The sequence below is a fragment of the Apteryx rowi genome, unplaced genomic scaffold (genome assembly GCF_003343035.1).
Source record: "Apteryx rowi isolate R43461 unplaced genomic scaffold, aptRow1 scaffold_23, whole genome shotgun sequence".
Lineage (NCBI taxonomy): Eukaryota > Metazoa > Chordata > Aves > Apterygiformes > Apterygidae > Apteryx > Apteryx rowi.
The window spans coordinates 775,190-847,278 of record NW_020448641.1 but is presented as its reverse complement, the minus strand read 5'-3'; the positions used below and the strand labels follow the sequence as shown (position 1 = coordinate 847,278).

The 72,089-nt window shown below is 38.4% G+C and overlaps 1 protein-coding gene across 4 annotated transcripts; it reads left to right on the top strand.

The window, feature by feature from the left end:
* Window positions 1-12,047: 12,047 nt before the first annotated feature.
* Window positions 12,048-66,209, top strand: JAKMIP3 (Janus kinase and microtubule interacting protein 3). 4 transcript variants are annotated; one of them, XM_026065659.1, is made up of 21 exons: window positions 12,048-12,182; window positions 21,621-22,118; window positions 36,043-36,258; window positions 37,928-38,041; window positions 39,479-39,625; window positions 40,497-40,628; window positions 42,664-42,699; window positions 44,165-44,224; window positions 46,003-46,128; window positions 47,649-47,777; window positions 50,983-51,066; window positions 54,961-55,023; window positions 55,615-55,713; window positions 56,670-56,768; window positions 56,852-56,911; window positions 60,101-60,166; window positions 60,652-60,720; window positions 60,825-60,902; window positions 64,227-64,430; window positions 64,797-64,862; window positions 66,159-66,209. In XM_026065659.1, exons 1-21 carry the CDS (start codon window positions 12,048-12,050, stop codon window positions 66,207-66,209), a joined length of 2,532 nt encoding a protein of 843 aa, XP_025921444.1. The 4 variants fall into 4 exon arrangements, with proteins under 4 accessions (XP_025921444.1, XP_025921443.1, XP_025921442.1 ...); XM_026065658.1 differs by having other exon boundaries at window positions 37,922-38,041; window positions 56,852-56,905; XM_026065657.1 differs by having other exon boundaries at window positions 37,922-38,041.
* The last annotated feature ends 5,880 nt before the right edge of the window (window positions 66,210-72,089 follow it).

Below are 72,089 nucleotides of genomic sequence, written 5' to 3'. Positions count from 1 at the left end.
TGACTTCTTTTAGCAATTTACACATAAGAAGTGTATAAGTGAAACAGGTGGCATATGATTTTAAAAAATCATGTTCTACATGTTGAGATTTAGTAGTAATTATGTCTTTCAGTACTTAAATTCTATTAATCTCTTCTATAATCAYTGGTATTAACTGTGTAGTACATTCACACATTTGAGACCAAGCTATTTTACAGTTAAAAAACATGCTTTTGTGTAAAAATTCAGGATGAAAAATCAATGGATGGGTTTTATATGTGTGTTTGTATGCAAACAGCTATCTACACATACATACAGTAACTCTGCACATATAAATGCATATAAGCTACATATATGTAGCTCTCAGAATTATGCTTTTAATTTTGTAAACATGGTCCAGCTATCAATGAGTTAAAACTAACTACAGCTGAGGGATTTATCTTTGAGGAAAAATTCAGGTCAGTCAGGATTTGACATGTGTCTGTTAAAGCTGCTGTTGGAATTGATCTAATCCTAAGCAAAACTTTGGCTAGGCTTCCATCTGCCAAAACTGATTACTGTATGTTTTTGTAAGGGCTGCCAGAAAATCAGAATACCATTTCATAAAATAAGTTTCAGAATTTGTTTTGCACTCAGAAAAATTGATTGTTTTTTCCCTTGTGGAAACTGAGACTAACTCTACAATAGCCAATTGTTGATAAGTGATTGTATTTCCTATGGGATATAGGAAATTCATGTTCAAATCTCCGGATATATATAAGAAGTAGGAATATGACTGAACTCTTCCATGTCATAAGTCATGGTCCTAACTATCTGAAAATAGGCTGTTCTGGATGGAACTTCTCAGGAGAATGGTTATTGATACAAAGTGACAAATTTAGGACCTTAATTTAGAATTTAGTACCTTGAACTTCTCTTTTACATTCAAGTGGATCTCCTGTCWTCTAGTCTATGAAGGCATTTGGCAGCATATCATAGTGTGTGATAGCACTTTACTTTCATAGTTAATATTTAATTCTTTATACAGAGTGGAAGTCTGCAAGACAAGACATTATATTTCCCAGTAAGTAGGGCACTTGTTTAAGGAGAGGGACTTGAATGCAAGTGTCTCACATCCTGAATGATTGCCTTATGTGACTGAGTATTACTTACTCTCTGATGTCTTCTACTAGTTCTCATGGGAAGTTTTGTTCAGAACCTGAAACTTTCTCAGCAAAAGTATGGTAAAAACAGATATGTTCCTTTGGAAGTTTGAGTTGACTTACCTGCATTTTCTCTTTAATAGTTATATAAACAACATAAAACCAGATACCCTCATGCAATACATCTAGCAAATGCACAATATAACGTACATGACGATATGTGTACCTGCAATTATTTCTTGATCTCAGAACTTTCAAGACTGGCTACCTGCTTAATGGTTATTTCTATATAATTTCCATCAGGTTTTCTTCTCTTGTTGCAGCTCAGGAAATAATATGCTACTTGTGACAAATATTTGTACAGCAAAAAATGTGGTTTCTGGGTGGAAAACCATTTGTGTTGAGTTTATCAAATAGGTTGGAGCTAAAATTTAAGTGTTCATGAAAATTAGGAAAAATTCACGTTAACATTTCTGAAACATTTGGAATTTGTACAGTCCAAGAAATGAGAGCCTCCATTACAAAACTTTTGGAGTGGAGGAGTATTAACATCAACATACAGCTAGCATATGGAGTACTCTGAATCAGGAAGGCAAAGTAGATTTAAAACAAGGAACAAATCAATCATTTCGTCAAGAGAATCCATACAAGGATTACAAAGCTTGTGCTTTTGTTTATTGGGTCAGTGAATATGTATGTATATCCTACAAAGTATTACTTCCAAGCAGAACTTCCACTTGTGATACCCATTAACACAGCAGCGAGTGCACTCCTGGGAAGTGGCATGCTCCCTCAGATGGACAGAAAAACTGAGCATGCTTCTCCTGCATTCTGGGTGAGCGCTCTAGCAATCCCCTGTTGGCAGATAAGTTCAGTTTGTTTTCTGGCTTTTTGTGACTGCCTGAAAATAAATACTCCATCTGAGGTCCAATTGAACGTTTTATTGGACCCCAGATAGTCATTATTAGTGTTGCAACTTTTAATCAGATAAGTGACAAAACTTCCTTTGGGTCAGTCTGACACACAAAAATCTACTCAAACTTGGCCAAGTTGAAAAATGTAGTTTTAGCAACTAAATTCTCTGATTATACTGATATTGTGCTCGGTGTGCTAGAGAAATCGGGGAAAACCATAGACTGTCCACTTACAGGTGAGCAAATTGTAGAATACAAACAATTTATGGATTAAGAGAACTAGGTCCATTCTTTGAACTGAATGACATAGAGGTATTTTTAAAAATGGTGCATGATCATGAACTAAAGATTTCCATGTGTACAGCAAAATAAGATTGCACAGGATAATCAGGGTTTTGTGAGCAATAGAAAATGCTCTAAAGCTTCTTGTCAGTGTGGGTCAATTCCATTAAAATTGGGGATTCAAAGAAATGAGGATAGGTACCACTTCCTTTTTAAAAATGGACAATTGTTCACTGCCTTTACTGATTTAATTTGATCCTGATGAAACTCAACAAAGTCCAGTCAAATGTCAGGATAAAGGTTTGTGAATCTCACATCAAAACATAATCCCTTCCTTCTTAATTCTTCCCTTCTCCAAGTCTAGTAAAACTGGAGCAATCTTAACCCCATGATAACCCTCACTGAGATGCTTTCCTCAGCTAGGACTGTGACATCTTTCTGATGATATAGATGATCTCAGCTAAGGTTAGAGGGATATTAATACCATCCTGGGACTTAACACAAACTCATATGGAGTCTGTTTTCATCCTAGATATCACTACTGCCTTGTACTGTAAGCAGTTTGGGTTTGTCTGTATATGGTTTAGTGAGGCTTGAATCCTTTTTTGTTTTATGCCAGAGTTCACGTCCTGAAGAATATCTCACAACTTTAGCCATGACAGCTTTTTTATATCAAAATTCATTAACCCAATTTGTATAGTTTTCAGTTGAGTTGGAGACAAACAAATTTCCAATTATAATCATGAGCGAGTTGCACAGTAAAGTATTTTCTCTCGGAGAAAAAAATACCACACACAAAAATAGCATGTGACATGATTACACTAACAGAGCTCTTAGCCTGAAACACCCTTTCTGAAGAAAACTCATTTCTTTGCATTCAGATCTATAGACTATTGAAATCTTTAATGAAAATCTGAGATTACTCAAGAAGAGCATATGTCAAGAAGATGTATGAGGACTCAGCCATAGACAGTATTGTATTTTATTTTTATTAAAAAGCTTTGAGGCACAGCAGACAACAACAACAAAAAGATTTGCCTAAGGTTATTAATTAATAGTTTGTCAAGAATAAAAAGAGAAACATTTTCACAAAGCTTTATCATACCTTAGAAATTGTTAATATTTGTAAGAATAGTGTTTTGCTTAAGATATCTGTTTAGCTTAAAGTATTGGTATTCTAGGCAGGGATTTATTTATTTAAGTGCAGTGAACCATTGATTTCAGAAACTGCCATCTAGAAAACACATTTTCCAATTAGGCTTGGTTTTTGAATTGCAAGTCAGGAGGCAAAAAGAATGATGAGTCCTGCTAAAGACAGCTGATGATGCATTATTAATGCTATTTTCAATATCAAACATGCCAGGAATCATATGCATAATATATTCTCCCAGTCTCAAAAATATGAAGTCTTTACTATTCTACTAGGATGATCTAAGGAGCTTGCGGATGCCCTTCCTACATAACACATTGCAAAAAAGGGTAAAAATTACAATGGCTAGATAAGTGTTTTTATTTGAAATGGCTTTTGTGCCCATTACTGCCATGCATTATGAATATAGTGTCTCACCAAGCTGTGTTGTTAGCTCTTTTAAGACTCTGTTTTCAGTTTTGGCATCTAAGCATTAGCCTTTTGGGCTTACCACATATTAGCTATTAAAGCAGAGCAGTTGAACAAATCGGGAATGGCTGTTTTATATTCCTACTCCAGCATGACAAACTATCTCTTTGCTGAGTTCTGTACTGTCACAATGATGTTGGCTCGGAAACTTTTGGAGGGGATTTGGGGGAGTCCCTAAAGCTAAAGGATAAAAACCAGAGCATTATGCAGACTTTTTCTTTGCTGCTGAGAGTGTACAGCATAACCGTATTATAGTTTAGAATCTGACTCAGTCTACTTTAGATATGTGTATTTCCATATTCTTTCTTTGTTAGCTGCACCTACAAGGTTGCCCAGGCTCTGCTGGAGGCACAGTTTCATCCAGGCCCTGTCTGACGTTGCTCTGACAGAAACCTGGGGGGCAATCTGAATTAATCCTCCACGGCTATTCTGTGGAACTGAAATGGCAGCTGCAGCAGTATCTCTCGGTTTACGTGTTTAGGTTGCTAGCTGGTTAAGCAAACTAAAGTGTTGGCTGTAAATCTTTTTTGCTGGCAGCACCTAGGCTACTCTTTAGTGCRTTTCCAGAATGCTGAAATTCTTTCCTGTTGGCTATAAGCAGCTCAGGCACGCACATAAAACCTATTCTCTGTTTCCCTGTCACCCCCTATAGGACAAACCTCCTGAGCAGCCCCTGTTGAATCACATTTACACACTCATCTCCTTTTAGATTAGTCACTGTTTCTTTGCTTATTAAATGGAAAAGTAACTTCTAAAAMTTTCTACTAGCTAACCTGTTTCTTTTCTTCCATTTATAACTCCAAATGTAAACTGTTTTCTTTCTCATCATTCCCTATAGATCTGAATCCAACGTGATAAAATAAGAATGATTTTTACAAGGCCTTCTGTAAGAAGTAAAATTTTTAAAATACTGAGAGATTAACTACTAAGGTATTTTCTTTTCTTTCAGAGCAGACAGRTCTTTCTAGCTTTAATCTTGTAATAATGTTCAATGGGTATTCTCCAGAAATGTAACTTCACTGAGAACATTCAAGACTTGAGTTGCCTCRATTTTTCATTTTGGATTCTCCTGTACGCTTGTGACATTTATTCAGAAAAGAAAGGTGATGACTGTGGTTCAAGAGGTGGGGAAAATTATTCTTGGGTAATCACAGAAGAGCTCAGTTTTGCTCAGGTGGTGACTTAATTATGGTATATATTCACAGGGAGAAAACAGTAGGAGATGGAGGTCTTTTTAAGCCATTTGATGTTTGCTGCACATTTGTCTTTGTCAGAAACTTTTCACTGGAAACACTGTAATGTAAAGGCCTGTATTACACAGGGGGTCAGACTAAATGGTTAAGCATTGCCTTTTGGCCTTAAATCTATGAAAAGATGCAAAAATTACTTCTTCCATGCTTGCCACTGATGCTCTGCTTTCCCCTGAAAATATGATTTTCCCAAATMATATCAGTGGTAGGGATCAATATTGTATCTGAATCAATGCCTAGAAACAAAATTGAGCAACAGTATTTTAACATCAACAAGGTTTCACTAACTCTTTGTATAATCCACACTTGTGGAGGTGTAAGGTCTTCTAATAGGTGATGTATATAAAATAAATGCAAGTACTTTTATTAAATGCTAGTGGCRTTGGACTGGAGATTCTTAATTATGAAACTACTGAAACACGTATTCAAGCAAGAGCCAGTGTCACTAATTCTTTCTGAAATGGCAGTTTGATCATTTAGGTGCAGGTTTTCAGTTGCATTCTGATATCTTTGTATTTTTAATTAGGGATAAAAAGAGACCTGAAAATTGACATAAATATTCCTGTGTATATATATATGAGTAAGGGACTCAGAGAACACTGTACTGTGGACATGTGGAATAATCCAGGAAAAAGAAGACATTCCAGTCCGAGTAAACCACCATTTGCACAGTGAGAGAGCCAGTGGGGGTGGCAAGAAATGCAGCAAAAGAAAAATAAGAACAGAGAAGAAGGGCGTGAGGGGATGGGACTGGTGTAGAAGCAGGTATGAGTGAAGTGAAGTGAAAAGTGAAGTGAAGCAAGCCTCAAGGTTAGGAAGGGGGAAAAGAATGGCTCAGATTTTATTTTTTACAGAGAATAATCCCATAAAGATCTTTTGGATGAYCAACTTTTAGAGCACCATTACTGATATCTGCTAAAATTACACTATCAGAAGAATTATGTAGGCCTTGCCCAAACTGATACTGATAGCTTTAATAAATTAAAGGCTGGCAGACATGATTGTCTCTGCAAACCCAGTAACAGGCATATCAGAATCTCATTCCCTGGAGCTGAGCAGGGTGCTTCTGGATCTTGATAATCATAGTCCCTGCTATCTACTACTTGGGAGCAATATTGTTTTAAGCCTGGCATTTGTCCATCAGCCCCCAGATGGCTTTAATCATTTGCGTGCACAGGCACACATCAACAGACACTGTTGTCTCTGTATATTACAAGACCATGACATTTTTAATATTGTACAAAAACCTCCTTTCATAGCTTCCAACAATGATGCTTGTCCAATTACATACAGAGAAGCTTATGACTGTCACTAGAAAGCTGCCTTACTCTGTCCAGGAGGATTTCCCATTATTGTCCCTAGGAATAACAACCTAACATCCACCAAATGGACCAATGACTCTAAATCCCTTTATGATCTATAGGACAACGAATACTAGAGTGGTTCTCTGCATGTCAGCAATTTTTGAAAATAAAACCACTGCTTTGGGGGTTTCCCCTTCGATCCATTATACCATCCAGAATGATCTAGTTGTTTGAGGTATTTTGGTGAGGAGCCCTGAACTCTGCAGTTACCTTCTCATGTAATCTACCACAACCCACGTTCGCCCGCTTTGTAATTCAGATCTGCAGCCACAGGTTCTTATGCAGAGGGGAGAATAGAGCTGGGATTCAGTTCTTCTCTCTGTTTTGTGCCCATAATTGGCAGTATTTTTCTTTTTATTCTCTGTTTGTCACAGTTATGAAAAAGATGTGCCATTTAAGGATTAGGAAGCCACAGCTTTCTCGGTCGTGCAGGAATGCCGGGGAAGAAAGGTTTCAGTTACTCACCTGCGCCCTGTGCTCCATGACTGACTGTAGCTGCTGGCAGGGTGGAGGACTCCGGTCCTGCTGCTTGCTGCACCTGCGGGAGGGTAGCTGTTTCTTACCCCAAATAAGAAACTAATACCGACTGAAAAGAGCTGGACAGAGTACTTGGCTGGGCAAAAGGAGAGAGGCAAACTGCTCTATGAAGAGGGATATAAAAAATGCAAAGCAGCAGAGGAATTATGTCACCAAAAATGGTCTCCTCTAGGAAAGTAAATTCCAGGTTGCATGTTAGATCATAAAGCTGGGACTTGGTTTCAAGTAAATGAGTACCTGTTAGCTACCTGTTTTTCTTTAGTTTATTCTTCCTGTAGCTTTCTTCAGTGTGGGAAAACAGATAAGTGAATGTTATATATGAAGTGTTTATTGATGGTTTTYTTCTGTCTGATATGAACCCTCTGTTCTAAATACTAGTAACAGCTGGGTTTGATGCTTTGTCTTCAAAATCAACATCCTAGCAGGTAAATAGCAGCTCTGGTTATATTTCTCGGTTTACCAGAGATAAATAAACCTGGTCTATAATAATATATGTTGTTCATGATGCATTTTAATCTTTTCATGCTTAGAAGTTCAAGACGCTCTATGCATTAGTGTAAGTTTCCATAACATCTTTGAAGTCAATGGAGTTTTATTAATTTAGACTAACTAAAGATCTTTCTATTACTCACATATTTATTAATTCGTGTAAAATAAAGTAAAATTAGAGTTAAACCATTGAAGTGAGAATTTAGTAATACTGAAACTCCCAGTCCTCACACCAAGTTTGATTTCCCCATACCCACTTCTTTGGCAAAGATGGACACCTTTTGGTCCCTCTCTTACAGGGAGGGAAAGTGTGAAGCCTCCTTTGTGTCAGGAGAGCACACCCACTGAATGCAGAAAGTATTTCTTTCTCTGTCATTCTTGAGCATGTGCCTTTTCCATAGGCATAGATATCCCTGCTGAGGTGGCTCTGAGATCTGACATACTTAGGAATAGAGGTAGCCATAGCATCACTGAGAGGTACTGCCACTTCTTGACCGGTRCACCTACTTCCCTGCTGATTTCTAAAGGCACACTGAAACACTGCCATAACCTCCTCTCCAGCAGACTCCATCATTTATATGAGCAAATCTACAGCTCATAGACCCCTTCTTACATTGAGAAAGGGGAAACATACTTTTCTGCTTGAAGGTCTTCCTCTGAGAAACCTTCTTGGTCTCCCTGAGATCTTGAGCTTGAGAGGGTGGTGTGCAGAACAGTTTTTCTATTGTTCTGGTTGATCTGGTTGATATTAGTACMTTTGGGCTGTCAGATCATTGCAAAGACTAATCAAATGCCTATTATTAGGATCTCTTAATCCTGGGGTGTTATTAGTGGCTACATTCAAATTTTATCATTATGTCCTTTTTCATTCTAAAAGACTTAATTAAAAAGAGTCCTCAGCTAATTTCTGTATAGTTCTTTTTTAATCAGGCTTATTACTTTAAGTACTGGCAAAGAAGCTGATTCTTCTTTGGGAAAATCTCATTACAGCTTTAGCATGCTATTCTATGTTGGAAAGCCTTTTCTGATGTCAATTCCCTTGTCTGTKCATTGATGTGAATCTATAGAATTTGAAAGTTAGTTCTATCCCCTTTCCTTTGTCACCCACTTTTGTCATTCCAAATTTAATATGTGGTGTTTACATAAGAACTACATACTTATCTGCATGCTAATAGGTAGACTTTTATATCATGCTTCATTTGAAGAATTAAATTAACCACCTTTCCTATTTTGTGGATTTTATGTGTGTGTATATATATGATTTTGCATGCATATATACATGATTTTGTAAGAAAGGAGTTCCATGGGAGAAGAATGGAAATCATCATTGAAAACGACTGTATATTTAAAGAGAATGTCACTGGCTCAGCCTATATGCTGGTTTAAATCTGCAGAAGAATAAACTCTAGCACAACATCTGCTTTTTAGGTCTGGGATTTTCTCACCCAATCAAATTCAAAATAGCTTTCTGTGATTTTACTTTAATCCTACTGCTGCAGAAAATTGGATGGGCTAATTATTAAGGAAAATGCTAGTAGTTCCTTCAGGGACAAAAGAATGAGTCCAGAAGCATTGGGTATCACAAAGATTCAGAAATATACAGACACAAGCCTCGTATTTAAGCATCAGTGAAAAYGGGATATAAGCGAACACTGGCAGCGTTTAAGATAATTGGGATTTTTCAGTCTGTGCAGTAGTGCGTGGATTCTCTTTTCGTAGTGTTTAACAAAGTAATTGCATTATAAGAAAAGATCCTTAAGAAAGTATATGAAGTGTGAAAGAAACAGTGAGGGAACGTTCATATTTTTAGGATGGACCATCCCATATCAATGTTCTGCTGACCTGGTAATAAACGCAGGTCGTCCATGACACAGTGTTTTGCATAGAATTTCCTGTTAACCTTAGGCTTCTGTTGAATTAAATCTGTTCATGCTGTTGATAAATATTAAGTACTGTTCGTAGGAAGAATAGAGATCAAGCTGAACAACTTCCTACTGACTTGTTCAGCACAATTTAATTTCCAGTGATCAAGTACATAATTTTAATAGACTGTCTTTCTGCATCTACACCTATGAGAAATGACTCAGATCAAATACAGACAAACTTTGATAACTTCAGTGAAGTTCATCTCTGTGCAGACAAAGCAGACCACGTGGATTACACTTAATTTGATTGATATGCCAATTATTTTGCTTTACATAGAWCTCTGATAGAATTTTCTGAACCATAGGATGCATGCAGCATAAAAATGACATAAACATATAGAAAATATCATATTCCTCCCCATCTTTATCTGTCTTTGTCTCTTTCAGATTGTAAATTCTTGGGAGTGAATCTGTGTCTTGCTCTATGGCCCTGATCCAGCAGTAGGTGTTATGTGGCAGAGTTCAACTGCAGTCAGTGGGACCAGGGACAATTCAGTATTTAGTCTGTGTAGCGGCCAGAACAAGAGGGCCCAGACCTTGGTTGCATCCTGTGGCATTACATTAACTTTCCCCTCGTTTCACAGGAAATTACACAATGACGTAACTAAGTCAATGCATGTTTAGTGTAACTTAAAACGAAGAGTTCAGAGCCAGATAGGCTCTTTCATTAAAAACAGAAAAAAGTGCAGGCCATAGAGACAATATACTTGACAATCTTTCTCCGGTTGAGCGAGGGAAGATCAGAAGTATGAAGAAGAAAGAGCAGTGTGTGTGGGGGGGGGGAGCAATGAAAGGAGTCAGGCGTTTAGGTACGCTTTCTGTGCGTGTTTAATATTAAGGTGCATCTTCATAAGAGTGCTCTGGATGGATTTCAGAGGCTATCTGAGGCTTCATCAGGGGCATGATGTTTTTGCTATGAACAGTGAGGGCTTTTAAAAGATATTTATAGGGGAAAATTGAGATGGGGCGGAGGGAAGTAGAAAATTTAACCTTAAAAGAAGCATCACAGTATTGATGAATATGAAGAAAAAAAATCCTAGGCCAGTTACAGATGACAATTTTTCTAACTTTAAATAGATTTTTTTGCAAGGATATCAATAACTCTAATATTCTGTCCTTAATAGTATTGATTATAAAGGACCTTTGATTTTCATTGATAATACAATATTTTACCTTTGGCACAATCTCTACAGACTTTAATTATGCTTACCCATTCCAAAATGTTGTTGTTAAGTATTCTTGGGCTAAGTCTCTGTTGGAGAATATTGAACTAAAAATTAATAAATACATGTCGTTTTTAGTAGTGTACTTAATATTATAGGAGACGTTTTGCTGACAAATCCAAAGTTATCATTATGAAGTATGTACGTTGCATAGTTTATGAATGGATTCAGATTAAGGGGTTAGACTAGAGCCCCACACTATATTAATATATGAATTCTGTCAGTTTGGGTCTACTTTTGCCARATCAGCTCTTCACTGTTTAATAGAATGAATTTGGTTATCTCAGTTCTGTTTATTTTGGTTTAACCCAAAACCTCTTAGTGTGAATAAAACAACTACATTATTGTCAGGCTTAGATAAACCTATATAGATCTAAGTTGCTGCGTTGATGATGCACCACACATACCTCTATTTTATTATTTTTACTGTGAATTTCTGAAAAGTACTTTGAGTAAAACAAACTTTGTTTATCTTAAGACATTTTTTAAAGAACATAGGAACATCCTGCCTGTATTGAAAATAGTTTTCTCGGTTGTTGCTGTCTCCAAGCCATGATGGTGCTGGGGGATAGCACAGGATGTCCCTCCAGAACATCCATATCATCTGCACTAAGTGAATTCACGTGCAAAAGAAGTGACCGAAAAGAAAAATCTATAGTTTGTTCTTCAAATCTTTTGCTCTAGAGAGATGAAAACAAAAATATTATTACACTTGAGCTCTGTCCRGCCCTTACTTCGTGTTAGGGTAGAGCCACTTTAACTTTTGTGTGAGCTGATGAGTGCCTCTTGCTTTCCTGAAATGGATGATATTCAGCTGCCTTCTGTTCCTTCTCTCCATGTATAGACAGTGATGCAAGGCAAAAAATGGCTCTAAAGTTCATGTTTTAAATTGTCTTTTGTACCCTTAATGTACTCTCCAGGTGGTAATGGGTGGGATGCTTTATGGCACAATCTGTTTCTGTGTTGTGTGGCCTGTCCTGTGAAACACTATCAGAAGTGTTTATTATAATCTGTCTGACCTGTGTAAATTGAAATCCATGGGAAAATGGTGCACTGCTGGTTATATACACGTGTGTGATCACAAGAATTACCTTTGAGTGAAATACCTTTAAATTCTGTTGAAAACGCTTAAATCTCGCTGTACGCTTGTTGGCTAACTGTGGAACCTGCTCAGCTCTGGCACTTTCACAGCAGTTATGTGATTTCCCTCCTTCTAGGCGAGTAAGAAAATGTAGTGGGACGGAAGCAAGGACGAGAAGCCTCGAGTGGTGGAACGGAGGGGTCTCTGCTTGGGATTTCCCCTTCCCCGTCGCGCTGTCTCACAATGTCAAAGAAGGGTGCCAGCATCCGAGCTAAGGGAGAAAAGCCCGATGCCTTAGCTGCCTTGCAAGCTGCCAATGAAGAGCTCAGGGCAAAACTCACAGACATTCAAATAGAGCTCCAACAAGAAAAGAGTAAGGTGTGCATCCTTTTTTCTTCCCCCGTTAACTAAAATTAAGATAATCTGTTGTTTCTGATTTCTGACCACTATTCACCTTTCCAAAGTGATGGATGAGTTGGAACCACTTTTGATATCTGCTGTATAGCTTTTTTCAAGTAGACAGTCAGAACTGTTGGCAAACTAGCCACATCCTGTGGTTAATTTTGCTGGTGTATGCACAGCATACTTTAAGAAAGGACTTACCATTGTGTTGCTCTAAGCACATTTGTGATCACTGTTTAAAATAGCTGCAAGTTTAGCATTAAACTCAACAGAATGTAGTATGTAATACTTTCATTAAGAAGTTATTTCTGAGAGTTACTTTTAAATGCTTTCCTTCTCACTGTATTATTTAATAGCTGTCCCAGCTGACCTCTGTGGTGGCAGAAGCAGCTGATTTAGCAGCAGACACCAAGTACTAGAAGAAACAGTTCTACCACGAAAGAAGAGTGTGCCATAAATCTGCTTGAAAGTGTGTATCGTGCAAGTGGGAATGGCAGCTTCTGTTCTAGTAGCTTTAGTCTAATTTGCTACTGAAATTTAGCCTTAAATAGTTTTGTATTGAGAAGTATAAAACTTAGAATCTTTAGGAAAGTCACTGATAAACTAATTAGAGCTGGTAAATACATTTTGCACCACACATAGCTGACTTGCAAAGGACTTTGAAAATAAAATTTTCAGAGTGCATATMCCTTAGTAACTGGAACTCACATTATTTATGAAACAAAAGATAACCCCTTTATTTCTTATTTTAAATTTGTTTTCTTTGTATTTAAAAAAGAATATAAGACAAAAGATTCCTTATCTCTAAAAATGATGGTACTTCAGAGGTACAGCTTTGTGATGGGAAAACTAAATAGTCAAAATTGCAAATTCTTTGGCAGGCAGTGACTCAGCTGTATACAGAATGCTTGTTCTTATGAGTCAGGAAGAAATTAAGTTGAAAAATTACATACCTAAATGCCAGAAAAAGATCTGTAAAAATAAACATCTGTCCAAAACAGATGGCATAATCATAGCAGTAGGCTGAAAGCTGTCCACATCTTTTATTTTTCTCACTAGGACTTTTTCCACTAAATATTTACATTTTTTTTCATTCTCCTTGTAGACAATTTTGTGTTATTCAGAAATTCTCTTTACTCATTCTTTCTCTTTACTGTTTACATTAATTTTATTTTTATTTTTTTTCTCAAAATCCTTCAAACTSTCTGTACAGAATTTTTAGATGTATGGACAGTAGGCCTAGCTTCAGTCTCCTGCTGTGATTGCCAAAGTTTAAGCAGCCACCATTTCTCTCTGAGCCTTTGTGAGAGAGACAACCTATGTATGAGCCTGAATTTTAAGTTTTAAGAGCTTGTAGTAGTAGCCTTCAGCCCATTTCTCAGTGAGAGCATGACAAACTTACTTGCTTTTCCCTAATTCCCCAAATTAGTTCACACTGATGAACTTTGGGTTTTTTTGTTCAAGAGTGCTAATACAGACATGCATTATCATGCCAGGGACAGAATTATATTCTATATTTTATCATGAATTTGCGTCATTATTTGGCATTGTAGACTGTAAATCTCATTTTCAAAGAAGCTTCCAAGGGTAGATATTGTTTTTTAAAAATAGAACTATGTTTTAGAAACATGTTGTGATGCACAGTTTACAGTATTGAGTACTGATTTTCTGTTCCCCACCTGCATCCTTTTTGATACAATGGTTCTCATCATGGCTTCTCTTGTTTTCATGATATGGTTTTAAACTGAAATATCATTTGCTTCTTCTGTGGTCAGATACTGTTAGTTATTCTTACTGCATAATTCATTACTGAAAAAGCATGTGATAAAATGCAGTTATTTTGGCCTTTGCAGAAGTTTGGATGGAACTTTGTAGGTCCCGCATATGCATGTGCACACAGCACAGTTTGGGTCTGTGTGTCTGAGAGTGCCAAAATAACGACTTCGGTATCTGGCTCTCGTGTGTTCTTTCTGGGGTGTGGTATACCTGCAGATATCCAGCTGAACAATAAAGTAAGGACTTAGACTTACTCCTTAAGATGCTGGCATTTTTTTTAAATGCATGTTATTTTAAACAATAGTCTGTTTCTAAGCAGTTACCCTGAGAACCAAACAGAAACTGTTCTAGTTCGATCCAGGTTCAGATTCTTTTCTGCAAGTTTCCTGGCTTATTCGTCTTTTTTCAAGACTTAGTCTTCTTTCTGGTATGGCTCTGCCAGGCAGAGGACAAGCAGGGAGAGCTGGCTGGTCTTGAACTCAAGGCRGGCACCCTGAGACCACGTTTTTTTTTCTCCTGGGTGCGACCCAGTGTCCGAGTAGCCTTCCTTGTGTTCAACTGCCGTGATGCATCTGTGTTGATCATACACCGTGCTTGGAATAAAAAAGAGATGATGAGGTTGATAGGAGTGATCTATGTAGATCATTAAATGTAGTGTGACCATATTTGTAGGATATATCCCTAACAGTCAGAGCACTGGATAATGTTTTTCATAAAACAAAATATCAGTGGCTATCTCATATACTTTATGTAATGTTTGGATATTAAAGTTCACTTGTTTTTTATTGTGTGAATTTATAATACTTATTTATATTGCATTAATTGATGTTTTTAAGGCACTAGATTTGGCATATTAAAGAGTCTGTGAGATTGCAAAGGACTGATATTTAATTATTAAAACAAAATATAAGGTGTTAAATTCAACAGTGGTGCTTAGACTATTATCCTTATTATCAGTTACTTGCAAAATGACAGTGATACATTTTTGTTTCTCTTTTTCTAAATGTACAGAAATTTCCATTTATGTTTATCTGTAGCAAAAGAAAGGTCTTTCCACAAATTTATCAGGGTTCTTTTTCTTATTTTCACAAATTACTTACTGCTTAGAAGAATTCTCTAAGTTGTCTGTAACGTCACAAGTTTTTTTCTTTACATTTGCACTGTTTGGGTCTGTAATCTTTGGAGTGTTCTTATTTGTGAGACAGGCTTAGGCTTATTATTAGTAAGGAAACCTTATTATGTCAACTGAGGAAGAAAAATGCATTTTTACTAAAGAGAATTGAGTTGAGCATTTCTTTCCTGATGAACACTTACATAATTAATTATGATGCAGCAGAATACCCATTTATTCATTTCAGTATTTAGAGATGTGCGCAGGCTGTTTCAACAAACGTTGTAGGACAGGAAAGACAGAGCAAAAGAAGGTGCACTCCCTGCCCTCTACTCAGTGAAGACAGGCACGTAGGTAGTTCTTTTTCTTCCCTTTCCCCTTAGCACAAACATTTTCTGTTTCTCCTAACACCCATTTTTCAAAGGTGACAGGAGAGCGTGGATGCATATATCCTATATCCAGGGTCATCTTTACACGCTGGACTCTTTGACTATCATTCATAAAGTAGTATTCAAATATTTGTCAGTATAATAATTTCAATTCACTTGAACAAGCTCTGTGGACCAAAGTGGACCTTTGCTCCAGCATGGCTCCTTTGCAAGACTGGAATGTGTTATGAGACCTCCTGAAAACTGTTTAAAACAAGCTTTCAATGGGTTTCTCTAGTAATGATCTCTCTTGTATTTTTTTATGATGTCTCTTAAAGCTAATTTTTAAACAGTACATCTCATCGACCTGTATGGGAACAGAACCGAGTAACTGTATTTGTAGTAGTTGTGCATAAAGACTTGCAGTATGTTAACAAGTCATCATAAAGAATTAAACCCTTTCACCGAAAGCCTGTTCAGATGTTCTTGATAGACTTCAGTGGAGTTTGGATCCTGTCCTAACCCTCTGTTTAATTAAGAGTTCTCTTTCCTGTCAGGTACATTGCTTATCATTGCAGTTTTCAGTACTCACAAATGTGACTTATTATATGTAAATGAATATTAGAGTTTTAGCACTCACTGTTAAGGAGACCCAAATAGTTTGGAATGCCCAGTTTAGTCACTGAATARCCAGGATATACTGCACAAACCTGCTTATATGTATACCAAAACACTACATGTTATTAGTTGCATGCTTAGAAAATTTCATGGCATTTATTAGCTGTCTGGTTTTTACTAACTTTGTTTTGAGGGTAAAATACAAGGCAAAAGTTGGTAGGAAAAAAGAAGGTAGATTTTATCTTTTTATCACTTTTTAAGCTCAGTGCAAAGCAAATTTTTAACTATAAGGAGAATGGCATTCTTTATGTGAAATGAATCTTTAATGTTTTATTGATATCACTATGCATTTGAACTTTGATATGATACATATTTGCTATGCAAGTCATTGAACTTATCGCTACATGTGAAAATAGAAGCATTTGCATTTTGAAAAGTGAAAAAAGTTGATGAAATATAAGCTGTGAAATATGGTGAGAATCTGCTAAAAAATCTGGAAGCGTATTTGCTTTGATTTTACAAAAGATTTGTTCAGCTGAGAAACTGAGAAAAAGGCTATTAATGTGGGAGAGATATTGCCTACAAGAGCATTTTTTTTCTGAGGACATCTCATGATTTAAAATATAATTGAAGAAAATGAGTCTTTGAAAAGATGTCATTATCTGTGTTCTACTGTTATCTAGATAATGTTTTATTTGCACCTATGTTTAACTTGCACTGACGCACCTCTAACGTTGTGAACATGGGGTTATTAGAAAACCATTACGATTTCCCAATGACTTCCTAGGAAATGGTTTCTCAGTGTACAGTAAGTCAATAAAAAATAATTAATCAAGCTTTCTTAGTCTTCCTACAGAGACTAATACTTAGAAGCCATTCATAGGTAGGAAAAAAYGCACATGCCTGGCAGGGAGGCGGCATGGGATGACTGGTAGGTGATGCCAGGTTTGTTCCTGGAGACTGTGCTGTCACCAACGCACTGACCAGTAACCCTGAATTTCTTTTGTTTTGCATCTGTTGAATGCCCTGTTGAACAGGTACCACTCTGCTGATCATCTGTGCTTGGCTTTACCTCTCCTGCGCCTAGGCTAGGTAGAATATGCGTGACCRGAGGTGCGTTGCCTCACGGGGGAGGCGTGTAACCTGCACGCAGCCTGCAGCGTGGTGCAGCTGGAGACCAGGGTACCAGAAGCAGTCTAGCTGTGGCACCACGCAAGTTCATCATGGAATAATTTAGCTAGTTCTTGGGATAAGGGGTTAACTGGCCTGAGTTGCTCTTCAGTGTGCTGCAGCTGGTCCCAAAAGCACGCAGCTTTTGGTATCTGAWCTAATTTATTTGAAGCTAGTTTGATTTTCTGTGTGAGGCCCTCTTTCCACTCTTTTACTGGAAATTAATATCTTTCTGTTTTCTGCCAGCAAAAAAAAAGATTATTACACTGGTTGTGCAACCTTTTGACTCCAAAGACTTAAATTTATATTTATTTCGTGCACAGATATTTGATATTTGCGATCAAATAGCTCTGTTCTCCTCCCACCCTTTTCCCAGAACAAAACCAAATAACTGGTCTTAATTTAGACTGTATTCCTGCGAACTTTTTAGGCAACAAATTAGTTGGTATTTTTAGAAGAGTAGCTGCAACCCATTTGAACTTGCTACTGCTTTGAAGCCACTTGTAAAGAAAAAAAAAAAAAAACAGCCCAAAACCCCCCTGTGACCTCCCCCTCCTGGGGTATGGCTGTCCCTCTGTTCAGCGCCTCCATGGGGACTTGTGTGGAGCGAATGGCCTGAAGCCCTTTGTGCAGGACGGCTGCGCCGGGATGATTCGCCTGCCTCTGTGAGCAGGATGAATGCGCTGAACAAAGGAAGGTAACRTGGTGCAACCGCAGCCTCAACAGATCCTTGGTCTAATCAAAACTAAGGAGTCTTATTTATGAACTGCTTCTAATAAAGGCTTGCCAAAGTGAGTCAGTGGTTGCTCCAGGAGGAAGTTTACAGGTTCCACTTACATTTGGCCACTTCATTTTCCAAGATCTACTTTCAAGTTATTAAAATAACACAAAAATGCACAATCTTTCAATTTTTGTCTTTCTGAAAGTGTGAAATTGTGATGCTAACCTCCGAGGTAACACTTCCCAGGAAGATACCAATTTTAATTCTGTTGTAGTCCACTCTTTTCTGGTTTCACTCTAAAGAATTCTGGCTTGTTACTTAGATTAAGAAGAACACTTAGCAAACAATATGCACTTCTAACTTAGGGTATGATTCACTCAAATTCAGCTCATACATTTTCTGTTTTCAGACTTCACCTAAATTGAAAATTTCTGTCCTTGTGTGCTGACCAACTAACTGTCCCAAAGAGCAATTACTTAAGCAGTAATATTTGTCTCATAGTTTTTCCTGTCGTGTTTGAACAGCTGAAAAGCTGATAGCGTACTCTCTATGTTTGGGATAAAGTTACTGGAACCATAGGATTATTTAAGCAGATAATAGTCAAGACGAGGTAAGTTTTGTTGCTAGCAGGCACTGGAATGTGTGAAAAAAGTAAATATTTTTTTTCAGAGTGCTATTTGTGGGTACAGTGAAGGGTAAATACACTATAAATTAAAATGATAACTATTTCACAAGCCTTTTCCTACAGCATTCACAGTATTGGTCAATGAGAGTATTGCAGGAAAAATACACAACTTCTGGGGAAAAAAAAGTGTAAGTAAGTTGTTAATATGGTACGATTTCTTAACTTTTATTTCACCAATATTTAGCTTATTTAATGCACTTCTACCTCCATTCTTTCATCTCAATAGCAACTTTGTCAAAAATAAAATCTGTCTCCTAAAGAAAGTGTTTGTCTACAGAATAGGCAATAATCTTTAGACTTTAACAGTCATTCTCAAAGAGCAAGATCTTATTTAATTTTAGAGCCCTCTCATTTACCTTTGATATTCAATGAAATGAGCCATTGTACTATTTAATGGGTCATAACAAATTCATGTAATATATATGGCTGTTCAATATACAGATAAAAAATAGTAATTCAGCATTAATTTGGAAGTATTGGATGGGATTTTACAAGAAAAGCATAATTTTGACCAGTATAGTTCTACTTACTGATACTGTTCCAATTTTGTTGTTATTTTCTTGTATTAACTCAGTCATTATTAATCAATACACTCAAGTCAGGTTCATTAATTAACCTTTCATTTTTATTTTTTTATTTTAGTCTCTTCCACTCTGATTCTTTTCCAAGTTTCTATTGCTATGGGAGAAGGACACAATAACTTCAGTTAAATGCTGGAAAACAGATGATCTGAATCATTGGTCCTTTCTCGTTAGAGATGCAAGAGTTTGCCAGTGCCCTGTGGCTCACTGCTTTTTTTGCCCATTTAGACCCAGTTTCAAATCCCATTGAAAAAAAGGAATTATTTCAACTGACTGTAGTTGTCTTTAAATCCGACTTTGAACTGTTTTTCAAGGCAGAAACCTCCTTGTAGTAAGCTGTGACCTTTTGAAACCTGCTCAGCCAAGCTCATAGGGTCTGCATGGCTGCAGGGATAGAGGACCTCTCAGAAACACCTTTTTTTAATTATTTCTGCAGCAGTTTGCTAAGAGGAACCTCTCATCAATCAGTGGAATCTGCTGTCATTTAAAATTTTCTGATGCTTCTTACCCTATTTAATAACCAAGTTAGTAATAACAGTTATTATCCCACTTTCCATTTCTCTATACTGTTTTCTGCTCCATTTTCACTTAAATATACTATGTGGATGAGGAGAAGAAACGCCCTTCTAAAAGCCTCCAAACGAACCATCTGAGTATAAGAGGATTACTGGGCCAGGGAAACCACAGATCATGTAACCTTAGTGGATGTTGGACTCTCTTTATGGCTTCATCTGGGACTTGGATCCATTTCCCTTCTGTCAGATTCCAAGGCCCTACTTAAATATGAGCTTCCCAGACCAGATGATTGTACCAATCACAAATTTGCACTGCAAAACCAGTCTGAGGAATTACCTTAGAGGCAAAACTGTAGGAATTCTTCTTTGTTGGATTTAATAAGAATCTGGGATAAAATTACACTTACACAGTTCATCATATCATCTGGTAGGGAAGATAAGAAAAAAACAGCTCCTGTATGATTCAAGTTCAACTCCTCTGTTGCTAGTCACATCTCTTACATTTATTAATTTTGAAACAATTTAGTTGTCTTTTTTTTCTTTGTTTTCAGTAAAACATAGGGGAAATCAGTGGAAAGGTTTGCTAGATATACATCTAAGCATTTAGGAAAAGAACAGTTCTTTTAGATGTTGCAGAGTTGCTTTGGGCTCTTTAGTGAATTATGCTGAGAGATGACAATAACGTTTTAGAAGGCAGAAGCTGTTTTCACAGGGAAGTTCAGAGTTCAGTTTGGTTCTGAAGATGAATAAAAATCCAGTATTTCAAGAGCCTCTGAATGGAAAATTCCTCAGAAATATTTTGATGAAAATAAAATGTTTATTTTTTATTTCTCTTATACTTTTATGTAATAAAAGTATAAATGTAGTAAAAGTATAAATGAATTCAAATTTCAGAACATACTGAGTTTCTTTTGGTTTTGTATATGTATAAAGAAGGAAAAAACTAGTTTAGTAAGTGTTGAAATAGTAGATTACTAAATACTAAACACTCATGACTTGTATCCCAGAAAATCATTGACAACTGCTTGCCAACTTTGCATGCTCTTTTGAAAAATCTTACCTGTTGTATATGCACGAATTTTATCTCTGAAGTAGAGATGTATATTCACTGGTTCAATGGGCAAAATTAAAGGAAATAAGCTTAAATTAGTACCTAATTAAAGTGTAACAATTTATAGCCATATCCACTCAGAGTACTAGACATACTTCAAGGGTTTTAGTAATTTTCACTGTTGATTTTGATTAAAGGAGCTACATTGGCTATATTAATTACAAGGTGAATACTATCTGCGTTTCTGGATCAGCTTTGAGAAAGGATGAGTTTCATTAGTGCTAAGACTGGAGATGTTCTCTGAGTATTTATGGTATATACAGAATCATCTTTTACAACTCTGAGTCCTGCTGACTGCGTTACTAGATTAGCTAGTCTGAAAATGTTGTTGTATAGTGTTTGGTAAGGTATATTTTCTTCCCATGAAATGCATCTAAAGAGAACAGATTTCTCTTTCATAATTCTATTGCACAAAGGTAGAGGGAATGGTGAAGTTAAACAAAGGATGTTTTTTGACCTCAAAGCAGTTGTGGGGCAGATATCATTGACCTTATTTTTATTTGGAACCTCTTAAAAAGAAAAAAAAAAAAAGGATGTTTATTATCTAATAGACTATTTGATCATACAGCCTTAACAAAAGGCCAATGTTTAATTATGTGCATGGTAATCCTAATTCACTAGTCACACTAAGGCACAGACATATAATGTTAAATTCTAACATTGTAAAGTGTCTCACACCATCATTTTTAGGTAATATCATAATTAGTATTAATCATTTTATTGATAAATACACTGTACTTTTTTGATTTTCCTTTTAGGTCAGCAAGTTGGAAAGAGAGAAAAATCAGGAAGTTAAGCAGATCAAAGAGCACGAACAGCATAAAAGTACAGTAGTGGTAACAGAGCTCAAAGTCAAACTTCATGAAGAAAAAATGAAGGAGCTCCAGGCTGTTCGAGAAGCACTTCTGAGACAGCATGAAGCTGAACTACTTAGAGTAATAAAAATTAAAGATAATGAAATCCAGAGACTACAGTCCCTTCTGAATGCGGTACGAGATGGGGCTCCTGACAAAGTTAAAACAGTGCTTCTCACAGAGGCAAAAGAGGAGGCCAAGAAAGGATTTGAAGTTGAGAAAATAAAAATGCAGCAAGAAATTTCAGAGCTTAAGGGAGCTAAGAAACAAGTGGAAGAAGCTTTAACTATGGTAATCCAAGCTGACAAAATTAAAGCGGCAGAGATAAGGAGTGTATATCACCTGCATCAAGAGGAAATCAGCAGAATTAAGAGAGAGTGCGAAAGAGAAATTCGTAGACTGGTATGTGTTGTTATCTGTATCTGTTTTTCCTAACACTTATCCTGTTACAGGAAATAAACGGAAGTCCAGTGGTGGACTCAGATGAATGCATGAGGATAGGCATCCAAACTTCAGGAGCTTGCTTCAAATTAGTTTTCCTTTTACTGGTATTAAAGTTTAAAAAAAGTTTTTTAATTGGTGGGATGTTTTATATGGCGTTTTTTTTCCCTGTCAGTGCCTGTTAAGATTGTTCATCTTTCAAATATAAGGAACGAACCTTGTGTTACTAGCTAGATTAGGAGAATTCTACAAAATATTGGTGCTTCTTGGCCCTGAGATTCACTTTCATGTTCTGCAGGATATATTTTAATAAGCCGCTTCATACTGATAGAATCTGTGGGTTTCATGAAGACACACGTGGGAGGAACACACTGAAATTCTAATACCATCCAAGTTCACACTTGTTCTCAAATTTTGGCAGAGATATAACTCTCTGTGGGGTCGGCAGAATGGACTGTCAGCAAATTAAAGAAAAAATATTTGTAAAAATTTCTCTTCTTGAATACACACTACAGATCCAAGTATGTTTCTTAAATCCACAGGTTTTGTTAAATATTATCAACTTTTCTCCCTTCATGATATTTGTGCAAGTCAAAATATTAACCCTAACTCAAATCATATGCAAACAAGCTATTTGAGTGGGTTAAGTTCAGGTGGTCAGGATATGTGTCTTTCCTCCAGCATGTGCAACCTCCTTAACATTGCTAAAATTGGCATATGCAAAAGAGCTAAAACCAACCCAACCGCAATAAAAGCCCAAGGAATGCTAACTTCTGATGTGTAGCAGACATGGCTGCAAAAGTCAAATGACTACAACTTTGGCTGTTACCACTACAGAATGCAAAATGTGGGTGACACGATAGGAAAATTTTCTATAGATGTTCCATTTCTTTGGAAGTAAAGAATCTTCAAATTTATTTGCAAAATAAAGCACAGTTAATAGTATAGTTTCAATAAAAGGGAAAAGGGGAGAGTGTAAATCTATTTAGGAATATTGTCATGAAAATATAAGAATAGCAGAAAAACTTAGTTTTCATTTTGCATTCTGTAAGGTATAAATAACTTTTTAGGCTCTGCTCTACGTATGTGACACTCCTACTGTCATGACGTGTAAACACAAAAATTCTCTCTCAAGTGAATATTACATTATCCATCACCATTTGACCTACACATTCAGACTGTGGAGCCAGATTAACTCTGTGAGCCAGATTAACATCTATGAGCCATGAATTTCAGATTACTTCAGTGTGAGAAAGACACTTATCATGTATATTTGAAAAAGTGTTCCCCAGTGACGAGCCTTCGATATTCACTAAAGGCAATAAAAATGCCAAAAGAGTTCATTTGGCATCATCCGTCATTTAGCTCCTCAAAAGTGCATCATTCTTCTTTCAATGCACGCATATTTGTTTGTATTGTTACAATACTGCTCGTGTTTGCTAATGACAAAGTCGTTATCTCCAAATTGTTGATGTTAGGAGAAGTCGGATCTGGTAGCACCATAGAGGCAAGGCTGCTGTGGCTCCGTGTCCCCAGGTTCAGCCCGCAGCAAGGCTGAGCATGTATTTTCCATAGGTGTACACACACTCACACAGCATATATATACGTATATACACACACACACACACTCATGGCTGGCCACACAAACAGAAAACAGTGCCTTAGCAGCACACACACAAACACACAGCACTCACAACCCCTTCCCCCTCTATTTTCTCTCCATTTGTTCCTCCCTGATCTTGTAACTAGATACTCAGGACTTCTCTTCTATTTTCTTCAGAAGGAGAGATGAAAATGATCCTGATGGTTGTGTTTTTAAAGGTCAATATACAATTCAATTGGAATTTCTTTAAAATTTAAATTTGAAATGCAGCTGCCTTGTCGCAGTTGTGAGTGTTTGTACTAATCGTCATACAGTTAAAGAATCCGGCCGAAACTGAGGGAGGTTTACAGTAGCTAGATAATTCATGAGGAAGTGCCTGGCCTCTGATGAGGCTAGGAACTGCAGTCCCGTGGAAGGGCCGTGTGTCTTATAGGGAGGACTGAGGTCCAAAGAGAGCTTCTGAGCAAAGGGAAAGTCTTTTCGTGAAACTCTGACAGGCCGTCGCTTTCTGGATTTTATAATCGGGTTTCTCCCCCTGCCGTGTTGCTTCCTTGCCTCACTATTCATCCAAAGTCTTTTGAGTGCACAGCTGGTTTGCAGGACTGTATCCCTTAACTGTTGCTGTAGTTATCAAGAGCATGGGAACAAATGTAACAGCCGTASTCCTGTGATGCATATCTGGGGTCTAGCTTCAGTTTTTCTTTGAAGTTACCTTCATTTGGGTTTTGCCATGCTTTTTTATATTGTTCAGTGTCTCAGTATAAATTCATCCATGCCACTTCTAAGCCATTATCACTTAACTGTTATGTACATGCTAAGAAAACGTGACCAACCCGTTTGCAGACTGGCCGAGTCAAAGCGTGACAGTAGAGCCATGCTTTCAGTGAGTGCCCCCCAAAACCTACACACCAACAGGACTGGTATAGCGTCAGCTGAGTCTTCATGGGCCAAAGTGACTGACACCAGCCCACCATTCATTCCGTTGTCCATTAGTCATTTTAGCATTGCATATCCTTTATTTAACCACCTGTTCTCTCAAGCTTTAGGTTATTAAGCTTTTTTCCTCTCATAGATTATTTTATTTTTATGAAGAGGATATTAAAATAACTTATAACCAACTGATCTATCAATACTGTTCAAATATGCTGCAGTGTAAGTACTTTTCTTACATTACTAGATGCATCGATTTAGTACATCAAAATGAAAGGATGGCTAATGTACATCCTAAATAAACTTTACTGCATTACRTGAAAAGTCCATGCTAATGGCCTCTAATGTAGGAGCTATAAAATAAATATCTTCATAGCTGTAAGGAGTAGAGTGGTTTGATGTTATGTTTTCTAAATTGCCTTTGAAAATCAAACTTTTTTTTTTATTCCTGCTTGAAAGAATCAGATTATCTAACTATACTAATTAAATTACATGTTGCCATCACTTTGCTAGGCCCTGAGTGCTTCCTGAATGACTTTAAGCACTCTCACTTCYATTGACTTGACTGTAATTGTTTTCAATGGGTGGTGTTGGCTGCTGGCACCTTGCAGGGAAGGGCCCTGAGGTTTTGAGGGGAAAGGCTGGTGCCGCTATGTAAGATAAAAGCCGAGTTCTCTGTGCAATTCTCAAAACACTTGAACTATTACTGAAAATCAGTGCTTTTCTCCCTTTTTGAGATATGGGTCATAAATAAGGTATGTTCATTGGCTCTCATCAGAGGAATGTAAAATGCCCCAGTGAGCTGTTACTTCCCGGATGGATGTTGCCTCTGTCAGACCTCGGCTGTGTGGACCCCCAGCTCAGATCAGTGTTAGTCTGAAGATCTCTGGATTGCGTTCCGTCGGGTGGTGTGGAAAGATCAGAGGGTTGCGCAAGGACWGATTTTACCTTCCAGTGTTGCTGTTTGTCCTACAGGTTGTTCTGAGTGTTAGCGGYGAGTTTGTCTGATGTCAGCGCAGATTTTTTCAGCTAACATTTCTTTTTCCTGTGTATAGTAGTTAAGTCTGAGACTGTCGGCTTAACAGCCAACACTCTGTCAGCCACTGTTCTTTTCCAAAACATTAGTGTTGTATATTTAAACTGATCTCAGGCATTTAACTACTCTACCCACTACAGTTCTGTACAAATGGAGAGCCATAAACCCAGCTTGTTAACTCAGCGTAGCTCCATTGAGGAGATTGATTGATTTCTAACCATTTGGTATCTGACCGAGTATTTGTATGTATTCTGCRGTGCATTGCCTCTGGTCCACATATGGGGGTTACATGTTTATGTAAAGGCCATGGCAGACATCCAGTTCTGAATTGTTAATGGATTTTAAAAGCTCTATGATTCATGCACAATGCATTATTTAGTCATTTTAACAAAGGGGGGAAGTAACCTTCCAGCAAATTATTTCACCTTTTCAAAAATACTGCTTTTTTTTAGTCAGAATGGAGAAAGATAAGTTGTACTCCAACACCAGTCGTGTTTAGTTTTGCAATGATATTAAGTCCTTTAAGAGAAAATAATCTTTGGAAGTTATTTATTTCTGATAGGCAGAGTTTTTAATTTTTAATTCAGTTTTTTCATTTTCATATTTACTTCCATATATAGTCAGGTAGAACTTGTTTTAAAAATGTAGTTTTATGTTGTTCCATTATCTTCCTTTCAAATTGAAACTATTTTTTTTTCTTTATTGGACAGACAGAAATACAGTTGTTGATGTCTCACTTTCGATCTTCAAAAAAAGTCAGAGGACCTTTAAAGTAACAGATATGATAGTAAGATGTAGCATTATGAGAAAAGGAGATCTATAGCCATACAAATTTATTTCAAGTGAATAGGATTTTATTTTGGTCATGACCAGTAGAACAACTGCAGCACCTGCTTAACTTCAGGCCAATTGGTCTTCCCAGGTTTTGCCRGATTTTGCCAAGTGGGATGCAGGGTATGTATGTTTAGACTTTCAAAGTAACCAACTTTACCATGATTCTTTCCATTTTGTTGACTTACTACAACAAAATTAGATTGTTGCATTGAACCAAAACCAGCACTACTGGATAAACTTAGTCCTTGCCTCATTTCTAAGGAAAATCCCTGCATTTTTGCCCTCTTCCAGAAGAGAGGTGAGCCCTGCCCATGACTTGGAGAAGGCATAGATACACTGTCATCAATCAAACCAGCTGTGCCTGGATGAGTGATGTAGTCTGTCTCCAGCAGTAAAACTAAATCCAAAATATTCTTGTGGTCAAAAAGAGACTTTCAAATGTGACCACTCTATTTATATTCTCCTGGCAAGGCATGTTTACAACTGGCCCTATGTACGCAGCAAATAGTGTGTCAAGTCGTCTACTTACAGTAGAAGTGTGATAATTGCAGGTGGTGATTTTGTACCATAGGCACTGAGATTGTAACAGCAAGGTGTAATCTCTCTATTTACTATACTCATATTTATGGGAGAAGAATTCTAGCTATTTTTTCTAGTTTTTATATATCAAGTGACAGGGATAGCTATTACATGTTGATGCCAATGGCTTTAGACTAATCCCATTCAGCAGAGCCAAGCATCTTTGAGTTCTGTGAACGCTGCAGGAAAGGAAGAATGTGTTCTGCCAAAGCGTATGTTCAAATTATTCTCCACAATGGACTTAACAGGCATTTCATGTCATAAAGAGTCAAAAAGTTGTATTTTATGTCTTGTGCTTGGGCACTTCTAATTAGATCACATGCTAATAACACTGTGCTCTCCACCAGCAGGACATGCACCAGTTTTGGAATATGATTTGTAAGGTATTTTGCTCACATAGTTGGAATAGCTTTTAATTATTTTTTTTTTGATAGTAACATATGACAAATTATTTTCTACTGGCTTATAGAGGTCAGACGTGAGTCAGACCTAAAATGTGTCTTCTCTTTGCCTTAAGGTATTTTATATAGGGAGCCTTTCCTGGCCACCTACTGAAACGATCAAAGAAAATGGATTCATAATGTCATGACCAACTTCCAAACCCAAGCTGCAGAACTACCTTCTGCGATTTCTTCCTCAGGCTTACGTATATTCCTCAGGCACTCTATAACCTTGGTCTGCTTTTATTTGCCACCTTTTCAGGGAAGAATCATGCCTATACTGCAATCCAGAGTCATGACTGGAATTCATATAAACCCTATCTTTGAGTAGTTAGCATTAGTATTAGAGACATGGTGGACGTTTACAACAGGTGTGTTAATACAAATGTAAAGTTCACCAGGTTAAATACTCAGCTCAGGCTGAGTCCCATGTGCTCTGAAACAATACTCAATAATTTAAGTGAATTTGTGTATATGTACATGAATTGTAATTCTGGATTGTGATGTAGCTACACACAAAGAAGGTATTTGTGCCAATGTAATTAGGTACAACTAAATATTTCTAATGTTCAGCCACAAGCTGTAATGGATATTTTTTCATCAGTTCATCATGCTACAAGTGATAGGTGTTTCATGGTGACTCGTATGGCTGGACTGGCACAGTTAGGCTTTTAGAACCAAATTCAGTAGCATCTTGAATTGATTGTAGCATCTGTAAATTTAACCACCAAATAATTTTTGTTTTATGACTGAGATCAATTCCAATTTTAGGAAGGCGGATGCTTCAATATTAAAGGTCAAAAAATGAATGGAATTACAATTCTTGSGAAAATACTAATTATGAGGAAGCAAGGAGAAATTATCTAGTAGAGGGCAAAGATGTACAGAAGACATGTATTATTGTTGGCTACAATTCCTTTGTGCTTCTTCTTCAGCAAAGTTCATTTACTTGTAATATCTGATATGAAAAAAGATAATAAGATACAGATTTCACATCTATAATTACAAACCTTCACTCAGAGTCTTGTCTTTTCTACTAGACACAGCATAATTTAAAGTTATTTTGATCATCATGACTTAGTGTTTGATCTCTGTTCACACTTGTAGGTTTTGTTGTTGTTTACATGAAAGATAGGATCTTCCCTGCAAACCTTCCTTCATGTCAGTCCTTTTGAAAAATGTTGCAAGGATGTTTCCTACATTTAATGAAAGGAAAGGTCCACACAGGAATATTCACAATAGCCTGTTTAATCAAGAGTGAAAATTGTAGTTTCTTAATTTAAGATGTCTTGTGTTTTCTGTTTGCACATATGGTTTGCGCTGTTTGTGTCTGGCTCAGAAGCTGAAGAAATATTAATATAAAACATGAAAGTCACATTGCAARTTATAACAGTAGGTATGTTAACAACCTCCTTTTTAAAGAATTTCTAATTTTAATAAACTCTTTTTAAATTTGTGCATTTTAAATCAGCTTAAAATACTACAGAAATGTATTTAGTTACATTCTTATGGTTTCCCACTAATAACAACATGTCCTGTGTTAATTATTCTATGCATGTCAAGGGATAAACAGACATTTAGTCATGAATATGGTTTAATGGAGTAATTGGTCTAGAGTTTTGCCTAATGTGGACTAAAATTCAATGTGATAGAAGAACATTTAAATTTTACAGAAATGTAAATTGGTCAGAAATGAGAAGTGCTAATAGCAAGGGCAACTGGGACCTCTCGTTCTCCTCTCTCTTTTACAAGGGGATGAAAGCAAAAATCAGAAAGATTGCTGAGATTAGATTTATTAGAGATTGGAAACTATTTATTTTCAATTTAAGRTAAACTTTAGTTGATAGTGACTACTGAAAGGTTTAACAAACTACTCTAATACCTAAAGTAAGATCACGTAGGATTCCAGATGGCTTCCTTTTAGCAATCCAATACCACAAAGAAAATACAAATCTTTTCAGTATCCTTCTGAAACTGTATGTTTACAGGCACATCTCTGCCATTTCTCTCTGTTAGGCAGTGGTRAATCAGTGAAGACGTGGGAGTTAAAGAACAGTATCAGAAAAGTGTAGGAAGCTAGCTTTTTAAATGTCCGTTTTATTGGTGACTGACTTAGTTTGCATCTTCTCCTTTTTGTTCCCTTACGACCCGGTGAAAAATTACCATATTCAGTATTATAAAGATATCTCAACAGTCATCCTGTACTGAAAGCTAGACAAATTATTCAAGGTGAATAATTCTTCCTTGCAAATATGGATTTTTTTCATCATTTGTAGATTGAATTTCATTTACACGAATGCATTTCTTATTCCAACTAAAACAAGACTGCTGTGGGATGGTTTTGTATATTAAAAAATATACAACATTGTCCCTACGTTTTGTAGAGCCTATAAACCTGCTGGTTTTGCATTGCTCCTTTTGTGCCTTACCTAGAGTGCAGTTCTTAAAAACATTTTTCTGCAAACGGGAAGGAGCAGTAGAAGGAACATATGGAGGAACCTCTACAGTCCAAAACAAGAAGTCTGCTCTCTTCTGTGATAGTGTGTTAGTGTTGTGTTGCAGCACACAATAACACAGTCTTGGGTTTCCAGTTTCTGTGTTTCTGGCATTGCTTGGAAAGCCAAACAGAGCTTCTTGGCACTTTTGTAATGCCAGGCCACATCGTTTGGTAACCTAACCACAGGAGAGAGCAGTGGGAGGAAGGGATCTGCCTGGCATCTCATTGGCATGATTAAACTGTGGAACCAGCCATGGAAAAAGCAGGCTGGTTTCAGGGGAGAGAGGGAGAAAATGTCTGCGGTTAAGAGCTGAGGTCATGTGTGAGACATGGCCTCCTCCCTGGAGGAGATGTCGAGAACATTCATCAGTGCTAAGGAAACTGAGGCAGGGAAATGCGTTGTCGTGGTTTCAGCATGTCTGCAGCAGGCAAAATAAACACAGGTTGTTTTCTGACTCAGTGCAAAAGTTGTTGATGTGTTTGTTGGCTTGAACTGATGTGTGCTTATGTAGCAAGGGAACGTCGGCAAGACCAGACTCTGTGCACAGGTCTGCCAGAGCTACTGGGGAGCTACAGCGTCTGGGGGCGCTGGGTAGGTGGACAGGGAGATCTCCTTTCCATGAAACGGCAGTAAGGAGGGTATAATCATTCCAGCGGGAAGGGACCTTGAGAGGTCTCTAGTCCTACTGTGTGCTCGAACCATGGCCAGCACCTAATTCAGATGGGGTCGCTCAGGACTTTGTCTAGCCGCGTCTTGGAAACCTCCAAGGACAGAGATCCCACAACGTCTTTGGGCCCTTGTCCCAATACTTGATTGTCCTCATGAGGAAACATTTCTCCTTATATCCGGACTGAATCTTCTCTGTTTCAATTTATAATCTAGAATCTGTGCCAGTAATAGCAAGGGAAGTCTACTCAGATGGAAAGAAGTGGGAAAGCGTACAGGTCCAAGGTAAAGAGAGCCAAACATGAAAGTCAGTGGAGCCTCCATCAGGCAGAGCTCTAACAGTCCTGTGGGACACGTGGGAAATGCATCATCCTGAAATCTCAGGAGCACAAAACAAAGAGACAACCGAAGGGAAAAAGCATGAATTTCATCAAGGTGATCCCTGCCTCCTGCTTCCCCAGGATGGGCCCTCAGCTCATTTATTAATGGTATAGTCCCCTTGTGTCTCTCCTGCCCTGGGACACCACAGGCTGGATGCTGCTGTTTGGGGGAGGTTTGTAGCCCGGGGCCTCRCTGTAAGACAGAGCTAGAGTTGTGTGCTGCAGCCACCGCGCGGTACTTCGCAGTGCCTCACGTGTCCGTGAGCCCTGCTGGGCAATGCCCTCCGAGCTGCACCATAGCATGTAGACCTCTCCCCCTTCGTCTGCCCGGAGTCTGGCTCTCGGATGTGAGCCCCTTACATAAGGCGCGTGGACCTCGTGTGTTACACATCCAGCGGTGGAGGCTAATTAGCAGGGACGGTCCAGTAGTCCTTGTATCCAGGATTTGCTTTTCTAAAAATACATAATATGCTTTGCAATGTGCAGTTTATTATTACAATGTACATTAATGTTTTTGTAATAATCCCTCCTCCAAATATATCTTTCATAGCAACTCAGAAAGAGCCCACTGCATCGCGTGCCGTGGGAACTCTGGTGTATTGCAGCAACAGAGGAGGGACCAATCTGAGCGATCCAAAACGGTGATCCGAGGTCCCCGCTGCTCAAGGTAGYGCAGGATGTGAGGTAGACCGGGAAACTGAACCAAGGCCAGTCCACAGCTGCGGTTACAAGCACCTGGCAGACCCTCACACCTTTTTACTKGTTCCCTAGCAGATGCAGCTGCTCCTTGATCCCTAGTTCTCCGCGTTTCTGAAGCAGGTTCCTTCTTACCTGTAGCTATTGATGAGAAACACCCTGGAGGGAATGTCTATGTCTTCTTGCTCGGAGGTGTCAGTGTACCCAAAGCTCAACAAGTATGAATTGCAAGCAAAAATGGAATATTCAGCTTACCAAGCAGGCACATTGCTGTTTGCTCACGCTCTCCAGAGCTGTATTTTCGTGAGTGGTACAGCAGGTGCTGCTGGTAAGCGGTTGCTTACATGCCCTCAGAGCAGCTTTGTCCACTGAGTGCTTGCGTGATAATGAGGCAGTAAAGGGGAGGTTGTCATTTGTGCTGCCCCATTAATACATTGTTATTTTTTATATTTTAATTGCATGTATATCCTACAGAGTAGGACTTGCCAAATAATTACCCAAAAGGAGAGGTGATAGTACTTTGTATTTTGTTTTTCATCTGTACAGAAGTAGGAAGAATTTTTCTCAGTAAAAAAAATTGAAATCTCAGCTTGCTCCTTTATTATATCTGCTGTGTTTCCATCATTTGTAATGAAGGGAATCAGTGTCAGTTTTGATGCTGTAGCACTGCATGACAGCCTGACTTAGATGTGTAGGAATATTAGCAGGAGTTAAAACACATTGAATTATTTACATTAACTAGTTAGTTAACATGTACCTATGTACATTAGCTAGTTACAGTTGGCATCATTAGTTATGTGTATTAGCTAGCTAACTAGTTAATTGCTAACTATACTACCACCGCACAATTTGTTTGTAAAATATAAATCATACTAGTTTATATAAAGGTGCATTATCAGACCACTCGTTTGACTTATTCTTGTAGAGTATTTGTTTGGCAAAGACTGGTTAATTGTTACTGTTGCTGGCTATTCCTGTTTAATCATATGTATCACAAATTCAAGGAGACAAATGCATTGATTTGTTTTGGAAAGTAAGGGAAAACATTAGGAAAACATAGAAGGAAGCTGAAAGTAAGCGTTACCGCACTCAGGGGCATCCGCTGTCAGCTGCATGCAGGAATCTCATCTTTCAGGGGGAACGATGCATGCACACGGGCTGAAGGAGAGGTCCCCGTCCCCTTCATCCAGCTCTTTCAGTTGCAGTTCCCTAAGGAATGAGTGGCAGTTCATCCCCGGGCCTCCTGGCAGGGCAAGGGCTGAGCTCGCTGCCCTGCTCTAACTGCTGGCTGCAACATGAGGCCCGTGGGGAGATGCCCGTGTCCTGTAACGGKCTCCAGCTGGAAAGGATTTTCTCATTTGCAGTTAAAACCTTTGTCTAGGAATGACTTTGACTTTTTTTCGCCATACACTGGTAGCTTCAAAGGCAGATTTCTGCAGCCTATAACCATGCTACTAATGGTGGTTATGGAATCTGTAGAGCTGCAAAGGCCCCTTGAATGTTGCAAGGAGAAATTTCTCAAACGTAGAAACTTAAATGTTGATTTTACAATCATCGTAGAAATAATATATTTAAAAGAACCACAGGGCTTAAAAACAACTCAGTATGAGACCACACTGGGAATTTCTCTTGGTAACACAAGGAGGGAATAACAAATGTGACTTTGTGTGGAATTTTGTTTGCATAATTGGAATTAGCTATGCTCACTGCCTGTTTTTTAATTAGCGCTTCCACGTAAAAATTCATTCCAGCCAGAGGCAGCTTGCTAAAAATAAAGTGGGAATATCCACACCACCAGGCCAGACGTTCGCTTCCCCATGATTGGATGCTCTGCTCATATGTATTCACTGACACAGTTTCACAAATACCCCTGCTATCGAAAGCAGTCGGATCCCAATCTAGGGCAGGTGGAGTCACAGGCCGCGTTTCCCTGCGGAATGATGAAACGAGGGTGGGAGACGATTGCCTGCTGGGGCGCGCGCGGACATTGGTACACCTCTCCGTGAGTCGGAAGTCTTTTTTTTTTCTTAACCTCTCCTTAATATTACTACAGCTATGAAGAAATACCTGCTAAACAGTCTTATTTTAGTGGAATACCTTCATTTGGTTCAATCTATTTCTCTAACATTTCTGTTTAATAATGAGCTTGAAACATTCAATTGTTATTTCGTGAATAAGAATTTAAACATATGAAGGGGAATGTGCATACTGATGTTTCCTTATTTTTCATCATAATTACATTTAGGGTTCTTTTCCAGAAATGAAACCATTAGTGAAATACTGTGATACAGAATCTTTTGTATTTTCTCCAATTTCTTTGTTTCTCTTAACTTAAGATGTTGCGTATGTTGTACAGTGTCTTTGTTTTCATATAAATAAGGTTGAATTACCCAATATTCTGTTTATTTTAAACAAATAATCATCTGTTCACACGTGTTACTTTTTCATTTATGCATCCATTTAGATTTCTACCTCCTTAGGTGTTTAGCAGAAAGACATCAGTAGGCATCTTTGTTTGATTCAAAGTTGGCAGACTGCTGCCTTAACTGAAATTGTTGAAAGCACCTTCAATAAAATGGCATCCAAAATACATTTGATTTGCTCCATTTTACTGAGAGAATCCAAACTTTGCATGATCTTGAATGCAGAAAACAGTTTCCATGCAGGTATTGATATATTTTTCCACATTGCCTTTTGGCAAAGGTAGGGGCCAAACAACTGCGTTTCCACCTCAGGTTTTGTGGTGCCTGGTACAGCGTTGTTCCACTGCTGAGTTAATTGTCGTGCTGTTAACACCTACAATTTATACTGCTATTTATGCAGTATTTAAAACAAAGTAATTTGAGTGATCTGTTCATTCATTCTGTCATTTTCTCCAGGCTTACAGGCAAAGCTAGGAAAGAGAGTGAAAGTGTAAAACCCAGTTCTTACTACCAGTTGCCACAAAGCAAAACGTGCTTATTTCGAGCAGGCCGCATTTTAAAAACTGCGTATTTAAACTGGATGTGCAAAGTTTCAGAGATATTGCTAAAGGTCATATGTATACAGTACATTTGTATGGTGTCTAAAGCTGGATCAGCAGACGTTTTAGGCGATGCATGTCGTTTTTTACTTTCCGCAGAATCAGCTCTAAGCACATCTGGCAAGCTCGTGGCCGCGAGCGTAATTAATGCTTTATATTCCTGTATGGTTTACGTGGATGTAACCTGATCGGGAAGAGCGGGCGGTTGTGTCTCAGCGCTGGAGGCAGCCCTGGCCCAGCAGCGCTCCCGGAGCAGCCCCGCGCCGCCGGTCCCGCTGCGAGCGCAGCCCATGCGCCGGAGCTCGGCACGGGCTGCCGATGTGCCGCAGGGGCCGGGGGCTTCACGCGGACACGTTCGGCTCTGTGCTTCCTAGGGGGAGGCTCTAGCTGGCGTTCAGGAAAAATCCAGACGCTTTGTCCCTCGGGAAATGTTCCTGGAGCGCCCGCAAAATCAAAGTGTCTGCTAATGGCAATGAATGCAGCTGGAACGCTCTGGGTAAATAGGAAAGGACAGAATTAGAGAGAGCTGGAAATCTTTCAGCTAAGCATTTAGTAATGCTTATTATACAAAATCAAAGCCTTTCCTGGAAAGGGGATAACTAAACAAATTACCCACATGTAAGACATTTTGGAAAAAAAAGATTTCACATCCCTTCTATATTTTGAAAATTTAAAGATGTTCAGTGTTTAACTTTTTTTCTTTTAAAATTAAATATATTTTCAAATTTTAAAAAGGTGGTGTCCCAGCAAAATGTTGCACAATAATTAAAATGTTTGACTAAAGCAATCCAAACTAGTGTATGAATATTAATTTCTTATTTTTTTAGTTTTGTTGTTCATTCAAATTGAGACAGAAGATATTCTGAAATGTTACCAAAAATATCGGCTATTTCCTAATCTTTTTAATGAAAAACTCCTTCTGAAAAGGGGAATTCTATTCTGGATGGCCTGCAAAATTGGTTGAATGCATAAATGTAAGAGGAGTAATATTCGTGAATTAGTTAAGCAGTTCAGTTCAAATATTTTTTGCTATTTTATTTCCAAAAGAGCGGTGTTGGGTTTCACTGTTAAGCGGTGTCAGATCTGTGAAACTGCTTGAGATATGGTTGTGTTTGGGATCAGATGTTATGCTGTTGTCAAGCTGCTGCTACGGAGATCGTAACGTGCCTGCGTGTGTGATTGTATTTTGTTCTCCTTATAGATGGAGGAGATTAAATTTAAAGACAGAGCAGTCTACGTGCTGGAAAGAGAGTTAGGGGTTCAAGCCGGGCATGCTCAGAGACTGCAGCTCCAAAAGGAGGCTTTAGATGAACAACTTTCCCAGATCAAAGAGTCTGACCGGCATCTGAGCAGCCCCAAGCGGGAACTTCCTTATGCAAGTGGTGCAGGAGACGCTTCAGATCATTCGGGAAGCCCCGTAAGCACTTTCACATGGTCTCGCCTAAACAAACAAACAAACAGAATGGCAGAATGACACAAAATACACAAAATGACAAAATCTTGATGAGTGCACCTTCGAGCAACAGCTTTCCCATAGCCGTGCAGGGGAAACTGAGGCACTAATTCCTTGCTCCGGTTCATTAGCCAAAGCTTTAAGATTTAAAACCAAACCTCATTATGGGAGAGCTTTTGCTTTTTTGTTGTTTTGTTTTCTGGTTTCTTTTGTTTGTTTTTGGTAGCAGGGTGAAATTTTCTTTTCTTTTCTCTTTTCTCTCTTTTTAATGTGTCATAGTTCTTCAGCCTGCCTTGATTTGATAGTTTGACACGATTTTTGCCAACAAATGATGCAAATGCTTTTCTATCCAAGTAATGTATGTGTGCTAGTTTTCAGAGCTACTAACAGTGTACTTTGTAAGTAGATGTACCAGAACAGTTTACGAAAGGGAATCRGCAAAGGTAGAGTAATCAATGCATGAACGCTTATAAAGTCCTGCATTCCTCCTAGAACATCTCTCTTAGCTAATATTTTCATGCTGCTAAGTTCTCTTGCTTTCAGTGGACCAGAAAGTGAATGAAATAATACCTGTTAACCTATTCTCTGCTATTTCTTTTGTACAATGCAATACCCAGAACATAAAATTTTAGTCACCCTTTCACACTACCTTTTTAATGTAACTATGCCACATTTCTGCTTTTGCCTTAATTTGCTAATATTAAAAATATTTCAGTTAACCGACCTCATATGTCTGAGACATATGCAAATTTTCTTCATTGCTGATTCTCATCAAGATTTCTTTTGCAAAAATCTTAATTTTCTCAGTAGAAGTATAAGTTATACATATATATATAAAAGCAAAACAATCTATTTTATTCTTTGTTCAAAGCCTCTCCTGCACCTGTTGAATGAGGAATCCTAGACCTTCTGAAAGCTCCACTAGACTTGGACTATGGATATTAATTTGCCTGTTCTGATTTGTACTTAAGTGCTATCAAACATCAGAATAAGTACTAGAGAAGGATAAAAAGTCTGCCACATATTTATAAATACATATGACTTCTCTCTGATTCTGAAGAATACGAACATGCCTATCTATATTTCTATTCATTTATAATTTGATTTAAACATTTTCACTCAGATAGATTAAAGTGCTACCCTATCTGCTTTATGAGTGACCCTTTAGAATTCAATAAGGGCCACAACTTTAAGGAAGGAGAGCTTATGCAATGGTATAATTGCATGGATTTTACCCATTTGTGCTTCAGTATTTTGAATATCATTTTCTTACAACAAAGTCCTCAGAGTGGGTGACGTGTCTGAAACACTCAGTTCAACAGTGGCATACATTGGAAACATCGCCTTGATTTTTGATATTTTCTTTTATGATTCCAAGTTTCACATTTTTGTATTTGCATATACATACTTCTGCATTTGCATACTTTGTTACATTCTCACTCCTAACTTTCCGTTGGTCTCATCTTGCAGCTCTCAGGGATCATTTCTACTAAGGCATAGGTTACATTCTTCTGTATAATAGTTTAGAAGTCTTTGGATTCAGGATAAGAAAAAGTTTGAATTTTGAAAAATATTGATATTCTGTTTACACTTATGAACAGTTATTTGCAGTTGATCTTTGTTTTAGGAACAGCAGTTGGATGAAAAAGATGCCCGGCGTTTCCAACTTAAAATTGCTGAGCTGAGTGCAATCATCAGGAAGCTGGAAGATCGGAACGCTCTGCTGTCGGAGGAAAGGAATGAGCTTGTAAGTAGCGGCAGCTGGCACCCTGTAATTGCAGCGTATGCAGATGTTGAGGGGGCAGGTGTGTCTTGCCAGTGCCAATATTAAGATATTTTATCCTGTATTGTCGGGAAATTATTGCAGGACGTTCACATGGTCCCATGGATGCAAGATTTAGGAAAATTCAGCAATTTGGTGATATCTGTTCATAGTTTTCCTAAGCAGCTAAGTCACTCGAGCAGCAGGAAGGACATTATCAAATCTGTTTTTAGGAAAAAGTCGAGCATTCCACATGCAATGTATCAGAAAGGCTGAAAATGAGAATTTTGTGAATGGAGGATATGCCTGGTGGAATTCAGTGGAATTAGACTGCATTTGACCTTTCATATGTGTGAAATGCAAAATGGTGCTTTTTAAACATTTGATAGCTAATGGCATTCATACTGCTGACCACAGCACACCCTTTACAGAACCGAGGTCAGCACACAGGAAAACTCCAGCTAGACTAGATTTGAGGAGGATGTTAGACCAGTGGTTCAATGCTACAATTTGGCACTACTTGTAGTGTGCATATTAAATGACAGAATTGCTAGGAATGTATGTATGGATATTTGGCTCCTCTTTATGTTCTGTGTTTGGTTACACGTTACACTGTCTACCAAATATTTGCTTATAAAACAATGAATTTTTAAGATGGAATTGGCTGTAATTTATTTATAGATAATTTTTTTATTAAATATATTCCCTAAGTGGTGTATTTTTTCCATAGATGACTGTGTATCTCATGAAGCAGGAACAATCTACTTCCCAACGGACTCCTCTAGGAGTGTTGGACAGTTCTAAGATTAGAAAAACTCTTCAAAGTTTCTTTTTTTCTTACTAATGATCTTCTGTAAATCCCGAGAAACTCAGTCATAGTCATAGTGTCCAAACTTACTATTTGAGCAGCAGAGCCAGTAGCTGGAATGGGTCTGAGGCCTTAACTTCACCGAACACGTGGAGCTCCTCAGAGGCCCCTTATGAGCCTGACAGAGAGACAGAACCGATCGGGGAGAAGCCCTGACTCCTCCTGGAGTTTAACATGCAAGAGTGGGTAGTAACTTATCAAGGGGGCGATGCAAGGTCCAGCATCTGGCTAAAACTACCGCTGTTACAGCTCATTTTTTCCTCTTCTCTGCTGTTTCAGAAGTCCCCTGTGCTCAGTTATATTGCTGCACAGGTCGGTGGGCGAGAGTGAAAGAGTGAGTCTGTTTATAAGAGCTTTAAATTCAGGTTTCGAGAGCTCAGGCTGGCTGCCCGTAATCCTGGACAGCAAGGAAACAGCCGAGGCACAAACAGTGCCGATAAATGCAAGACCTCTGCTTTGCCTTAGGAGAAAATACTGCTCGTATGCTAAAATGATTAATATACTTGATAAATAAGAGCAGCTCTGGAGGTATTAACTCTTTCTTAATGTTTCAGTTAAAACGTCTTAGAGAAGCTGAAAGTCAGTATAAGCCCCTCTTGGACAAAAATAAACGTCTCAGTAGGAAGAATGAAGATTTGTCACATGCCTTACGTCGAATGGAAAATAAATTAAAATTTGTAACGCAAGAAAATATAGCAATGGTAAGTCTCCGGGCTGTCACTGTAAGTTCCAGTGAGAAAATGTAATTTAGTATTTACAGGGTTGATGAAGTTTGACAAAAATATTGTTACAAACGTGCAAAACGCTTCCACTTTACTGGTGTTTGCTGTGATATTCCGTGGTTCCCCCCTGAATGGTCCGTGGTCTGACCACCCTGGCTGCTCTGTCCTGTTCACAGCTGCAGTATGAACACAGACTACCTCACTGCAGCTTTGACATTTGTATGACGTGTCACCTGTGTTTGTATGAAGTTTTATTACCAAAGACACATGACATTTACCACCTTGTAGTGACTGGGAAAAATACACTTGTGACTCACTTCCCTCATTTAAAATTGAATAGTGGTAGTGGGCAATAGCTGGTAGTTAAGTGGCTGTGGAATTACATGACGGTGGGAGGACCCAGATCTTCAGCAAGCGCTGCACTCCCTACCTCCACGGTTCCAGCGTTGTTGCAGGTGAAAATTAATGAAAGCAATCCGGAAAGAAGTGATGTTGATCCCCGCTCTTTGAGTTCCTCCTCCAGCAATATATCGCTGTAAAGCTTTTGGCAGAACAAAGAGAAGGTGTTGTTGAAAGCTGGTGCTCACGTCTGCCTTTGGCAGGCTAACAGACAGCGTGTGACAGCTCTGCGTGCTGGCGCGTCTCGCTGGTGACGGCTGCAGTTGGAGGGGCGAGAGCACTTCCCTTCGTTGTGATCTAGATTTATCGCTTAGCAAAGGAGAGAGCCAGATCACCGCCACCACAGCAGTTCGACTGGATAAATTACCAGTTGTAAAAGGGAAGGATTGTATACTGTCCTTTGGCAACGATTTTAATCATTTCCTTTTCCTGCCACATGGATTTCTTTTAGAGGCAAAGAGCTGGAACAATAAGGAGACCAAGCTCTTTAAATGACCTTGACCACAGCCAAGAAGAAAGAGAAGTTGAATCCCTGAGACTACAAGTCATTGAACAGCAAAATGTCATTGATGAACTCTTCAAGGTAAGATGGAGAGTTCCTTTCGTACTTTTCTTACCTCATACCTTTCTTATGAGAGGTTGACTAAGGTCATAGCAAAAGAAAAGGAAACCTAAGCAAGGGTGTACTTGAGGTTGTGTAAACAAACTGGCATAGTTTGCATTAGTAAAAATATGGTACTCCTTTCTATACTTAGTAGTAATTGATCTGAATCTAAATTATCCATGATATGCTATTTGGAAAAAAATCCTTTCAGTCTACATCATACTTGCATGGTAGAACCATTGTATTGCTTATAATAGATACACTAACGACTAGATCCTATTCCCATTAAAGTAAATGTCAAAGCTCTTTGAGTTGGAGACAACATCAGGCCTAAAGGTAAAAGCTGTGTAAAAAGGAAACGTTTTGTAGTGCTGTGGGGTTTTTTTACTTCTTTGATTTTGCTTTTTAAGAAGCTCAGACTTTAAAGAAAAAAAAGTGTTTATTTTCCTTCTTCTCATTATTAGTAACGTGAGGCCTGGATATTGTTAGAAATCTCACAAACATCCAAAGTCTCTTTCAAGGACATCAGCTGGATTCAGGGTTTTTGAGCCATGAAGCATGACTTCAACACAGAGCTACCTCCTATGGTTAGATATGGAGCTGTGCTGGTCCGTGGACTGCTAGCTAACGTCAGCAGACCCTCACACCCACCTGCACGTGTAGATACGTCCGTGCCACAGCAGTGCTGCAAAACCCTTGGGGTGTTACTGGCAGCTCCCATACCTCCCTCCCTCCTCTCCAAAACATGCCTCATCTTTCGCACTGTTCTCAGCTCTAGGAAGATTTCAGTGGGAACAGGAAAACTGCCCRTCCCTGGCCTGTGTTATGTCCATGGTGATGCACATCTAAGGTGCTGCACAGATTACAGCCAGGTCAGCTTTTCCCATTCTGGGGATATGAAGACATTTCCACCAAGAACTACACTGAGGACTTTTTACAAGGATGGGAAGTATATAGTCCATAAAACTAAAGTTTCCTTGGTTTAATCTTGATATGGAAAGATCACAGGCTCCGTAAGAAAGGGAATTACTGTGCTAAAGAGGTGGCACTGCCCTGCATTTCCATATGTACTCTTGCCCCACTGGGCTTCTGTCCATTGTGCCTGAAGTTTCAAGGAACGGTTTAGTTTCTTAAGACCACAAACCCCATGCTTTAGTTAGACAAGCCTTCAGCTCCAGCCACTGAGTTCTTCCTAAGTGGAGTGGAAATCAGGTGACCCTTCTTCACTAGGTCACTTCTTCTGTTCAGGCATCTTTTATCATGTGCAAAGAGGCACTGCAARCAGTATATATAGAACTCTAGAGTACAAAGCAGTTATTTATTTGCTACTGTATATAATAAATAGTTATAAATAACAAGCTGCTGGCTAAGGATTAATATGCTCAAAAAAACCCAATAAGCCTTTGGTGGTCAGACAGTCCTCAGTCAGGAGGGGAAAGGTTGGTCTCCGTTACTGCTTGGAGCTGAGTTGCTGTCCCACAGTTCCTTTGCGTTTTTTCTTAGCATTCTATGCCTTTCCATGTCAGTATTTTTCCTCTTGAATCCTTGAGCTGCTGCCTGTTACCATCTAAACAATTACACTTCACTTTTCTCATCTTGCATGGCTTCAGCTCAGGTACTTAACAAGAGCTTAACAGGCTCTTTCTTAGTAGAGCTGGACTTAGGTCTCACGGCTGTGCTGCACTGAAGTAGAATCACAAGCAGCTGACCTCCTAGGCGTTGGGTCATTAAAACCTGTTTATTGAAACACCTATTAAAGCTTTTAAATGTCGCACTGCAGGATGCTAACCACATGCTGTGGAGGGTTCTTGTCTGCTCTTTGCGGGCATGTTCTCAGACTTTGGAAAGAGTAAATGGAATGACTCGTGGGTATTTTTGATTACAAGTTTAAAAAAAAAAGAAGAAGAATGAAATCCATATACTGAAATCTTAATGTTTTTCAAGATTTCTTCAAGAAAATACTTTTTTATAAATATTTACACTTACTGACATTATTTTATTACTTTTTTATTAGACCCTGGAAACTGCTGGCTATGTGAAGAGTGTCATAGTAAGTAAAGTATGAAGTTAACTTCATATGCCTCTTTGTATACTTTAAATTGCTGTTCATGAAAATCATGTAGGATATAATAATATTTATTATTACTTTCTTCTATATTCAGAGAGCATGTTAACTCGGTATTTTTATCAGTGTGGATTTTATGAAAGGCCCTATCAGCAGAAGTTATTCATCAGAGAAGAAGCTTGTAATAGGGGAGAGGAAAGTCCTGGCAGGGAGAGGAGGGCTTCTTTCCATCACTAGGATGTCTGCGGAGGCCACAGTCGGCATGGCCAGACGATCGATAGCAAGGAGCCAATGGTCTCCGAGGAACACTGCTGCTCTTGAGGAACATTTCTGCTGAACTGGAATTGCTTTTTTTTTGAGAGAGAGTGGAGAGAGTATGATTAAGACTAGCCTTCCCTCACTCATACTTCTGAATCAGTGCCCTTGCCTATCTCATGAAGAGTCATCCCTTTGCTATTATAGGTAAAACTTTCCAGAGGTTAAGCCACATTCTAATGTGTATTGATAAAATGTGTATTGTTTTTTTGCTTTACTGCTAAGTGTGCAGCAAAGCTTATGCTTTCAAGAAAAAAAAATTTTTTTTTTTGATTCTGTCCCTCACAATAATTCTAGTTTTGGATTCTGACATCACTGGGCTGATGTGAGTGACACCCTATCAATGCATCCCACAATGCCTAGCTCATCCTTTAGCAAATGAATGAGCCAGGAGATTATAGGAATTTTTCTTTCAGAACTTCACTGTCTCTTCAATTCTGGCATTTGCCTGTACTGTCAATCCAGAATAAATCCAGCTGGATTTTTTTCAGTATTGTATAAAAATAAATATCACTCTGTGAAGAGTGTCCTAATTTCCACCGAATAGAAACATTTGCTGGCTACAATAAATGTTTGACCCCTTTTTCAGAGGCACTGAGAATCTGCAGATCCTTTGAGAAGTCAACTAGGAGTGTGGGGTTTTTTTAAAGTGCTGAGTTCAGAGAGCTGCAGATTTTCGTACAGTTTGGGACAAATTGTGTGTGCATGTTGCAGATGACAGTAATAGAAGCTGCACAGACAGTCAAGGCAGGAATTCAACCTTCGCTTCTGAATCCCAACAGAGCAGTCCATCTATCGGAGAAGAACTACAGCATAGATTTAAATGAGTACGCTTGTTCCCAGAGCAGCTGTAAAATGAGGCTTACGTTGTCAGTATGTTGCATTAATTACAGTCAGCTTTGTTTTGTCATTTTGATTTTCATGTATATACCCGAGCAATTGCCACTATTGCAGACTTAGAAGCTGTTTGAGTACAATTAGCATTTGGGCGGTGGAACCAGATAATTGTCTCATTAGGAGGGAGTGGCCAGCACTGACATTACTAATTTTTTGATTACCTAATGACTACAATTACTAACACAGTTAATTTAAATAATAGATCCCTGAAAACAGCTAATGTATCTGATTCTTTCAGGAACGTGATAAGCTGTTAAGATATAGGAAACAAAGGAGAAAAATGACAAGAATTCCTAAGGTAAAGAAAAATGCTCTTATTGCAACATGCTGATGAACACAGTGTCTTCCCTAGGTGGGTGGGTGAGTTTCTCACAACCAAGCGAGAGTGAAATATTAGCCTCACTGGCTTCAAGTGTATAGAAACAGGAATCCTTGAGCACTGTAAATTGGCACCCACAGTAGAATATGCAAAATTAGAAATTACTTTGAAACTTTGGGCCATTAATCTTAAATTTGGATGAAGTTGTTCAAGCACATTCATAGACGGAGTTTCCTGATACTTTAAAAAAGAAACCGGTAGGGCTTCATTTAGTGATGTGGTACAGGCGAGTCACTGCCTCTCAAGCATTTCCCCCAGATTTGAGGCTTTGCATCAAGATTATCCATTAATGATATTTAATCCCCTTGCAATAGACAGGGAGCTGTTTACATTAGACGTTAGTAGCATTTGAATGTTCTGCGTTTACTCCAAACGCTTTCGGCGTCCCATGGGATTTCAATAGCACGATTCTTTAAGGCAAGATGGGTTTTATGAATTAACACATCACTAAACTATCTTTTAATGGCACTGCTTGAAAAATATATAGGTTGTAAATTATGGACTTTAGTGACATGTAGAAATTGTTGGTTACAGTCAGCAGCTACAGAATAGTTAGAGCTCAGGGAAAAAGAAAATGTTAGTTACTGAATAATTGACAGAATGATAATATAAACATTAACATAGCAATGACATCGTAAGGTCCTGGATGATGTCCTTGAACTGTGAGTAAGCTGGGCTCTGCATATGAAGAACTAAAGCAGTGGTGGAATTACTGAATCCTTAAGTAATGAGTTATGGTTGATGTGAAATCAAATCCTTAATTCCTATTGTGTAGCAAACAAGCACCAGAGAAATTCTGAATGGCCAGTTATGTGTTAGTGTATAGCAATAGAAATTAGACTGTTGAAGGAGAGTTATTTTTTACTCCTTTGAAAATTATCCACTGCCATTTAAAACAGAAAGCCAAAATCTAGAGATGTTCTGTAAATCACCATTTAAAAAATCTGTTTAAAAAAATGTGTTCATAATGTCTTCTTTGACTTTCAAGCATTTAAAAATAAATATTTCTTTACTACCATTAGCATTCTTTTAAACAGAAAGTAGCTTTGAGGGGGAAAAATGATTTTTTAAATAGTAACAATATCGCTGTAATAAGTAACTTCAACAAATTTTCAAATAGAATACTTCAAAATCTAACTTTTCCTGTGCAAATTGTGATAATGACAGAAAGGACATTATGGTAATGGGAATTCTTCATTAAAATGACTTTCCTTTATTCTATTGCCATCTCCCTCTAAGACAAATTACACAGAAGAAGAAAAAAAAAAAAAGGGCAGAAAATGGGTGATCTGCCTTAGCTAAAGAAATATGAAGGAAAATACATAAAACAAAAAGGACAAGGGCTTTGATGTGGTTTGACACCACACTACCCAGTAACAAATACAATAATCCAGCCATTTAAGTAGTTTTGACAGAACACTATCATTGGTGTGAAAAAACTTTACAGAATATATGTAAAGAACTAAATCTGTTTTTCCAAAAGAAGCACAGTGGAAAACTACGAATAATTTGGTCTGAGATGAATTCGGTTTCACCTGAAGGTGTATATATTCAAAACCTAGAAGGGCACAGAGTTTAGAAATGTTTCCCAAATCACTTTTATTTCCCCCTAAAATTTTCAGGCTGATTCAGTTGACTATACTGTAAGATACTTTGCATGGTCAAGCTGCATTTACACATTGTCATTTGATCCCAAGCCGGTTGTGGAGACATTTTTTGGCTACGATGAAGAAGCTTCCTTGGAGTCTGATGGTTCGTCCATCTCGTATCAGACTGACCGAACAGATCAGACCCCTTGCACGCCTGAGGATGACTTGGAAGAGGTATTCATCAAACATATGTGACAGTATTTAACTACTTCTTTGTGTGTTTAAACGCTACTCTGAATTGTTAATAATATTCCTGGTCTGTTATGCCATTCATCCGGCACCTCTGACTGGAAAATTAAAAATTGGCATTAAATTTAATACTGTGAATGGTGGTTAAGGTTCTATGGATCAAGTCTTCAGTAATTTCTTAACTTTTGGCAAAGCCAGAAATATTTTGCCTTAAGAATACTACATGTAGGATATGTTTATAGGTCAGAAGTCAAAGACTGAGGAGGCGGATGACCATGAGAAGTACTAAACATACTGAGTTTTATTGCAGGTTGGGGTGTGTGTGTGTGTATATTTTGGGTTCAGGTTCTTCCATTTGTCATCTTGGCCTAAGTACAGACTGCAGACTTAGGTGACGGTATCTGTATTTCATGAATGAGAAGTAAGCAAACAAAGCAGCAGTCTCTAGCGGAAAGTCGGTCTTCTCACTAGCAGATGAAGATCATGATTCTTCTAGAGGATCTGAATACAGAGAATAGAGAGGCAGCTGGTAATGCAAAAAAAGCGAATACTTCCTGTGTTTTGCAGGGCTTTCCTAAATATACATTCCTGAATGTATGCCAGATCGGTGTACCAGTGCTTCTTTCTGGGTTTAACAAAAAACTTGTGTTTAAAAAAAAAAAAAAAAGGCTTCCTAATAATGATTTGCAATCTTTTTAGGGTATGATGGCTGTGATTTCTGATCTGCCATTTCATTTATTTCATGGATTATAATTAGATTTGTTAAAAGGCAATCTAAAGACTTCCTATTTTTATCATGAAAGATACCTGACTTGTTACCACGTGTGCTGCACTACAGGCAATCTGAATGCTTTTTTATGTGTATGAATTTATTTATTTTTCATTCATGTATTGAAATCTTTTTTTTCCCTGTTCGGATAGCATGAAGTTCATGTGTGCAGCCAGCAGTATTATTTCATTTTATGTTGAATGAAATATTCCAGTGAACATCACATGAAAGCATTTGATTTTGGATACTGTGAGGAGAGTAAAGAAGATGAAGGGCCCTTTTCATGTTGTTGTCACCATTCCTACAAGTATTAAGTCTAGATTAGTGTTTGGATAATTTAGCAAGACAATCAGACTTGGCCTTTTTCACAGATTGGAAACTTTTGTTGTCTCAGGAAATTTGTATTTTCCCCTTATATGTGATGACTGTGCAGTAGTAGAGGGTGATTCAAGAGTTAGTATGTTACATGGATGGCAAGTTTTGCATCCTTCCAAAGGAAAAAAGCTTTCCCTTTTTTATTTTTCATTTCACTGAGGTAAGTGCATGGCAAGAAAGAAATGATGTGAGAGCACTTGAAAAAGATCTGTACTGCGCCTCTGAAATTGCATTTTAAAAATAATGTTGATTTTTGCACTTTTTAAAGAAAACGGACACCATTAACTCTTGTGACTTCTTTACTTTCATTGCAGGAAAAGGAACAGCTGGTACAATTAATACTTGTTTTTAACGATTTCAGGGTATGGCCAAGGAAGAAACGGAGCTGAGATTTCGGCAGCTGACGATGGAATACCAGGCTTTGCAACGAGCGTACGCCCTATTGCAAGAACAGGTCGGAGGAACATTGGATGCAGAACGAGAAGTTAAGGTCTAAATGGCTTATATTACATGAAAATAAAGGATTGTAGTTGTATACGGTTTTCTAATTTTACTTGCTCAGGTTGTTTTCAGATTTAAAATGTCAGATTCTTTAAAACTACAGAAACTTGTCCGGCATAAGTCAGTCATAGTTTCAGGTCCTCTGAAGTAGAAGGAGTTATGAGTGCTTATTCCTACTGATGAGGGGGTAAACTGTATTTTAACATTTTTCGTGAAAAAAACATGTTAGGCTGATAAAGCACCTTTTATCATAAAGGGGTTCTAAGTGCTCTGTGATCTAGATAAACTGATACAAAAGATAGACACAAGTTTACGTCGCACACAGTTTGGGAAAGGAGGTGAAGACTATTTTCCAATCACAACGGAAGATAAAATGCAGATGAACCGCAAGAGTTTGCACTATTACAATCCGGACAGCAGCTAACAACAAATTCAGAGTCTTTCTTTCCTGTCATTCTCTCCTGCCTTCCCCTGTCTTTCCTATTCCCCCTCAGTAGTTTCTCACTGGAGAGCCTGGAGAAGCCTGTTGATGCACTCAGTGATGTTGTCCCTCCAGCCCGTTGCCTGCTGCGAGTGCAGTGCAGGTGCATTTGGCCACTGTAGCTGCCAGAGTGTGTTTTATCATCTCTAAAGTTAGCCAAATGTCCAGTCTCCTGCAAGGAAGTGCTGGTTTGCTGAAGAAACTTTTATGGAAAATCCTTAAATTAAACTCTCTCTCTCTATATATAAATATCTAGTATGGATAGCCTTAAATACATAATGCCTGATATTTAAATCCTTCTGGATTCTGTGAGATTACGATTCCTCATAAAATGTCTAGAAGGTTTATAGTTTAGAGATTCATTTTCTTAATCAGATTGCAAAGCATCTTATCTGCTTCAAACAGTCCATGTAACTTCAGCCATCTAGTGTGGCATTTTATTATCTAGTATAAAACATTGCATTTATTGTAAATATGTTGTACATTATGGGGAGTCAGGAGGTCTTAGTGTAGCGTATAACTGCTTGGGACAAAGAATGCAATGCTGAATACAGTAAATTAAGGGACAAATTCTGTTTTGAGCAAACAACTTGAAGTCTAAGAAGAGAAGAGAATCTAGAGGGTCTTCATTTGGCTTTACAACTATTTTGTGGATGTGTTGACCAGGAATGCTAAATATAGAAGTAGGTAAAGGTGGCAATGTGAGGAGATATTCACATCATCTAGTCTGGCCCACCCTGTTCAGTCTGACGGATTCCCTTGTTTTTCTTTATAGTCAATAGGGAGAAATAAATCTGCTTGGAGACCCAAATAGAAAGGAATTCTGACAGCTTCTCGCACGGAGCGGGTCAGAAAGCGCCTCCCCTTGGTGTCCGAGCTGCCCCGGCTGCACACACCCTAGGGAATGGTGTCATATCCACAAGTGCCCCTCGAGCTCTGACTTTCCCAACCAAAGGCAGTTCCCTGGCTCCAATTAAATATAAAACAAACAGCCATATTCCTCCAAGAGAATTCATCATTAAAATAATATTTTGCCTTTCCCAGCTTAGTTATATAACTTGTTCTTTTTTTTTTTCCCACTGATAAATTCAAAGCTGCTAATTTCACCACCATCTCCACTGGTACCTCTGGTTGGTTTGGCAGCATCCCTTGTCTCCTAGTTACCTCCCCGTTCGGTAATATATCATCCCACTCCTCCTGAATGCTGAAGTTGTTTTAAAATTAACTTTCCCAGAAGGCTGGTCTATGCTCCCAAGTGTTAGGAATTGCACATGTAAAGAGCATCGTCATAAAACAGGAAATGCCCAACAAAAATGACTCAATTTCTCTTTTTCTATAGTAAAACAAAAAGAGATAACAATACAGGTAATGCAAACAAATAAGATTATTTTCACCATAAAAAGCAAGATAAATAGCAAATAAAGGTTTGGCACTACTTAGCTAAATGCTTGGTGGGTACAAAAACTGGAAGAAAAACTTCTTAGGACTATGTTTGGGGAAAATAATAAGAATAAAATGTTTCTTCCTGAGATTTTTTTTATTACTCAGCTATATTTATAGGCCGAGTAAGCTCCTTCTGTGCTCTTCAGAGTCACTGTGCTCAAAAGGCACTTTCTTAAAGCTGAGGCTGAAGACATGAAGAGTTTTCATTGTATCTTAGCTGAGACTGTTCTGCTGTTGTAAGGGAAGCAGAAGACCTGGAGAAATATCATAGTGTACTGTGTTTGTGTAGACAGCTCTCCTTAAATTCCAGACTGAAGAGGTCTGGTTTTGCTGACTCAGGGCTCTCTATTCCTCCTACAGGATATGGTTTCATCATTAAAGTTTAGAGTTACCGGCTGTAGTCCCTGCTATATTTTTAACTGTTAGTGGAGACATCACTGTATTGTGAATACAGTCCTTGGAATGAAAGTGAAGGAGGAACTGAATTTAGACTTTTTTTTTCCCCCCAATTGTTTGTTACAGTCTTCAAATTTTTCTCTTGTCCAGAAATCTTTTGCTCAGAAAGTTTATAGATTAATCTAATCTAATTGGAGTACCAGTATGAAGAAAGAAAGTATTCCATAAAACCATATTTAATGTATAAAATGCTTAATAATAATTACATTTATAGTCCAGAAAACAAGGATAGGAAAGTGCTGGATATTTAAGCAAGCATCAAGCTACATGTATGGTTGAAAATTATGTGCAATACAGTAAGACAAAAAAGAAGATACTAAATGTTTAGGGAACAATGCAGTTTGTCAGTTTGTATCATTACATATGTTGGTTCTGTTCTGAGCAATTTAATACATAAAAATATGAATTAAATAAGTGTGCCCATAATCCTGTCAGTCTTTTTCACTTTGTTTTCATGGAGAAATGGATCTTTCTATTACATCAGCTTTTTTTAAACATGTTGTTCTAAAACAAGAAAGGCTACTAAATGAAGACTGTCGTATTCGGCTGTAAGAAACAATTCATCTTTTGCTATCCCAGTATCTGCTTAATAGGATGCTGTTCATTTTAATCTTAACTTAAATCTTAAAATTACCCCATCTTACACACTTCTTTTTATGACTGACTGATACTGTGCTTAGCTGCAAATTAACTCTGCCAAAGATCTTTAAAAAACATTTGTTATAAGTGTCTGGTATACATAAAATATCTGCATTTCTGTATTAGCTTTTGGATTTTAGAGAAAGTTTGATGTATTTTTTCTCATCTCCTACAGACACGTGAGCAGCTCCAAGCAGAAATACATAGATCCCAGGCTCAGATAGAAGACCTAGAAAAGGCACTTGCCGAGCAGGGTCAGGTAACGTATGCTGACAACCTACCGTTCCTTTCTCCAGTCTTGTTCTGGAAACAGCCATAATGTGTGGATTCGTTTCTAAAAAAATGTACCTGCTCTTGTATAATATTGAAGATCACAGTGGCACTTAAGTGTTTATGTATGGGTAGAATAATTTTGATGCTAGTTTTTGATAGCTGTTTCATTACTAATTGCAAAACACATACACTAAAGCAGCAATTACAACTGCTTGTCAACATGAACTACCCTTGCAGAATCACAAAACCACAGAACAGCTGAGGTTGGCAGGGACCTCTGGAGATCAGCTAGACCCTGCTCAACCAGGGTCAGCGGGAGCAGGTTGCTCAGGGCCACATCTAGTCGGGATTTGAATATCTCCAGCCTGTCGAGGTCCCTCTGCACAGCAGCATCCCCATCTGGTGTATCATCCCCTCCTCCCAGTTTTGTATCATCTGCAAACTTCCTGCAGGTCATTAATGAAGATGTTGAACAGTATTGGCTCCAGTATCAACCCCTAGGAGGCCTAGTGACTGGCCTCCAGCTGGATTTCATGCCACTGATCGCAACCCTCTGAGCCTGGCAGTGCAGCCGGTTTTCAGTTCACCTCGCTGACCACTTTGCTAGCCCATACTTCATCAGTTTGTACATGAGGATGTTATAGCAGACAGTGTCAAAAGCCTTGCTAACGTCAGGCTAGACAACATCCACTGCTCTCCCCTTGTCCACCCAGGCAGTCATCTCATTATAGAAGACCATCTGGTTGGGGAAGCATGATTTCCCTTTCATAAATGCATGCTGACTACTCCTGATTACCTGCCTGTCCTTCCCATGTCTGGAAATAGAATCCAGGATTAGTTGCTCCCTCACCTTACCAAGGACTGAGGTGGTGCTGTCTGGTCTGTAGTTGCCCAGATCCTCCCTCTTGCCCTTCTTGAAGATAGGGATGACATTTGCTTTCTTCCGGTCCTCAGGAACCTCTCCTGATCACCATGACCTGTCAAAGATAATCGAGAGTGGCCTCGCAATGACGTCGGCCAACTCTCTCAGCACTCGTGGGTGCATCCTGTCAGGTCCTACTCCTCTTTATCACTGTGCTTCTGATTTAGGAGATGTTAATGTAATCTGCTGAGTAATGTTTCAATAGATGTGTTAGTTGATTCAGAAGAAAGCACTTGGTGCATGTGGTCTAGTTGACGTCAAGGAGAGTTAGGCATCCAAGTGCTTTTGAAAACCCCACTCTTCACACCTGCATACTTTAGTATCTTAAATATCAGTCTACAGAGCCCTCGAGTCCTCATCAGTGTTTATGTGCTAACTCCGACTGAAATCAATAACAATTAAAGCTCTATGTATCTTTTCTGATATGAAACTTAATGCCTCACTTGCTTCAGTATAATGAGGATAATAATTAACAATAAATGCATTAAAGATTCTGAGATGCTCAGATATTATAGTAAAGGAAGGCATAAGTTAGTTGATAAAGGAGTGCCTGAATTAGATAAGTGTATAGCTATGAACTCAAAATAAATACATCGACAGGACACTGAATTTCTCTGCACAGCCAGAGAGGAATTGAATTTGCATGCCTGTTCCTTATCACTGCTTGAAGTCTCAAAGCAGAGTCCAACCAATAGCCCTGTCCATTAGTCTCAGTCTGAAAACTGAAGCTCTTACTCAGGCTACACGTTCTGCTTGAGTGAAAAGTGACTGAGATCTTTAGTACTGGAGCCCAAGAGGAGAAAATGCCATGATGGACATGTGCTGCACAGTAATCAATGAGGTTGTGAGCACACATTTATTTTTAGAACTATGCATTTTTGTTTTAAAATATATTTATAGATAAGTGAACAGATAACTGAGCACATAGGCTCAACTTGCTCTCCTGCACTTAACTGATCCAGGGCCTCTGCATCAATTAGTCAATTAATGCATCTGCATCTCTCTCCTAATTGTCACTAGCTTAACTTGCCCCCTGCTGTCTTATTGTGCACCTCTAGGGAGCCAAATCAGCGAGTAACTGATCGGCTCCACTGTCAGTGCGCAGAAGTGTTTGRGTTTATGCTGAGAAAGTGTGATGGAAAAGAGAGACTGTGCTTGGCAGGAGGTTGGGCTGTTTTAGAGTCTCTCAGACTTTTAGATACCTAGGAGAAAACTGCAAAGGTAAAATAAAATAAAGGAAGAATATTTATCATCTAGTACAATGTTTGTGGTAGCATTAGTAAAAATGAGCTTTCCGTGCTTGTAGCTCTCCTTGTGCTCCACAAGTTTTTGCTTTGTTCTTGCTTTTGAAAGAGAAAAGCAGGTGTTAAATAGAAACAAACAGTTTAAGAGCAGAAGGAAATACATAGTATAGGCTGGGTATTTTTCAGCAAAAAGTTGATTCTCACAATGTGAAAGCCTTTGCTCTGAATCCTTTAAATCCAGAATAAAATCTTGCATTGGGGATAGCTGAAGTGTTCAGTTCAGCTATTTACACAGTTCATTGTACAGTACATTCATGCAATAAGCTATCAAATCATCTTAGTCTTTCTTCAAAAAGAGTCATTTGAGATATAATTGTATAATGTATGAAATAACACTCTAGGAAATTTAGATTACATTATTAAGTGATTAACATAAAGCACATCATGTTCAGCCAAACTGTTGAACTCTGCCGTTTTCATGCCATTAAGCATTATTAAAGGATTTTGGTTTTGCTTTGATTTGTTAAGGTATACAGTTGGGCAATTTTAACTTAGTCAGTGCAAGAGGTCCGGTTTTGCGTGACTAGCTTATTTCAAGGTAGACTCAGTAGCCTGTCTCCTAGGTCCAACCTTGAGACCCGATTCTGCAAAGCCGGTCACAGTGCCAGGCGCTGGCAGATTTATGTGCTCGCGTAACTTGCAGCGGTGGCGTTAGCTGCCTGCCGCAGTCGGCATTGGATTCCCGGCTCGCCGCCTGCCGTTTGGATTCCTTTTGACAGCAGGTCAAAATATTTGCCAGTCGCATATGTTCCTGTGTGACTGGTGTTATAAAATCCGATGTTGTAATGTTGCCAAAACAGAAGTAGTGTTATGCTGTTGTGAGTTTTCCTTCGCTGCTTGCAGAGCCGGGAGGGCTCTGGATTCTTGTAGCGGAGCCTTGGGCTCTCCTGGATCCAGGGGATTCTCAGCCCAGATCTGTAGTGGTGCCGCCCATAAACACCCTGGCAGTGAGACGGCGGCACAGTCAGCCTTGAAGTGAACTCCCAAAGGTGCTAAAGAAATAGCTACCGTAGGCTTTGAGTAGCCTTGAGAATGAAATACTGCAGACTGCAAACATTCATTCTCCAAGGTGAAAATTCTAGAAATGTTGTCAGGCTGTTTCTAGCGTRCGTCTTACTGTTCCAGCCAAAAAAAATGAAACAGAAAATGTTTTTTTAAGAACTTATTTTAAAATAGTACTAAATCATTTGATCGTTAACTTTCCAACTTAACCTCTTGTCATTGTTAACCTTACTGATAAAGTTCCAACTCTTTTGTGGGTTTTTTATATCCAACAAAATAAGTAATTTGTTTAAAAATAAGGTTTATTTTGTCTAATCTTGGGAAATATGTTGTTTTCAGTGTAATTGAAATTCAGCAGTAACTGGATTCAGTAACTGAATAACTAGACACATCCCTTTTAATGCAAACCTTTTTTTATCTGAAAGATTTTTAATCACTGGAGTGCTTATATTCCACCTGCATACTGCAAACTTCATTAAGATAAGATTGCAGAGTCAGGCTGTCATATGATAGGAAATAATGGAATTACAGTTTCTTATGCAATATTATTCTGTATGTCTTCTCTGTGCGCATGATTTAATGAAACATTTGCTATGTGCTTGTATTATATATTGCCAGCTTCAACTATAATATTGATCGTTTGTTTTTCAAGGACATGAAGTGGATTGAGGAGAAGCAAGCATTGTATAGAAGAAATCAAGAACTTGTAGAAAAGGTGTTCAATGTTTCTATTTGTATTATTCAAATAATATTTGTAGTTTAAGGAATGCACGAGGTGTGGTATTTTAAATGTTAACCTATTTCGCACAGCTCTGTTGGAAACAATTCACATGTAATAACTAGATCTTTATAAACTCATCAGAAAAAGCTGTTTTCTAGAGTTCCCTGTGGCCCCCGAGCTCTCCACGTCCCCACGTAGTGTCACCGCAATGAGGGTGGGCAGTGCCACAGCAGCAGCCTTAAATAATGCCTTTTTCGGGAAGTCATCTTAAAATAACATGAAAAGCTGGCTGGAGAATGACATCCCAGCTGATCAGTCCTGTTACAAACCAGTCCTGTCTGACATGCCGAGAGCAGAATACTGTTATTTTGGGAAGGACCAAAGCCGAACACAGAGTTGCAGAATCCAGAATCACTTTAAGTGCCTGGAAGGTGCAGAGGGTCTTGCATTGCAGCTGAATCGCAGCGTGCCCTGAGCCCAGGCTTGTGGTTTCTGGCATAGGCATTTCCCAGCCATGGCGACTGCATGGCAGAGCTCAAGTGGAATTGTGAAAAAGGTGTTAACACGTATTACTTTATTTTGCAGATAAAACAAATGGAAGCAGAGGAAGCTCGTTTAAAACACGATGTCCAGGATGTCAAAGATCAAAACGAGCTCCTGGAGTTCAGGATATTAGAGCTTGAAGTGAGCAAATGTTAAAAATTACTGTGCTTTTTACCTGCTCTGTGCTCTGCTATCTAATGCTGGAAGGCAGCAAGGATTTTGGAATTCCTTGAAGTTTATTTGAAAAATCAGTGTTTCACTGAACTTGACCAAAGTGTTTTGTACAAAGTGTTAGCAAAATAAAAAAAGCAGGGATCCGTACTGGTGTTCCTGATAGGCTGTTCTAGCTGTTTTACTACATAAGCAATTTTCAGGTCCAGAAGATCGCTTCGTGATACAGATGCACTTTTTACTATATTCCATCTGTTCTAAAAATGTGAAGAGAGAAAGTCAGAATGAAACATATCAAAAAATAACCATCAACGTTTTATTTTCATTGCCAGAATCATCCTGCTGTATCCTACCTCTTACTAAACCTGCAGAGAAGGAACCATATGGCCTAGACTTCTGTATTTACTCCGCTGAGCCTTCTGTTTTCTATTCTATTAATTGTATAAACAGAATCTGAAAACCCTTGGAAACTCAGTTTTCCAAATTTTTCAGAGAGAAGGTAACAAAAGAGCCACTTGTATAAGGAATATAAACGCTACACAGATTTTACTAGGTATAAATACCTTGTGTCTGCTCAAATGTAGTAGGTAGTCAAAGTAATAGTTAGACGGTCATGGTTGGTGCCCGGTGAAGAAGCAGTGCGGGAAAGTCTTTGCACTGTTGATGCATTTGTCTGTCTGCTTTGCGGTGCTGAGCCCCAGCGCAGCAGCATCCRTGCGGCCAGGGAGACGGCCCAGTGTGCATAGCCACACGGTGCAGAGTGAAGGGTCCCTGTCCTCTCTGTAGGAAATCAGGCCAATTTATGACACTTCCAATGTATTTGCGTAGAATAGACATTTTTCAGATAATGCTTATCAGGTTCTTCATGAAGCTGAAATTTGTAAATCACAGTGGTGAGTAATCAAACATAATTATTTTGATTTCAGGAGAGAGAAAGAAGATCGCCTGCTATCAACTTTCATCACATTCCCTTTAGGGAGGGGAAAAGCCCTCTCCAAGTTTACTGTGAGGCAGAAGGTGTTACAGTAAGGGATTCTCGTTTCTTATTTTCCTTTGCCTAAAGAAAGTTAAACTCTCTATTCAAACTCCTGGTTTTCTCTCTTCTTAGGATATACAAGTAGCAGAGCTGATGAAAAAATTGGACATTTTAGGGGATAACGCCGTAAGTGTATGTTCCTTTAATAAATTGTGCATGCTTTGGTAAATATTTGTCCTTATGTTAATGTAGCAAAGCATTATTGGTTTTCTATTGCACAACTTGTCTTCACTGTGAGCAAAGTACTGGGCTACAAGCTAAGTGTTTTGCAGCTTTTTAAAATTTTTGTTAACAGTCATCTTAGATGTGCCACAGAGTATCTTAATGTTATAAAATTGCTTTTAAATTGTCAATAATTTGGAAAATTTTTTGCATCTTTGGTTTTTCTTTCTTGTTTTTTTTCTGGCCACTGTTCATGTAGGTCTGCTTATTTGCTCACTCTGCATTTGCTTTTCTTCTGTGTTTTAATAGCTGTGCATTTTAATTTTGTCTAACACCGTAAATCTTAGGTATTAATGAGGATATTAAACAGAAAGATTTGCAACAAGAAAAGAAAAGAAAAGAAAAAACATATAATAAGAAATATAAAATTGTTTCCCCTCTATCATTTTGAAAGTACATAAATGCATACATAATGTATGTAAAATCATGTATTTATATATTCTCTCTCTTGAACTCCCGTTTGGGTTATTCGTTCCTGTATTCTCATCTAAAAGCTGAGTCACAGGATGTCTGTGGTTGTGGGGGGAGTAGAAGAGAGACGATTTCCCCCGCGAGCTTGGGGACCGTGAGCAGCCCACCCAGGGCACTAGTTTGGTGACGAGCAGAGAGGTGTCACCAGGGCCTTCGGAGCGACACATTAAAAGTACTTCTGCCTTCACACCTCTAGTTAGACCCTTTGGCTCATCTGGTCGCCACAAGCCACGCGCCCAGATATCTGCACGCTCTACTCCACAAAATCAAGCCAAGAGTTTGCAGAGGATTTGAAACATATTGCAATGATTAATGTTATTCCCCATTGCAGCTATTAATAATATTCACATTGGCATAAATATAAATAATTCTAAAATCCTTTGCATGCGAAGAATAAAAAAGCGACACAAACACACGTTTAAGCACCAACAAGCTAAGCACTGACCATACTAACGCCTAGAAGGATGACTCTGTTAATACCTGTAGTGGTGTTATCTTCCATAGAATTATTCAGGTCAGGTTAGTCCTGCGCCAAGTGTTTTGGAAGAGGGTCCTAAACAGGCAACTCGGACATAAGGGGGAATAGAAAGTGTTCTCTTTCTTCAGGTTTCCTATTCTCTTAGCTTAGTTGCTTTTATTAATACCAAAAAATCTCTAGCCATCTCTAGTCTCCTTCTATGTCTTTCCCATTTCTTCCTGTTTTCTTTTTTTTTTTTTCCTTTTTACATACAAAAAGTGACTTCCACATGTGGAACAATTGGAAGTTCCCAGCTACAGTCCTTGGAGTTCTCATTTGCATTTTTCTTGCTGTAAGATGTTTAACCACCTCATAGACTCAACCTCTAAAGGCAGATTCTGCCCCTTGCTTGTACGTTGTCATGTCTGTGTGTTACCAGCTCAGTGGAGCCTGGGAAAACGAACCTGTGTCCCACGGGTGTGCAAGTGAGACGATCTGTTTCCTTGCATTTTATTGCTTACATTTCTATGCAGCTCCCTTAGGAGCTTCTAGATGCTTCCAGTTGAACTTTCTTGAGCTGAAGAATTGTTTGGAGTAAGGCAACCCCCTGGAAAAGTAATACTATAGGTAAAGCAGAAACAAAGGACAGCATAGTGAAATATAATCTACTACAGGCTATGTGATCACTACATAAAGACGCAGGGAAAAGAGTACTAAAAACACTGAGGCTCTCCATTTCTCAACAGACAGAGGAAATCAGTTGAGGTAATAACTCATAAAACAGGAAAGAACACCATTAATTTGCTGTGTGAGTGGTTTATTTTTAATATAATGTTACTTGTTTTCAGGAAAAAAATATGTTTATGCAAGAGACAATTATTTACATTTGTCTTTGGGGTCCTCAGAAGATGTCTCCTGTCATCCTGCCTGGTATCTCTCTCACTGTTCCCAACCTTGTACATAAAACTGAAGTCCACCATAGTCACACTTTTTATCAATTTCCTAACGTCCATTCTTGGAAAGATAACTGATGGAGATGGGCCCATCCTCCTAAATCTGACATTATTGGCCTAGAATCAGCTATCTGGATCTGAACAAATACCTGTCCCAAACTAGAAGCATTCACTTCCTTTATTGAGTTCAAACATACCCCAAAATAGTGTAATTCTTGCAGAAAAGAGGATGGGACATCCACAAAAAAAATTGTATTATAATGCACATCCAAATACCTCTGTCCAAAGGGCTGAAATCTTATAAAAATTCAGTTTTTGTAATATTTCTTGAACGTCAGCATCAAGGTTTAAGACCTTGGCTAACTAAAGTATAATCTTCACTTCTCACAAGTCCAGAGTGAGACCTTGGTCTGGGATGAGATGCCTTGCAATTTGTAGATGTTTCATGGCCAAACAATCTGAGAACTGCCTGAGAAGTAACCTGTAGTTTGTAGTAGAGACCCATAGTGTCAGCACCCTCGATAAAACCAACTTGGCAGCAGCAGCAGCGAAAGTGGGCTCTTCAGAGACCATTTCACAAAGAAATGGTGTAGATAAAATACACCAGGTGGGTCACGTGGGCATTTCCAGTCATTTCAAAGCAACTGATAACCAGCTTTTAATCCATGGTTCTCAAATGTAGTTTTAATAATTGAAGACTGTCAACGATAACCAACCAATACATGATTTCAGTATTTTAATTAAAAAAAACATGAATTGAAAAACTCACATCTTAATGAATTTTCCAAAATCATGACTTTTGGCAGTGCAAGATAAGGATTGTATATTAACCTGTTGCACCCAGAATGAAACACAGAAAACTTGTGGTTGCATCTCTTTTCTGAGCAGCACACCTTGTTAAGCTTGATCTTGTCTTGCGCAGCTGTGAGTTTATTCCCCATTGGKGAAGAAAAGATCCAGTGTCAACACTTTTTTTTTTGGTAGACATCAAAGTTTTAAAAGAATTAATTACGTGTATGATCACAGTTCAGCATTAACAGTTACAATTGTTCTTGCAACAACATTGCATCAGAATACTAATTTTATTTGCCTTGGTTAATTGTTTCTCAAACATATTTAATTTCATATTTATTTAATACAGCAGTGGCCCAAGTAGTGGATTGATAATGAGACACTGGGATTTGTTGTAATTATGTTGTAATTCTGCTTTTGGTGCAGAATCTGACCAACGAAGAGCAAGTAATTGTCATACAAGCAAGGACAGTTCTCACGTTGGCTGAAAAGGTAATAACGATTGCATCATTTGTAAGTTAACTTATGTCATAAAAGCATGTGGCCTCCCCAGAGTAGTTCACTTGAAAACACTGGTAATATAAATAATAGTTTCTTCACAGAATGCCATGATTCTTTGTGTGGAATTATACTTACACTAGTTTCTGTCAAAATAAAGGTCTCATTCAGACTGTATGGACAGACATTGTTTATTTTTAAATGTTGCTTATTTAGCAAAATGTTAAAAGTTTACAACAGGTAGGCTTTGAAATAATGTTTTTTTCCATCACCAATTTGTATAGAATAAAATATGTAATATATCTGATCTTTTCTTTTATTTATTGAATTAAAATGAATAGTTGAGATATGTGATGGCGTCTCCTAAAGTGCTAGTGAAAGCTGAGTATACAGATATGCTGCCCCCTGCCATTTGGACTTAGGCAGCTGATGTCTCACCAGGTACGCCTTCATCTGGCACTGTCTGTTTTTATCTGCAGTGGCTACAGCAGATAGAACTGACCGAATCCGCACTGCAACAGAAGATGATAGATCTTGAGAATGAAAAGGTATTGAACAATGATGGGAAGGCAAAGGAATGGCAGACAACAAAAAGAACAGTCATTTTATTGCCACAGTCATTGCACTAATTTCATCTTCTTTGTGTCCGTAGGAGCTATTTAGTAAGCAGAAGGGTTACCTGGATGATGAACTTGACTTCAGGAAACAGTCCTTGGATCAAGCTCACAAGGTAAGAAAAATCAGTCTTGACTGTTTTATGCCATCTTGATTAAATTACCCACTTAATATGTTTGATCTGTTGTCAGGAGAAAGACTCTCTGCTCTTGACAGTGTTGCTTATGAAGCAACAGGTCAAAATAGAGATTTTATCTTAGATCTTAGATTACAACCCCTCCAACTAAAAATAGGTGAAGATATTAACATGACTGTAAATTAGGAATGAAACTGCTTTTAGGTCAGGTTCAACTAGCACGTTAGCTAATCCTGACCCATTGCAACCAACTCTTTAGTCATCAGCTGACTTAATTCCTTGAATTCATAGAAAAAAAGTTTTACATACACGGATGAAAGAAATAAACACATAAATTTTCATATATGTTTATCTCATTCTTTCAGTTTCATTTATATTTTGATCACAGTTACACTTTCTGAGAAGCAGTGGGTTTTTATACCTCTTTTTTGGATACCTATCATCGGCTTGGACGCATAACCATTTGGGGGAGTTTTTACACAGTACTCTTTCTGGTCCTGTACTGCTTATTTTTAAGACTCTGATTTTGCCAGGTGCTCAGCTTTACTTGGAACTGATGCACATGCACAGTAGACTCCTTGGAAAATATATAAGCCCCACTGTACCTGTAGGTACAGTCCTAACACAACGTAAAGGCGCAGAGCCTGTATACCAACTCATCCTAGTTATCCAGCTACACACGGCACACACAGGACTTGCACCTCAGACCCGCTTCCTGGAGTTTCACTGCTGAGGCAGAGTATCACATTTAGACCTGGAGCAGGCTGGTTGTGCTCGGTGAGCAATCCCGGTGGGGGCGTTTTGGCCAGACAGAATGGTAGAGGTAGTGAGGCATGCAGCTTTCTATTAGACATTTGGTAGGTGCTGCAATTTATTTCAACCAAAATATCTTGTAGTACCTTGAGTGCATAGTAAACTCTTCCTGTTAAAAGAAAAATGGAGATAGGTGTAGAGCTAGTGCTCCTACTGCAGCCCTGAATTGGTCTAAGAATCTAGCTTGGTGCGGCCAAAGACTGAGCCTCTAGGATTCATCTGCAAAAATACGTCCTTCCAGCAGTGGTCCAGGCATCGGTCACCTGTGTTTTGCAAGCATACTGAAATAGATTCATAAATCTGAATACGCTGAAAATGGGAACAGTGGTATAGTGGGTAAATCGTATGGCGGTGCTTGAAACTCCTTTTTATGTAATGGACTTTGCAGCCCAGCTCAGTCATGACGCCATGGGTATCGATTTGTTTTAAAGGGACTTCCAAGGCATTGCTGTGGCTTACAGCCAGTTGCTTTTTCACTTCACACTTCCATGTACAGGCAGTTCCAGGATGTCATATTTACTAAAGGATCCAGGAGCAAATAGTTGCACCTTATTTTGCTGCTCACCGAGAAGGAAGACCAAGAGTGTAATGAATTGTGTGATAGTACATTTAGAATTAGCTGAAGATTATTTGCATTTTCCTGTATTCCTTAAACACATCATGCAAATTTCCTCAGGCAAAGCAATGGACTTTACTCACACATGCAGACATGTAGCCTAAATACAGAAAGAAGGCTTTGTTCCTTCTAGAAATTCTAATGGCAAAAGCACTTTTGATTTTTATAATAAAAGTCTCACTTCCAAGTTTCTCTTTGTATTCCTCAAGATGAAGACCCACTAATTTCCCCCCTCTTATTACAACCAACAAGATTACCAACTGTAACTGGTAAGCTTTTTGTAAAATTTTCACTCTGTTTTGTTGCTGACCGAGGATTTTGCTATCAAAAATATTTGGCTAGCACAGTGACTATTAATGCAATTGCTTTAATGATAGTGAATCTCCCTACTCCTTTTTTCTTAAAAAGTCAGTATAATTAGAGAGGTATAATGATCATATAATCAAGGCTAGGAGCCCAACAGTAACATGTTTGAAATAATGGTATTTTGTTAAGCAGTTAAGTTTGGCAAGAACTCTGGCATTATTTGAAAAGTGAAAGCAGAATCTTCTTTTAATATCTGACTTGGAGGGGCAAAGCTTTCACCGTAGTTTCAGCTCTCAGCGCAGCAGAGACAGCATGGTTATTGTCCTTCAAGCATCATCAGTATCTGTAAGTCCTGACGTGTTGTGCTATCCTTTATTATTCTTACAAATTCAGCACTTTTTTCCCTGAGTCTGCTAAACCAGTTAGTAAGAAAACAACAACCTCAGATGGAGAAAACTGTTGATCCCAATTTTGAATTGAGCCAAATTATCATAAAAGTCATCTGTGGCCTTTTCAAAGAGTCTGTCTCGAGGTTCAGACATAATATTGCAGTCATGTTCTTCTGCAGTCACTGAGAGCTCTACAAGACACGTTACCATCTTTGGAAAGGATGTGCAAAGGTGGCATCACTTATTGTTTTGCCCCTTGCTCTCTATCAAACTTGCTGAAAAAATTCTAGCTTGTTTTTGGCCTACATGAAGGGAATATCATTTATCTTGGTCTTTGAAATAGAAGATACTGTCTGACAAGGTGGCATGCCGCTGGAGGGTACTCGGTTCGGTGATCCTGTGGAATCTTTTTCAGTCCTGTTTCCTGAGTCCTTGTATTTCCATACTGGTCTCAATAAATCTGGAGGATATATCCATGAGTGTGTGTGAGAGAACTTTTCTAACGTAGCAAAGTAAAAGATAAGGATGGACAATGGGTGCAACCTGAGAACGCAGGACCACTGCCTAGCTACCAGAGGGTTTTTTCCTGAAAATGAGGCCTCTTGAATCTTAGAAGTCTCCCAGAGGAAATGCTGGGAACTCCTTCATAAAAGTCTTTTTAAACTAGCTGGTGCAAGACACTGGTAAATGTACAACAAGGAATCGTTCTTTTCTGACAGGAGCATGAACTGGCGCTGTATTTCTGTTTCTGGTGACAGAATAGATGGCAAAGGTGAACTGAGAGAATGATCAACAAACATAAAAGATAACTGCAACTCAGTTCAGAAACGAGTCTTTTACAAGCCTTTTTTTCTCTCTGTCTTTTCTCCCCATGGCCATCTCACCATCTCCAGAAAAGAAGTTGACACCTATATAGTTTTTGGCTAGCAGACTGTGGGATTAGCTGGCCGTTCCAGTTGCCAGTAGTGTTCAGAGCCCTGACAGCAAAAAAGTGGCTTGAAGCATTTTCCCTGTGGATTGTTTTTCCCTACTGCCCTGTGCAGGAGGAGGTTCAGCACACAACCCCCTATCACTTTCTCTAGAGTCCCACTGTTTGGGTTCAGACCTTCAGTTCCTCACAAAATCCTCGACTGACCAGAGAAAAGGTTAAGCTGACAGCCTTATATTGTTTTTGATTAGCAAATTCTGGAATTAGAAGCCATGCTCTATGATGCCCTGCAGCAAGAAGCTGGAGCCAAAATTTCCGAACTTCTTTCAGAAGAGGAGAAAGACAAACTGAAGAGCGCTGTAGAGCAGTGGAAACGTCAGGTTATGAGTGAACTCCGGGAACGGGATGCCCAGATACTGCGCGAAAGAATGGAGCTCATTCAGCACGCACAGCAGGTACCCCCCATGCAAAGGCAGGCAGACATTAATGTCATGACTGTCTTTCACATGGAAACGTAATGAACTTGTGAGCTCCAGCCCTTTCATCATGGAGAGGTCTACCAGAACTCTCTGATTTGGGGGCCAGATTTTGGGTTGCCTTGAGTAATCCCTCAGAATAGGGCATTTTGATTTTCATGGATTTGTCACACAGAGTGTGTGACTAGTCCACTCATGGAGGACTCGTCTACAGCTTAAAACACAAATTTGTCTAGAAGCACAGTATATACAATTTATATCTCTGAAAATAACCTATCTTCTGTTGCATCTCTGATACATCTCTGTTTGCTTAGCTAATAAATATCTTTATTTTAAATCTGACAGAGAATTAAAGAGCTAGAAGAAAGAATTGAAGGACAAAAAAGACAAATAAAAGAATTAGAGGAAAAGGTAAGGTAATACAGATGAAGCAGTTGTTGTATATGACCATATATTCATTTCATCCTTGCTAAGAAAACAATCTTATAAAATGTGATTTTGGAAATACTTTTTTTTTTCCTATAATTTTTGTTCATGCTAACATTGTATATGGCAACATTATTGTAAATTCCAGTTGCATAGACTGAAGTAGTTTTCTTCAGCTACACAGCTGAAATGTCCAAAGCTCTCACCTGAACCATGTGCAATGTCGATTCTCCCATTTGTGCCTAACTAGGGAGCATTAGGACCGTTGCTTCCTCCCACTGAAATTTCAACACTCTTTGGCTGAAAACAGCTAGCACAAAGACAAGCAAAAAATACACACAGAAAGTGGCCTTTCCAGCTCTTTCATTCCCAGTTTATGTTTATTGGTGCAATGAGCTAATGTCAGAGTGCTCGAGGGAACCATTTCACGTTTGCATTAGTTCATCTGGGAAAGAGTGGTTGAAAGTTTAAAGCCAGTCTTTCCTTTTACTATCCTTCACTAAAGCCCTGAACACAGAACTTTATGTGCAGTTTACGGGACTAAACAAGGACTTGGGGGCGTCCATCCCCCTCGGGAAGCAGGTAGCAGAGAGCCACCGCAGTGGCAGGGTGATGTGGTTGCCCACACTTTGTGGGGAAGGATTCCCAGTCATCTTTCSTCCCTCCTGTCTCCAGCAGTTGTTGGTGCAGATTCACTAACCTCCTTCATCTCCCAGCAGTGGAGTAAGAAGCTGCTTGCTCCTCACTTCCCCTGCAGTCACGTCCGTGCTGGGTGTCGCGGGAGAGACCGGGGCGTTCGATGCCGTAGATGGCTTGACTCAGGGCAGGCAATGGCTGTTGTGTTTTACCCTCGGTAGCGAACAGCATAAAGCCATCTATTTCTAGGAAAATTGCCATGGGAGAACTTGTTCAAATAGGGATTGATCTGAACTTTCTCCCAAAACTAAACTCAAGCATAAACAATGCTTTTTTTGAAGTATCGAAAGAATTCAGTTAATTTTTTTCCTCTCAGATTTTCCTGAGCTACTTGGACGCAGTTGAGCTGGGTTTGACGGTGCAGGAGATGTGGTCCTCATCACGGGGACAGACTCTGGGTGTCTGACCGAATAATTGGACAGAGTCTAGGACCCTGTGGGAGTTATTGTCACTATACGTTTCTTCTCAGCTGAAAGTTTTGTTGTACTCTGTCTGTAACCATGGCCTATATCTCACTAAACACACTGTAAAATCTTACTCTCTTTCTTTTCTTCCATTTTTTCCTCTCCTCCCTTCCCTTTTCAGTTTTTATTTTTGTTTTTATTTTTCTCTTTAGCTTTCATTCTTTGGTCATAGTTCATCAGGCTACATGCAGAAGGTAAGCGCTTTGATTCTCTCTGGTGTCTGCTCCACTTCGTGCAGAGCATCAGGGTCTTCCTGTTGCTACTCCCACGGTATCTGTAGTGTCTCTTGGACATCACAGATTATCCGAAAATTGAAATCTCAAAGGCCTTTGAAAGACCTTTGGTTTGGACACCAGCAGGCTAAAAATCTTCCAAATAGAACGTTCTTCATTTGAGGGAAAGGACAAGGAAAGAAAAAAATACTACTGGCTTACAAACAAGTAAACTTCTGGAAAACCAGGGTAAACATTCAGTCTCTTTGTATCCCTCTGGTGACAGACTACATCGAGGAAGGCAGCTGTACCATCCCTTACCCCATTAGACATCCATGGTCTGTTTTCAGTGTACAGCCTAGGGATGCGTGACACAAACTTCCAGCTAGGTTGAACTACTTCCGTAATCTTCTCATGTTTTCCAGCCAAACAACAAGAATGCTCTTTTTTCTGGGTGGGGGGACACACGTCATTTATAAATATGTGTTGCTTGTGCCCTCGATATTGTGTGCAACCCCTTTTTTTTTGTTTATTCTGGTAGCAGGTTGGGTAAATAGGAGATAAAAAGCCAGCATGTTTGTGCTTCCAGAGATGGCATTTTAGGGCATCATTACCATTTTATGGAAGGCAATGAAAGGAATAATTCCAGTTGTACATGAATATCAAAAGAATATAACACAAATCCTCTTATATTAATTGTACAATTCAAACATATATTAATATAAATAAATATAACACGGAAATTTAATGTTATTTATAACTGTGTATACTTTTCTTTGATCCATGTTTTTATATATTTTCTTGTTTCAGCCTATTGAGGAAGCTAGAAATGCTTATACTGTTATTAACAGGAAGACAGCATTGGTTACCAAGAGAGAAAAAGAGACATTACGATTTCAAAAGACCCCAATCTATCTCATATTTTGCCACTAAAGATGGAAGAGCTAATCTTTATGACCCTTTTAGACTGAAGATGAATTAGGATATCTGGAAATGTCTGCATGTGTGGAGTCTGCACCACAGAAATCTCTGACTGTGCATTTTCAACTAAACTGACAAAGAAGAAAGCCAAAAAAACCCTTCCCTCTATTTTATTAACAGTTACAGGCTTCTTCCAGGGAAGTCCTTTCTCTGCTGCTTGAAATAACGTTCAGCTTTACATAAAAAGCAGTATACTAATTCAGATAAACTGAATATGTTTTGGTTCCCTGCTGAGCAGGTAGTGAATTGCTTCTCTGTGGAAGTGAACATGTCCTGTTTTATATGTAACTCACTTATATTTGTTATTCATAGTTATTTAAAAACCTGTCTCAAAGATTTTAAAAAGAGTTCCAGAGTAGTAACTCACGAAAACGTAAATGTGAATGAAAACAAAGTGTTTCGTTCCAAGATATTTTGCATCCAGTTCGAATAAGGAGGAGAACAAATTCTTTTGTGGACGATTTCAGAAGAATGTATTTATCTGTCAAACACGGGCTACATCCGGTGGTTTGTTGAATATCCCACACACCCAGTTTTGGGAAAAAAAGTGAAGCTATGTTTGAACCCTTTGGGAAATAAGGTTGTAATTTTTTTGGAGGTTTCAGTAGACCATGCCCTACAGCACTATGAGAAAAATAGCACAATAATTTATAATTTGCTGTTCCTGAATGATGACAAAGACTTACCATTGTCCCACCGAAAAGTTCAGCTTGAAGAAAAATGAAACTAAAAACCTGTTATCCCTGATCCAAATGGCCTGAATCGTGGAAGGTGGAAAAAAGAGAAAARATTTTATTACCTTAAGCAGAGGAAGCACAAACACTGCAGAAGGTTGGGTTCAGGAGTTGGAAAAGAAAAATGAATCCTCTATAAAAACAGATGAAGGAGGAAAGAATCTGAAAGAAATGACACCAAATGATGATTCACCAAAAGGYAATTGAAGCCAAGTGCGCAAATCTGGATTTATTAGAGATTAATAAGAACAACATCTCATCTGGAATTTTCCATGATTAGGGTGTTGCTAAAATACCCAGAAGGACAGAATGGCGATGAAGAAACTGTCTGCTCCTTGGAAGTATAAGACAGAAAGTCAAACCAAAGAATTACTGAAAGGTAAGATGGAGTGATTAACAAAAAACTGATTTATTTTATAATTATATATATTATATAACTGTTTCATAATTACATGACTAGGAGTCAGTCTTGCTCAGGTCAAAATATTTAATATAATAATGCGAGCAAATTTTTATCTGACCAGCTTCTTTAAGTAAAAATTATTTATCTGTATTTTACTTTAATCTGTAATTTAGGTGTTGTGTTTCTGTATGATATATAACAAATGCTAATTTTATTTTTTAGATCAGTGGTCACTCTTAACAAAAAATTATTTGCTAGGTAATAAAATACATGTCAAATTTGTATGAACAGCAAGCAGTCATAGTACTTCTAAAATATATATTCAAACACAATAGAAGAAAATAATTGTTTCATTTTGGAATAAAAAGACAAAATGCTTTCCTGAATAATATTTATTTTCTTAATACTTTCACTTACGTTTTTTCTAATTTCCGCTGGTAATGAGTTACTTTTCTGGTAAACTTGAGGACAACAGAAGTGGCTGTTGCTGTACTGCTGTTTGAAAATATCTTTTTTGACATCCAATCTGGAAATCGCATGACGTAATTCCCATGGTCAACCTCACAGAAACCATTTCAGTCCATTTTTCAGAGTCCATTTTTCAGCAGTATTATTTCTCATTTGAGTGGTTTCAGGCTATTGGAGAAATCCAAAGTAAAAAATATAAAAAGTAAAACGACATCTTCTCCCTCCCCCCACTCCCAGTCATCTTCTACTGGCTTTCGTACTATCTGGCTTTGGACTCAACAGAATAGCATAAGAAATGAGTTATAACTTACATCTTGCTTAAGCAGCAAAAGAAAGAAAAAGTTATGTTTTTGGCTATTTATACATGTTTTTGATATAAATTTAGGAATAAAATGATGTTGACTGGGGGACCAAAAACTGAGTAAACAGCTGGCTAGAAATCCCATGGAATAGCCTGGGGGCAGTTTGCCGTGCCCAGAAAGACCAGTGCTTCCTCGACTCCTTTCTCCCTCCCAGAAAGTGGAAAAATACTCAGATCTCCAGAAAGAATGATCAGAAATAGAATTCTTGTCTTCCAGTCAATCCTACAGTTACTACTTAGGAGGGGTCAATCGACAGTCAAATCCGTACCCGTAATCAGAGCAATCATAATACGGCCTGGAGCCAGTTCTTTTCTGCAGATTTGCTGGGACTGTCCCATTGCTTGTTAACGGTGAACTTCTTGTAGCAACTGTAAGGACCTGGGTTTCAGCTCTGAGGGAGGAATCACCTCCTTGCGCTTCATCCCATCAGTTTTCTTCTTTTTTTTCCAAGTGCTTTTTCTAAACCGAATGTCTATTCAAATCTTAGTTTGAACCTCTGTCAGATCTTCATGCGTTTGAAAACAGGTTATTGATTTGCTGCTTTTGAAATTAAACAGACACAGGGCGCCTGCATGCAGAGGGATGCAAGCAAGAAGTATTAGAAATTATTTGTCTTAAATGGTACTTGCTGGAGATAATCTGGGTTTAGTGTTAGATTCGGCGATACATCGGCAGTCATCTTAGAGGCAGGAAGAACAGTGAGATCTATGTCTTTAGTAACCAAAAAGAAACTTCATGCAGTCAAAGAAAGGAAAATAACTTAAATCAGGATATGATTGAGATGAATATATGACAATGGGGGAGCTGTTTTTAAAAAGAACAGATTTATAAAGGTGGCAAAGCTAAATAACGAAGAAAGACTTATCCAATAAGCATTAACACATATCTTTGATCAGATTGGTTCAAGGTTCATGCATATGACATAGCTTTAATTATAAATATATGCATCTTTTTCAATATCCTGTTAGATTTGCAATAGTTACAAATAAAAATGCATTGCATTATAATTAATTATAATTTCAGCCAAATGTTTTTCTTTAAGAATGTGTGTTTTTTAACATGAAAGGTTACTTCTCTTAAATCAAAACCTAGGAAATTATTTGGACTTCTAACAACATTTTGTTATAAATGTGTGCGTGTGTATATACATCTGCATAGAGAAAGTTGCGGTTTCAAAGATTTTACAAAAGTCACCTTGTACATACTGAGAGTATTTAAATACCTGTGTAAATAGCCTTTATTTCCCTTTGCTTTTCATTTTGTTAACTCATTTGTCTTCTCTCAGGTTCATTTTTAACTTTGTGGAAAGTCCTATGTTTTCCAGCACCTACGCACTAACACTGCGGGAACTCAGTGCTGCTCTGAGTGACAGTAGCAAGAACAAATACACAAAAGCTTTGTTTGATATTTTTAATCCTTAATTTGCATTTCACTGTTTTGTTTCATAATGCCAAGAACAACGGCAAACACTGTTTTTATGAAACGAAAGGGAGTTTTACCTTTAATTATGCACCAAACCTAAATTCCTCTGCAAGCTTAAGCACTCCTCTTTGGCTGTAGAATTTAAATGAAAGCAGACGGCTGCTCACAAGCTCCCGGCCGTATCGTGGTAGACGCAAGGGGGTTATAAAGCCGGACGAGTCTGGGGGACGCAAGTTTGGTGGAGAAAACAGACGGGCCGAGGCAGCCGCGGGAGGGTGCCGCGTGCGAGAGGAAGCTGCAGAGAGGTTTGTGCGTGGGCAGGCCAGGAGCCGCTGCTCCAGAAGGCGTGCGGTTATTCGGGGTGGTTTTAGGAAGTTGTTCTAGGCAGTGTTACCTTAGTTATTTTGTAGAGTATATTTAAGTTTATATTAGAAATCGTAGACTTTCAAAGATAGGTAATACTAGCTTATTTTCAAATAAATGAGTAAATTGTCAGTAAAATAAGCAATTTTTCTTGACATTAGCTTTCAGATCTACAGAAGGCCCTGAGCATCCCAAAACTTGTAATTTTTCCAGTTATCTTAGTAGCCATAATTAAAAAATTGAATAACATTTATTAAAATTCTGTTAAATATTTGTTTTTTTCAAAATAAATAAGATCTGAAAAAATAAATAGCATTTTAAAAGAAATCTACTTAGAAATGTTACATTACTGTTCTGTCATAAAAGTCTGCTATTTCTTTTCTATATTTCAGTCATAGAAATAGAATCTGATGAAATAACCATTAACTGACAAATGCAGTAATTAATAAATACTTAAATAATTAAGAAAGAAGAGTTCTAATGCAATGTCATTTTCTGCAACCAGTTCTGCTTAGGAGGAGAGGTCCCACAGTTTGCATTTCTCCGTGGCCTTGCTGCACAGTGCTTTCTAGCAGAAACTGTACTTACGAAGGGTTGGACAGAGTGTGGCCACTGATTCCTTTGCACTTGCTAGCAATAGATATTTGACTAAGAAAATTTGTCACAAACTTGGAGAAGGCCATTAGGATCTGCTTGTCAGTATATCGATGCTAAAAATTTTTACCTAACATCCGTCGTGCACGTGTGTGTGTGTGTGTGTGTGTGTACATATATAAAATGAGGAGATTCAAGACTGGTCCTTGAAGAAGTCCATGTATGCATGCATTTGAGAAAGAGAAGTCGTTGCCCATCACTATTCCTCAGCAACTTTTTTAAAAAAACTCCTTCTGATAAATAAATTAGAGGTGTTGCTTCATGTTAAATTATATGGAAGATGGATGCGGAAAAAATTGGAATGCCAAAAATAGGTGCTGTGTCCACCCTTATACAGAGATCATTCACTCCATAAAGAAGGATCACAGCTGTGCAGTGATCCAGTTTGATTCATGGCTGCAAAGGCTTCCAGTTGGTAATAGAGATTATTAATTACATTAACATATTGGTTGT

Bases quoted from the DNA above. Each gene is read 5' to 3' on its own strand.
- JAKMIP3 (XM_026065657.1), top strand. From the start codon at position 12,048: ATGTCAAAGAAGGGTGCCAGCATCCGAGCTAAGGGAGAAAAGCCCGAT. The intron at 12,183-21,620 runs GTGTGCATCCTT...TTTTCCTTTTAG, and splicing joins TCCAACAAGAAAAGAGTAAG to GTCAGCAAGTTGGAAAGAGA. The intron at 56,912-60,100 runs GTATGTTCCTTT...CTTTTGGTGCAG, and splicing joins TAGGGGATAACGCCGTAAGT to AATCTGACCAACGAAGAGCA.